This window comes from Mchenga conophoros, linkage group LG11, assembly GCF_057382185.1.
Source record: "Mchenga conophoros isolate Kocher_MC1m ecotype Shallow Benthic linkage group LG11, M_conophoros_male_GT1.1, whole genome shotgun sequence".
In the NCBI taxonomy this organism is placed as follows: domain Eukaryota; kingdom Metazoa; phylum Chordata; class Actinopteri; order Cichliformes; family Cichlidae; genus Mchenga; species Mchenga conophoros.
In genome coordinates this window covers 30,568,300-30,629,247 of record NC_140536.1, presented here as the reverse complement: position 1 = coordinate 30,629,247, position 60,948 = coordinate 30,568,300, and the positions used below count along the sequence as shown (strand labels likewise).

Sequence of the window (60,948 nt, the reverse complement as noted above, 5' to 3'; positions counted from 1 at the left end):
AGAAGGTCCTGAGTTCAGTTCCACCATCAGTCTTTCTGTGTGGAGTTTGCATGTTCTCTGCATGATGGCATGGATTCGCTCCGGGTACTCCAGCTTTCTCCAGTAGTCCAAAGACATGCAGTTAGTGGGGATAGGATAATTGGAAACTCTAAATTGCCCATAGGTGTGAATATGAGTGCAAATGGTTGTCTATGTGTTACCCTACAACAGACTGGCGACCTGTCCAAGGATAAGCGGCAGAGAATGAATGAATGGATGGTTTTAATCAAGTTAAGAACAACATTCAGATGTGGAAGGAGGAGAGCCGGCACTACACTGTCAAGATCTGCTATTGAGCAACAGCAAAGAACAGGAAGTTCAGCTTATTTTGTTCAGTACTGTTTGTTTGTTTCTTTTGTTCGGTTGGTTGATTTTTTTTACAACAACAATTGTCACTTAAATATAGAAATGCCAGAATACAGATACTTTAGACAACCACTGTCTTTGATGGGAAGTAATGCAGTGCCCTCTGCTGGGCAAACAAAATCAGTACAGTTTTGTTAAACTTTTTTTGTGTAAACTCAATTTAAAAAAAAAATCTATTTAAAGATTTCATTAATAGTAATATCATTGTTTTTTTGTATTTAGAATCTCCACCAGTCATGATATTTTTACTGCAGTATTCAAACAACTACAGCTTTCTTTTTGCAGATCCATCTGTTCTTCTCATTACAGTTCACTGATTTAAATCCTTCGTTTTGGACAGAGACTGCACAGTGACCATCAGAAGGAGGCTGGTCGATCCAGGAGCTGAGGAAAACAAGAATTCTGCTCAAGGCTGATGGACACTGGTACACTGTAATTGATTTATCACAGATTTTGGAAATACTTGAAATTTCTATTGATTCAAAGTGTCTCTTACCTATTAGTCAGATTCCTTCCATCCAGCCATTTCCATTTCCCATCTTTAACTCTCAGACCAATCCAGTATCCTTTGTTTTCATATTCCCAACTCTTTTCACTGACAGTTTTCTGAGGACAAAGAGAAAGTTGTCAGAGTTATTTAAACAATTTGCTCTAAGAAAGCTTTCAAGCTAAAGAAATTACATTTTTATTTTCATGAAGTCTGTCATAAAGTGTCCCACAGTTTTCTCAGTACCTTTTCTTCTTCATTAATAACAACAGGTAAATCTGAACTCTTTTCTCTGCAGTTTTCTTGAGCTTCTTCCCAGGTTTTCCATTCATCACGTTCAGGATTATTAACTGCATAGCAGCTGGACTCAACATGATCCCATCCATTCTGACAAGGCTTACATGCTCTGTCTGCAAGGATAGAGCTCAGTTAATAAACATCACTGCATATTTCTGTTAAATTTGGTATTTTTGTACATGATATATTTGGAACATACTGTTATTTTCTTTGGGACAGTAGGCATCAATGCTCCACTGAGATCGACTAATATTGAGATTGTTCCATGATATGTCACGTATTTGTTCTGTTAGATTTTCCTTCTCTGTCTCCAGCCCCTTATTCTGAGCCTCCAACTGCTCATTTTTCTCTCTAAGGCTGTGGTTTTCTGCAGTCAGGTTCATCACCTGTTTTTCTAACAGAATAGAGTCTCATGTTAGGTCGCATCATACATGTTTTTTTCTTATGGATTGTCTTAAAAAACGCTGCATTCACTGTTATTATAGAATATTGCTTATTATTGTATCTCAAATCACATATACACAGATTTTGTGTGAAATCATTTCAGTGTTGCATCTTTTTTTTGTGGAAGGTTGACTCTAAAGATAAAAACTAATCACAAAAATATTACATGTAGTCAAAATTGTATTCATTAAAATGTATCTTTTGCTTTTTTCTCTTCAGTAATTAGTTTTTTTCCAGAAATGACATTTTTTTCCTTTTACAAATACTAACAGAAATTAGTTTAAGTATGACTGTTAAGTTGTTTTAAAAAAGGCTTTAAAATCTGTCTGAGCTCTAAAGTGAGTGTATGTATTGACTGATCTTTTTCATACTTACGGTATACTGTGACTGCTATGATGCCCAACACCAAAATGACACAAAATGTGCCCAAACAACAGGCCAACTGCTGATAGTGATGACGTCTACTGTCTGATCTCTCGTCAATCGAGACGTCTACAGGACAGAAATATATTGCTTTACTTACTTTACATTCATTGCTTAATGAATGTCATTATTGTTTATTGGTTATTAAAAGTTGCATACATTTCCAGAGAAAAAAATCTGAGAAAATAAATATTATATTTAATCTTGCACTGCTCAAGTCTCATATCGGCTCTAAAATGCACATGTACACACTGTTTTTTAAAGTAAATAATTTTCTGCCAATAAATAATCCAGTTTTAAACAGATATTTCTATAAATGGGAAATGGTAAAATTCAATGTGTGGTTAAAAAATAAGAGAACAATTCTTGAAAAATTAATACAGACAACTCCTTTACAGTGGTCGGTCCCTCGTTTGTCGCGGGATTTACGTTCTAAAAATAACCCGCGATAAGTGAAATCATGGTAGGTCAAACCAAGTAGTCAACTTTATTTTTTACAATTACTATAGGTGTTTTACAGCTGTAAAACGCCTCACTACACACTACATACTCAGACAGGCATGAACATTTTTACACTTTTCTCTCTTGTTTAACCTCCTAAGACCTGAACTCTTCCACAGCATGCATTTTTAATTTCTCTTTGATATTTGGCCATATTGGGGTATGAATGTAAAAACAAAGAATTACCAGATTTTTTTTTTTTTTTACCTCATTTTACCTCCACATATAAGGATATTCATTTAAAATTTTGATAGAACAGTAGCAGTATAATGTCCTCATAAGTGGATATCAGGCCCTTGTAGAGCAAAATTGAGTATTTTGGTATAAATAACCCAAAATGTGATGTCCACATATGTGGACGCCAGGTCGTAGGAGGTTAAACATTCTCAAATTTCAAACTGGTAGAAAAATAAGTCCAGTAGCCTATTATAGAGTGAAACCAAAGGCAGCTGCCTTTGACGGTGCAAACCATTTTGTTAACATTGTTGTGTTTGTTGGAGAGAAAACTTACAAACATATAGTACAGCACTTCAGAGTCACATTGCTAGCGATCGAAGATTTATGTAAATTTGCCAAGCTGAACGCATTCTGTACTGTATGAGGCCTGCTCTCCCCTGTCTTTTACAATGAAAGCCTTTATAGAGTGTACTCTCCTACCAACCCTTATGAACATGAAGGATAATAGCATGAAAACACACTGTAAATGAATTTAGAAGCTGATTAGTACTCATCACCACATCTTGTAGTAAAAGTTTTAAAAAATCTTTGCAGTGTTAGACATGATTACAGGTGGATTTGTGATTTCTTTTTATTACTCACTGTTTGTGTCAGGAGTTTGTTCCGTTGCTTTATGTTTCACTTTCACATCATCATAAATGGTTTCCTCCTCTTTTTTAACTGAAAGGTTTAAAGATTTATTAGTATTCACAAATATAGGACTTTATAGTGACTATTTAGTAGTTCGTTTAACTTTCTTTTATTCATTAATACAACAAAAAAGATAAATGCAGCAGATGTCCATATAGATATGTGTATAAATATACATTACCAGCCATTTAATGATCTTTCTTTATTTTCATGATTATTTACATTGTAGATTCTAACTGAAGGAATGCACCTATGAATGAACACAGATGGAATTATCTAGTAAACAAAAAAGTGTGAAATAACTCAAAACATGTTTAATATCCTTGATTCTTTAAAATATCCACCCTTTGCTTTGATCACTGCTTTGCACAGTCGTGCCATTCTCTCAATGAGCTTCATGAGGTCGTCACCTGAAGTGGATTTCCAACAGTCTTGAAGGAGTTCCCAGAGATGCTGAGCAATTATTGGCCCTCTTGCTTCACTCTGCGGTCCATCTCATCCAGAACCATCTCGGCTGGGTTTAGGTCAGATGACTCTGGAGGCCAGGCCAACTGGTGCAGCACTCCATCACTCTCCTTCTTGGTGAAATATTCCTTACACAGCCTGGAGGTGTGTTTGGGGTCATTGTTCTGTTGAAAAATAAATGATGCTCCAACTAAACGCGAACCAGATGTGATGTCATGTAGCTACAGGATGCTGTGATAGCCATGCTGGTCCAGTGTGCCTTCAGTTTTGATTAAATCTCCAACAGTGTCACCAACAAAGCACAACCTCAATTTGGACTCACCAGACCAAAGCACAGGTTTCCACTGGTCTAATGTCCATTCCTTGTGTTTCTATTTGACTATAAAGGCCTGATTTGCGCAGTTTCCTTCAACAGTTAATGTACAGATGTGTCTGCTACTGGAACTCTGGGTGGCATTTATCTCGGCTCTAATCTGAGGTGCTGTTAACTTGCTGGCTATAAACCAGCCTTAATAGTCAAGAGAGGTGATTCTTGGTCTTCGTGTGAGCCAGTTTCAACCGATGGTTGATGGTTTTTGCAACTGCAATTGGGGACACACTCAAAGTTCGAGCAGTTTTCAGGACTGATTGACCTTCAATTCTTAAAATACAAATAAACCCTGATAAAGCACACCAGTGAAGGGGAAACTATCTCAGGGGATCATGAAGCTCATTGAGAGAAGGCCAAGGGTTTGCAGCACAGTCAACAAAGCAAAGAGCAGCTACTTTGAGAATCTAAATATATAATATGTTTAGAGTCATTTATCAATTTTTTCTTTGCTTCATAATTCCATATATCTTACTTTACATACTTGATTTCTTCAGCATGAATAACAATGTAGAAAGTAGTAAAAATAATGAAAAACCATTAAATGAAAAGGTGCGTTCAAACCTTTGACTGATAGTAATTAATAGATCATTCTTCAATTCTGGCTCCAACATTTATTTCTGTTTAATTTCTTTTTTTTTCAACCAACCTTGGACAAGTTCCCAACTAGTCCACAGCCCGTCCAGCATAGCTCACATCAGTTATTGTATCTTGAAGTGGTAGGTGGTGAAATATTGAACCTTTATTTTGCAGTCAAATTCCTTCTAATGCTTTTTTATTATTTGGATGTAATAGTTCTTTGCTCAGTGTAGCTGTAGTAAAAGTATCTGTAGTAAAACATCATGCAAATGCAACTAGTCTGCATGGGATAAGTAGTTAAAGAAATGGATGGATAGATGAAATAATACTGTAAATTCCAGTGGATTAGAACTGGTTCACAGAGGACACACTCATTCTTAATGGTTCATCGTCTTTCAACAAAGTGTGACTTTTACACTTTTTATTTATTTATTTAATTAAATACATTTTTCTTTACATTTTCTCCCATCCATTTAGGAAGTGGGGAGGGGTTGTGGTTGTGGACACGGTCCAAGCAGATACCCCGACCTCCCCCTCATCAGCCACCACCACAACCAGGATGCATCAAAGTCAGATGTCCAAGCTATCAGTTTAGGTCGTTTGGGCATCTGAATGAATCCCCTCAATATTCTGGTGGGATAGTTAGCTTAACATCTAACTTGGACCTGATTTCTACAAGTTTTTTTTCTAACCTCTATTACTGCAGAAAACACCAGTAAAAAAACATCCGTATTGTGTAAATTTGCAGTGTTGGCTTTATCTTTTCTTCTTGCAGTATATTTGAAAAACTTAACTTACCTTGTGATCGGGATAGTTTCTTGGTGTTGAATGTGACTGAGGCATAGTTAACTTCTTCGTCTGCCATCCTTACAGTCTTGTTGAGATTTAAGCGATTATAGACAGAGAGATACTACCGCGTTACAGCCACAGAGCAAGTTGTTTCTTAACTCTGTCACACCCATCTCATTTAGCAACTTCTGCTTTTGGCTGACAAAGTAAGCTGTCCATGTCTTTCACTTTATTACACTTTATTAGGTACACCTTGCTAGTACCAGGTTCTTCATGGCGTAGATTCAACAAGGAGCTGGAAACATGACTCACAGATATTGGTTCATACCAGCATGATAGCATCGGCAGCACAATTGCTGCAGATTTGATGGTATTTAATGAATGCATAAGATCGGTTTGATATCAGGTGCTTTGGTTCCTTTGTGAGTGGAAAGTTCCAAAATATTCTGAAAATGAGAAAATGGGCCGTATTTAAAGATTGGAAAACAAGCAACTAGAAAAAACATGTAAACTGAAAAAAATGAGAAAAATGTCCTTTGGAGGTATTTTTCACAGAGTAATGTTTCAGTTGATTATATTCAGCTTCTGATTTTGTCCACATGACATGAGGCACCATTGGCCTATCTAGATCTTTATAAATATAAAGCTCTAGGTGTGTACATGAGAAAGTCTGTGAATCAATAACAACTGATAGCTTTTTACATCTAAAAAATACCAAACATATTATAGTTGATACTAACAAAATAAACAAAAAGATATATACAAAACTAAAATGGATATAAATATATAAAACTAACCAAAACAAATAATTCACTCTGAAAATTAACTGAAAAACACTGAACACAAACTGGAAAAACAACATATGTAAAACAGACAACATGAGACTCATTTCATAAGCTGGACTTCCCGTTCCTCACTGCAGCTCTGTGACTGACGTTGACAGGGTGCTTTGTTAATGACATCCAAATGTAGTGGCCAACTCTTCCTCTACCTCATCTTGATCAAACATGTTACAACAGCTATGAATTTATGAATAGAAGAGCCTCATTTTTAACTTTTAATCTTCATTGTCAGTAGATTCAAATTGCGTATGTCTATGTGAAATCATCGATTTAGATTTTAGATTCATACATCCAACCGTTTTTCTTCTTAAAGGTACAATGTGGAAAATATCCCTGCTAGCTGTTAGTAGGTTGCAGATCATAGTCAGCTGAATTCAGTTTTCCTGCACTTCTCAGTTGAAGTGCATAATCCTAGCTACGGTGGCTGCTGTAGGACAAATAAACTTGACTGCTGTAAAAATAGTGTAGGTTGTTACTCCTCCGTTTACCTCAGTTATGAATGTGCTGAGTCTATTTACTCTGGAGGAGGCTGTGAAACTTGGTTATATGAGTCTGCTGAGTGTATCTTTCCTCTGTAAAAACAATCAGACTTTCTAAACCTTTACTTCACAATTACTCAAGTATGAACTCTTCTACTTACCAACTCTCTTTCACATACAAAAAGCAGCTTGGTGAGTTAAATTTGCCATAAAAGTAAATTAAATTATACACTTTAAATAGAAAAGCTGTAAAATAGAAATCTTCATGGTTTAAGGTTTCCTTACATGAGACTGGAATAAACATGACACAAAGATGAAATTTCAAATACATGTATGACTGTTATATGTACTGTATTTCTTTGTAAGTCTCATCATACTTTTTCATGTTGTGGTTCAAAAAACATTAATCATTATGAAAAATGTGATGCTTACAAAATAAAGGAACATTTGCGTATTTTTAAATTGTGAAACAGCATTTTTAACTAATTTTAAACATGATAGAGAAGTTTGTTGATCGCTGTGTTAGAAGAAACAATGCTGAGTTGGTGTGACAGGACAGATTATTAGCAGTTTTAACCCACAAAGTTAATCTGCAGCTTGTTCTTCGGCTGCTAGTTCACCTTTCCTCAGCTGTTGTTTTTTTGGTATTGACATTTTTTTTCTTGCCATGACTGAAGACCCTTAAAACAAACACACAATTTTCCTTTTTAATGTAACGATTTGTCAATATCTTTTTCAGTCTCTTTGCACGTATGTGGGTGCTCAAGCTTGTTTCAGCATGCACTGCATGAAAGACAGTAAAGGAAGTCGAACAGATGGTTAATACGGAGGAACAAACATTGATCAGACACACAATAGAAACTATTATAAACATAGGAGGATGTGTAAACTACTTTTTTTTTTTATCCAGGATTATTTTAGCAAACCTAAACCTAATTACTATTCCAGCTTAAACTACAATGTACTATACTATGCACCAATCCTCTGCATGTTCTTCCTTATTTACTGTTGCCTGGCAGCTCCATAATTAAAATTATCTGTCCAATAGAGCCACTATCCCTCCACTGCACATGTTGTTTTATCGTCACACTGGTCAACATGGTTGTGGTTCCGATACACTACAGCAGTGATGAAGGAAGAACAAGAAGAATCGTTCTTCCTAAAAATACTGAAAGCACTTCCTACGCCAACAGGCACTGCTGACCTACTGCCTCTGAGGGCATTTAAACACAGTGTACTGTACTTGTGTTTGGTATCGCCGCTGCAAAGCAGCTGATCATAAAACTCTACAGCTGTTCTCTACAACAAATCGTAAATCTTCATTCTAGTAAAAAGAAAGAAAGAAAGAAAGTGATGTATTTTCATAAAATGTTTATTCAAAAACATAAACAACACCACCTGTTGGTTATCAGTTGTTAATGTTATCCGGCCATATCACTCAAACTTCAATGAAAGAGCATTAAATTTAGGTCAGAATAATGAGTAATATCATAAACTAAATATGTGATATTAGCAGTTTTAATTTACGTTTACATAAATAAACAAATGTATACAAATATGTAACTGTACATGCTTGTGAATTATTTCAAACTGAATTTCTGCTTTTACTGTGGCCCATCTGCAGTACTTTGGCAGCCCACCAGGGGGCCCCAGCCTACACTTTGGGAATCACTCATCTACATCTTAACTGGTTTGGACCCTCTTATGCTTTCAAAAGTGCTTTAATTCCTCTTAGCATTAATGAACTCATATGTTAACATCGCACAGTTGCTGCTGGTTTGTCAGCTGTAAAAACAAACATCGCAATGGAAGAAAAGAATTCATGAAGCTTTGATGCAAGGAATTAGATTAAATTAGACACTTGAGGTGACTGCTTTTTTTAAAAAAAAAAGTAAAACACGTTTATAATAACATACACATGCACCTCAATAAGCAATATGTTTAATGTTTCAAAAGAATTTCCATTTTAGATCATGTTTTGGATGAAAAAAAAGCTTTTGATAAATTATTCCCATCGCCTCTCACTTTTATGTGCTTAGTCTACACATACAGGTATGTGTATAATAGTGAGAGCTATGATATAGTGTTTAGTGATTATAGTGATATAGATGTCAGGGCATTTACTGAATCAACACTTGTGTCTGTTATTACTGTAGGTGACCTTGGTTCTTTGGTTCGGGCTTGTTACCTGCTCAAATGTATACGAGTCACATGTTAAACCATTTATTTATATCCTCCATTCTTTCAATAGATCCGATGTACTTCAGTAAAATTTCAAATCATTTTTCAAAGTGAATTTTAGGAATTAAGCGCATCTTAACAAGGTTACAGACGACAACTCAAAACAAGGACCTACAAGATTGTCTTGGGATTAATGAGTAAGCAAACTACCATGCATCTAAACTAAAAACTTTGTTTAACAACTTATTTTCAGACCTTGTAAGAAAAATTATGGATGTACTCATTTATGCAGAGCAAACATTTCCAATAACCATTCTGAGCTTCTTAGATATTGCCCTGTGCTACACTATTACCGTGTTATAGTTTAACTAAAATTAGTATTGAGCCTGATAGAAACTAAACTCAAGTTAATAACTTTTCTCTGAAAGTACCTGAATCTGTATGTTACTTTCAGCTGCTCCCTTCTCACAAGGGTTGTGTGTTTGATTTGCTAGTATTATTTTTGCATCTCCTGCAGGAAACCAGTGAACCTCCAATTGAATGTGTTAGCAATTAAAATATAGAGCCACTGAAAAGTAATTGAATCTAATTTGGAAAATGTAAAACTGAAAGAAAACAAAAATTATTAAAACCCCCACCAAATACAATATAATAACAATGTTGAGAAACTGGACTTGATTTGACAAAGAATATGTATAAAATACAAAACATAAAACTTATATGAGCTGAACTTCCTGTTCTTCTCTGCTGCTCTGTGGCTGATGCTGACAGTCCAAATATAGAGGCCAGCTCTCTTTCTTCCTCATCATGTTACAGCAGTTTGGAAAGTGTTGTTTTAGCTACAACTTTTGTTTAAAACTTTTGTTAAAAAGAGAAAGTCAGTAACAATATGGCAATTATTTGATTTCAAAAACAGGTTGTTAATTTACTTCCTTTTTTCTTTCTAAGTAAAATTAAAATACTTTTAACGGCATGTTTTTTTAAATATACAAAAATCATAAAGCAGTCTTCATATTTCAATATATTTATATATTTACTTATATTTTTACTGATATGAACATCATTATTAATATTATATTTTCAGAACATCCAGGAGTCATGTGACGTTGTACTGCAGTATTCAAAGAGTTAAGGCTTTTTTCTTGCAGATCCATCGGTTCCGCTCACTACAGCTCACTGACTTAAATCCTTGACTTCTGACAGAGATTGCACACTGACCATCAAGAGGAGACCCTGGGATCCAGGCACTAAGAAAAATCACAGGTTTGATGAAGGGGAATCAATATTGACATAAAATAAGACATAATTAATTTATCCCGAATTTTCAAAAATATTTAAAATGATTTTTGATTCAAGGTGTCTCTTACCTGTTAGTCAGATTCCTTCCATCCACCCACTTCCAGTTCCCATCTTTGACTCTCAGACCAATCCAGTATGCACGGTTTCCTAAATTCCACCAGGTGTTGCCACTGATATAACTCTGAGAATAGAAAGAAAGTTTTCAGAGATATTAAATAGATCACATATCATATCAATAAATATAATAAATATTTTTCCTAAAACGTTGTGGCACAAATTATTTTTAGATTAGATTTAGAGTCCCGCTGGTTTCTCATTACCTTTTCTGTTTCATTATTCAAAACAGCCAAATCTGAAATCTTTCCTATACAGTCATCTTGAGCACCTTTCCAGGTTTTCTGCTCAGAAGCTTGAGCATCATTAATTGCATAGCAGCCTGACTGGAAGGAATCCCAGCCATCCTGACAAACAACACACATTCGGTCTGCAAGGATAGAGATCAATTAATAAACATCACTGCATATTTATATTACATTTGGTATTTTTGTACTAATATATTTGGAACATACTGTTATTGGTCTTGGGACAGTAGGCATCAATGCTCCATTGAGCTCGACTAACATTGAGCTCATTCCACGATGTTGTCATGTTTTGTATTTGGTCTGTTAGATTTTTCTTTTCTGTCTCCAGCTCCTCATTTTTCCTGCTAAGGTTCTGGTTTTCTGCAGTCAGGTTTGTCACATTTTTCTCTAAGACAGTGATGACTTGAGTCAGGTTGTTCATCTGGAGTGTGAGCTTGGTTTGGTTCCTCTTCAAGTCTTCATTGTCTGAACTGAGTTTGTCGTTGAGTTTTGTCAGGTTACGATTGACAGCGTTTAAAGTTGTTTGGTTTTCTTTCAGTTGGTTCAGCTCAGTTTCATCAATCTCATGAATTGATGTGACATCTGCGAAATTAAAATTAGCTTTTAAGACATGGTAATGATGAAGTTTTCATTTTCACATTTTGTTTTTATAATTTTACCACTGCTTATTAAGTATTTTCTCTTCTGTTCTAATTAAACTTCTTTTACTAGCTACCCTTTTTTTCTTAGATTTTATGACAAAATCTTTTAATATGAATAAAACCCACAATTCTATAATTGGTCTAATATTTCCTTAATGGGTAAAGGAGATGAAAATTCCCACAATGCAATAGAGGTTCTAATTTTATGAAAATGTTATTAAAAGTATAAAAGTGCATTTTTGTTGGGGATTCTTTTGGTAATGTAGCTGCAGACTGGTTGTGTCAGCAGTCACAGCATAAGGACTGTCCTAATGACTACTGTTATGTTTCCTTGTGTATCACATTAAAACCACTGTATTCAATGTTATTATAGAATATTTACAGTGTAAAATTGCATCAACTGCTTTGTTTGGGATCATTTCTTGGTTTGCATATTTTTTGTGGGAATTTGCATCTAAAAAGAAAAAGTTAAAACTGAAAAATCACAAGTATTTTTTAAATGGTCAAAAATATATTAATCAAGAAATTAGTCTTATTTGTTTCCTGAACAAAATGTTGATAAACATTGTTTAACAACATTTTCTTGTGACTAATATAATTCATCTAAAGTGCTGTTATTTATGTCTAAGACTGAGTTAATGCATGGATGTTTTCATACTTACGATAGACACCGACTGCTATGATACCCAACACCAAAATTATACAAAGCGTGCCCAAACAACAAGCCAACTGCTGATAGTGGCGACATCTGCTGTTTGATTTCTTGTCAGACAAGAATTCTGCAGGGGCTAAACAGATAGAAATGCAGTTAAGTCCATAAATATTTTGACAGAGACAACTTTTTTTTCTCATTTTAGTTCTGTACATTATCACAGTGAATTTTAAATGAAACAACCCAGATGCAGTTGATGTCAGCGTCTCTACCACCTCAGACGCTTGAGAGACTTCCAACTGCCCTCCAAGGTGCTCAGGAACTTTTACTGGTGCACCATAGAGAGCATCCTGACGGGAAACATCTTAACCTGGTTCGGAAACAGCACCATGCAGGACAGACGAGCTCTACAGAGGGTTGTGCGATCAGCTGAGCGCACCATCCGCTCAGAGCTCCCTGACCTGCACTCAATCTACAGCAGGCGGTGCTGGACCAAGGCCAGGAAGATCGTGAAGGACCTCAGCCATCCCAACAACAGACTGTTCTCTCTGTTGAGGTCAGGAAAGCGATTCCGCTCCCTGAAGACCAACACAGAGAGACTGAGGAGGAGCTTCTTCCCGCAGGCGATACGGTCTCTCAATCACACCACCACACAGTACTGACCCACACATACAGTTCTTACACACACACTGGACATTCTGGACATTGTTTTCACTTCATCACTTAAATCACTTTAAGCATATTTGCACTGCACAAGACATAATGTGGATTGCACAACACTGGACATTATATTCTTCATTTCCAGTTAATACTTGTACAGCTGCTGTTATGTGTATATATTTATTTATATTTCTTCATACATTCTTATATAGTTCTATATTGTGTATTTTGTTGTACAGTTATTTTATTTTCAACTTTAATTTATATATTTTATCTTATTCTTCCCAGTTAAATTTACCCTTCATTCTAATTTGTGTTGTACAGTTATTTCCTTTTTAACCTTAATTTATATTTTATTCCTTCCTAGTTAAATTTACCCTTTTTAATTTTTCATATTTATTTCCTATCTCATTCATAGCCTTTTCCTTTTTTGCTTTCTTTAGGTCACGAGCAGTTGTCCAAGCATTTCACTACATATCGTACTGTGTATGACTGTGTACGTGACAAATAAAATTTGAATTTGAATGTGCAGACTTCCAGCTTTAATCAGTGGGTTGAACAAAAAGATTGCATAACAATTTGAGTAACTAAAGCATGTGGAGGCAAATTTCTTTTCTCATGTATTAATCACTTATTTTAACATATCACATTAGTTATAGTAATATCAGTTTCTCACTTTACCATAGTAAGAGCACTCCTGTCACCAGTTTGCATGCATGTGGAATGTTAACACAGTGAGGCCATTGTAATGGGAGATGTTAAACAGATAGTGGGACTCCTCCTTATCAGGGATGTATATCCTTAGGTGACAGCCAAGCAGAAAACAAGGTCATAATTCTCTCTGTGAGGGAGAAGGTATAGCCCCCCTGTGAGAGGGGCCAACATGGAAGAGTTTGTGGAATGTTCTTTGTCTGTGTCTCTGTATATAAGATGTAAGGGCGGTGGCCACAATTCAGAGATGGTCCTAGTGTTTCACTGGGATGCTCTCTCCACATTGCAATGGCACTGGGTGTGTTGCAGGTTATTGTTACATTTTCCATAACAAGCATTTTTGACCCAAGTTTAAAAGTAATTGGACAAATTAAATAACTGACACCACAACATCACATCACAGCTAACATCGCCACGTGCTGTTTCCTCATTTTAAATGGCCTTTCAGGCCTTTACTGCAGCAGATTTCAGTTGCTGTTTGTTTGTGGGCCTTTCTGTCTGAAGTTTAGTTTTCAATAAGTTAAATGCATGGGTTAAGGTTCAGATGTTTTACTTTTTTCTCAGGATGTAACAAACTGTATATTTTGTTGCTGCTTAAAGTATTTTCTCTTCTGTTCTAATTAAACTTTTTTTTGCATACTGCAGCATCTCAAGCCCTCCAAGGTATGGAGGCCTATATCCCCCCACCACTCCCCCTGCCAGTGGCTGATGCCCTCAGACATTGGTGTATTGGTGGTTCTCGGTGTTCGGGGCTGGGCGCTCAGGTATGCACCAGCTCACTCCCGGTGGCTGCTTGTCGGGGCCTGGCGCCTGTGGCTCGGTCGGGCCAGGTGCTCACGGATACAAACTACACCCTTTTTGGCTGCTACCTCATCTTGCTCTCTTTTTTGCTTGTTTTCTCTTTTTTTTTCTCAACAGGTGATCCAGGTGATTTATTTATTTATATCTATATATATATATATATATATATATATATATCTCTCTATCTATATATATATATATATATCTCTATCTATATATATATATATATCTCTCTATCTATATATATATATATATATATATATATATATATAGATATATATATATATATATTTTTTTTTTTTTTTTTTTGCCCCCCCCATGCCCAACTTTTTTTTGTGCCATTTTCACCGTTCCTCTTCCCCGCTGTTTTTCTTTCCCTCCCTCCCTCTCTTTCTTTCTCCCTTTCCTTTCCCCCAGTCATGTCTGTCCCATATGTAACAACTGAAAATAAAATAAATAAACAATAAAAACAAAGGTCAATCAAATGGACCAATATGGCAAGGCCGGGATGGTCCACTTGGTAGAGTGAATCCATTGGGCATCTTTCTTGGCCTTTAGACAACAATTCTGATGGCAAAAGAACCAGGCGGGGAAAAAAGAAGAAATGCTTTCATGTTTTTCATTTGACTACTCACCATTTGTGACAGGAGTTTGTTCTGTTGCCTTATTTTGCACCTTTACTTCATCATACACTGTTTCTTCCTTTTTAACTGAAAGGTTTAAAAATGAATTAGTAATCACAAGTTATCAAATAACAGGACATTCTAATGCTCATTTCATTATTTGGACTTAATATTACAGTATCTTTAATCCATGTTTTCCCCCCTGTCTTAAAACTATTGCCTAAGAGGAAGAAAGGATCAACTGCCTTAAAAACCTTTAAATATGCTTCATTACATTCTTCTGAAATCTTTTTTTAATTTTTTGTTCATATTGTATTCTTCGGTGCAGGTTGCTTAAATGGGAAGTGAAAATAATAGTGTGTGTCTTCACATCCATTATACTGAAAAGACTACACAAGTACTCTGAGTTTATGAATCTCTTTTTCTTTACGCTGTACATTTGAAAGGCTTAACTTACCTTCTGATTTTTGTTGTTGGTTAGGTTTAAATACAACTGATGCGTAGTTAACCTCGTCCTCTGCCATCCTTACAGTCTTTCTGTTTGGTTTTTTGTGACTCGTAGACAGAGAAGAGTATTGTATTTGAACCACAGGGCATAAATGAGAGAAGCTGTTTCTAACACCAACTTCTGCCTTTGGCTTTGAATGTAATTTGCATACATGTCTGGCTGGAAGAACCTCAAACACTTTACAGTGTGATGAAAAGATAATACTATTACTGTGAGCGGTGAATATGTTGTGAACAGATGGCTAGTGTGTACATTAGACTTTAAATGTTAATTTACTATAAACTGTGAAGCAAAATAATTCAATTTATTGTCCCTCAGTGCTGTTTTTTAGGAGTTTTTTTTCCAACTTGGCCCATAGACTATAGGTTTCTATCTGTAGTTTGGCCCAAGGGTTAGGGTCCTTGGCATCAGCCTAATTATGGTTTCTTGTAGATGGTGTAGAGGTGGGACCAAGTCATTGTTTTGCAAGTCTCAAGTAAGTCTCAAGTCTATATCATCAAGTCACGAGTCAAGTCTCAAGTAAAGTCAGGCAAGTCAGAGTCTTAAGTCAAGACAGACTACTTTCAAGTCAAGTCCCAAGTCCTAAACTTTGAATTTCAAGTCCTTTCAAGTCTTTTTTTAAACAATGTTGCAGTTATATGTTAAATGTAAATAATAGACCATGTGTTCTTTTTTAAATCTGTATTTATCTCAACACCTGATGAAACAAGTGAACTTACAAAATATGCACAAACTAATTCTGAAGTTCCACCTTTATAATGTACAGCTCAATTAAACGTTGCTGCAAGAATAGTCTTCCTCTAAATTACAAATTCACAGAATAAACATTCAGTGAAAAATGCAAAAGCAGAACTTCCTGTTGAAAAAAAAAGTGCTGCAATTTCCTTATTTACAAAACAATGAACCATCGCAGTAAATTTAGTGCAGTGTGCTTAGCTTAGCCTCTCTCTCTCATCTAGTCTGTCACAGGTGTGAACATGTGTGTTTGTATGTGTCCATGTGTGAGTGACAGAGGAAAAAAACCAAAAACATTATATATGTATATATATATATAAATATATATGTAAATGAACGATGAACAAGAATGTGCACTTTAAGTTATTTCAGTTAACTATTCTGCACTGCATTTGCAAAAGACCAAATTGGCCAAAAGTCTGTCAGTCATTTGTGCACGATGAGGCCATAGAATGATGCCACCATAGCTGAAAACTCGCTCCACAGGAGCACTACATGCAGGTACTGCCAAAACTCTGGTGGCCACATGAAACAGAGAAGGAAGAGTCTGCATGTTCATTGCCCAGAACAAGGGGACGTTCTGTCCATCAACAATATCCAGGTAGTGACTTAGCTGTAGAGCTGGACTCTTCCCCACATCTTTCTTCTGCCTCTTACAGTAAGCAGCAAAGAGTCCTCCATCTTCACAGTCCTCTTGATGTTTCTCACCAGGAGTCACAGGTTGCTCTGACTTTGCAGGATCTGCAGCATCTTGCAGAATCAGATCTGGCAAAACAAATTAACAACAGCAAAAGAGCCTTTCTTACAATTTTAGACAAAAAAAATACAGAAAAAAATATACACTGTATTCAATCTTTACCTTTAGCTTTTTGTGTCACCTCTGTCTTTATGTCACAACTGCCCAACACATGGTGTTCCACCCACAACAGAGAAAATGCTGGATCCAAAGCAGCTACTTTAAGGTACACTGGATCTGAAAAGGGGGCAGTGATCCCATCTTCTGTTCTAGCCATTCGCACACTGATAAAGAGTCCAAGAAATCTTTTGTTCGAAGATGCTTGGAGACTCCTGACCAGACCACTCAGGAAACAGACTTGAGGCTTCAGTTTCTCAAGGTGGTGATTGAGGGACAGCACGGATGGAACAACAACACTGATCGTGACTATTTTCCCACTTTGTGTCAAATCTGTTGCGTCTCCAAAAGGCTTCAAGATGTCCACCATCTCCTTCAACAGGTTCCACTCTCGTGTTGTGAATAATAACTCCTTGTGCCCAGCCATTTCAAGAACAGCGCAGAGTTTTAGATGTTCACATTGGAGAGCTGCATTTACTTGTCTCAGTGTTAAATTCCATCTTGTGATTACAGCAGCAGGGATCCCTTTCTGTTCACCTTCAAAAACATATTTGAATGTTGTGCTTGTGTGCAGTAGAGAGCTGAGCTTAGATAACTTTGAAAGTGAAGGAGATGCCACTTTGGTCTCTGACAAACCATCTCTCACCACCAGCTGAAGTGTGTGCGCGCAAAACACTGCAGGCACTGTGTCTTTGCCATAGCAGCACCTACTGTTTCCTGATCTTCCAAAGGTTAAATCGTGCCAGAGCTCTGGATCATCAAGATGATCACCGTCATCATCATGTTCCTCAGCTTGCTCAGTGGGGAAGCACACAGTGAATGCTCTCCACATATTGGCAGCATTGTCACTAATAATTTAGTCTTGTTTATCTTTGATGTTGTATTCATCACATATAGCTTCAAATTTCTCACAGATTCTTTCACCAGTGTGTAATCCTTTGCAGTGGTCAAAGGCCAGCAGTTTGGATTTCCACTGCATCCTCTCTGTCTCTTTCTGTATCCAGTGCACAGTGATACCAAGGAAACCCCTCATCCTTCGGTCTGACTAAATGTCCACAGTGACTGAAACATGATCGGTCTCACTCAACTGAGTTTTTAACATTGAACGTCTCTCAGCAGCGAGGTTCTCTGTTTTTGATGTAATTGTTCTGCAACATACCGGACTGTATTTTCTGTCAACTACTGTCAGAAAGTGCAGAAAATTCTTGTTTTACACAATAGAAAGGGGCAGGTTGCAACCAATAATCAAGTCACTTAAGATCTCAAGATGCCAGCAGCAAACCAAACCTAAACCTAGTGCAGCCCACTTAAAAACCATAAATACCAGCAGCCCACCCAAATCTTAAATCTTCATTCTAATCAAAAGAAAGAAAGTGATGTATTTTCCTGAAAAGTTATCAGTTGTTAATGTTATCTAGCCATATCACACAAACTTCAATGAAAGAACATTAAATTTAGGTCAGAATAATGAGTAACATCATAAACCAAACACCTGATATTAGCAGTTTTAATTTACTTTTACATAAATAAATAAATGTATATAAATCTATAACTGTACATGCTTGTGAGTTATTTCAAACTGAATTTCTTTTTTTACTGTGGCCCATCTGCAGTACTTTGGAAGCCCACCAGGGGGCCCCGGCCCACACTTTTTGGAATCACTCATCTACCTTAACTGGTTTGGACCCTCGTATGCTTTCAAAAGTGCTTTAATTCCTCTTAGCATTAATTGAATTCACATGTTAACATGTTCAGTTGCTGCTGTTTTGTCAGCTGCAAAAACAAACACTGCAATGGAAGAAAAAAATTTATAAAGCTATAATTCAAGGAATTAGATTAGATTAGATTAAATTTGTCGAGATGAACAGAATAAATCCAGATGAACAGAATCAACTTTTGGAGAGATTAAATTAGACACTGGAGGTGACTGCTCTTTTTTTCTATAAAAAACATAGTAAATTCACATGCACCTCAATAAACAATATTTTTTCTATGATTTTATGTTTGAAAAGAATTTCCATTATTCCCATCCTATCTCACTTTCTTGAGCCTAGTCTACACATACAGGCATGTGTATGATACAGTGAGAGGTATGATATTGTGTTTGGTTAGATGTGAGGACATTTATTGAATCAATGCTTGTGTCTGTTATTACTGTGGGTGACCTTGGTTCTTTGGTTCTGGGTTGTTACCTGCTCAATTGCAGATGGGTCACATGTTAAACCATTTATTTATAACCTCCAGGCTTTTAATAGATCAGATGTGCTTCGGTAAAACGTCAACTCGTTTTTCAGAATTAATTTTAGGAATTAAGCACATTTTAACAAGGTTACAGACGGTAACTGAAAACAAGGACCCGCAAGATTGTCTTGGCATTAAAACTATACAAAAATCATAAATCAGTCTTCACATTTTAATATTCTATTTATAAATTACATTAATATTTTTTTATTGATATTAACATCAATATTAATATAGTAGTTTCTGAATATCCAGTAGTCTTCTGAAGTATTTACTTTTCAGCATTCAAACAGACAAAGCTTTCTTCTTGCAGATCCATTGGTTCTTCTCATCACAGCTGACTGATTTAAATCCTTGGTTTTGGAGAGAGATTGCACAGTGACCATCAGAAGGAGATGACTGGTCGATCCAGGAGCTGAGGAAAGTAACAAATTTGCTCAAGGTTGATGGACACTTGTACATTGTAACTAATTTATTCCAAATTTGGCAAATATTTTAATTGTCTCTTACTTATTAGTCAGATTCCTTCCATCCAGCCACTTCCATTTCCCATCTTCAACTCTCAGGCCAATCCAGTATCCTTTGTTTTCATTATTTTGCCAACTCTTTTCACGAATAATTTTCTGAAAAAAAAGGGGAAAATGATCAGAGATATTTAAATACTTTGCTTAAACCGCTGACTGAGTTCAGATCTATTTAACTAAGTCTGTAATAAAGAGTCTCTCTGTGCTGTCATTACCATTTCTTCTTCATTAATTGCAACAGCCAAATCTGAAATCTTTCCTCTGCAGTCTTTTCGAGCTTCTTCCCAGGTTTTCCATTCACCTTGGTCAGCATTATTAGTTGCATAGCAGCTGGAATTTAATTCCCAGCCCTTCTGACAAGCGTTACACTTTCTGTCTGCAAAGATGGAGATCAATTAATAAACATCACTGCATATTGCTGTTAAATTTGGTATTATTGTAGGTAATGTAATTGGAACATACTGTTATTTTCTCGGGGACAGTAGGCATCAATGCTCCACTGAGCTCGACTAACATTGAGCTCATCCCATGGTGTCGTCATCTGTTGCGTTTGTTCTGTTAGGTTTTTCTTCTCTGCCTCCAGGTCCTTATTCTGAGTCTTCAGCTCCTCATTTTTCCCTTTAAGTTTCTGGTTTTCTTTTGTCAGGTTTGTCACCTCTTTATCTAAGACATTAAAGACTTGAGTCAGGTTGTTCATCTGGAGTGTGAGCTTGGTTTGGTTCCTCTTCAAGTCTTCATTGTCTGAGCTGAGTTGGTTGTTGAGTTTTGTCAGGTTATGATTGACAGCATTTAAAGTTGTTTGGTTTTCTTTCAGTTGGTTCAGCTCAGTTTCATCAATCTCATAAATTAATGTGACATCTGCAAAATTAAAATTTGTTTTTTAGAATATGGTGGATCTCAATTTATTTATTTATTCATTTATTATCATTTTACTACTGTTTAAAGTATTTCCTCTTCTGTTCTAATTAAACGTTTTTAGTTTAGTCTTTTTTAGATTTATTTAAATCTTTTAGTATGAATTAAATCCACTCAGATAATAAAAAGTATAAAATGCATTTTTATTGGGACTACGAAGGTAAGAAAACGTAAATTAACCGACAAAGAAACGCTAGCTAACGTCAAATGCAAACACTACGTTACTCCGCTATGTCCTTCATTTGATGTCAGTTCTCTACATTACATGTTTTCTTAAACGGTGTTTTATGTCGTCCTAAACTATAGTTGAGGTTTTCTTAACTAATGTCACTTTTGTAGTTAGACACTGTTATAATGGCGTTAGGTAGTTGGCTAACTATGGAGGTAGTTAACTACCTAATGCTACTCTTGCTAAGTGTAAAATATATATGTTTAAGACATGCTGAAATGAGTAATACAGAAATAATGCTAATGGTACTTGTATCTTTATTCAGTGTCCAATAAAGACAGGTTGTCAGGGGAGGTCGGTGTGAGAGCCCTGTGCTACAGGTCAATGAGGAAGAGTGAGGCACCACACAGACTAAGTGTAGGCAGGAAGCTGTGTAAAGTTGTTAATCCCCGTTCAGTGGGGTTCAGTTTATTTAAGCATTAGTTAAGTTCATTCCTAAAGGCCCATCAACTTGAATGTTTTCCTTGTCTCCCTGCTTTATCACTCCTAATTTGACTAGTCAGATAGTTAAATCAACGTGTGTTTGGGTGATCAGAAACATTTGACAACAAGTTAATACTGCAAATATACACAATCTAAGTTATTACAGTTATCAAGCATGGTTAAGTTGTTTTAATAGGGAGAGAAGGAAACACTAAGCATTCAGGAGGGTACGTAACCATAACACTGAACTATGTTCCTGTTCGGCTCTTCCATGAAGATGTTACATTTTTAATTTTCGTTCTTTCTTCTTAGATTAAGCTTCTGGATTCATCGCCGGTGATACTGACACATAGCCAGTGCTCCTGTGTGGCAGGCGCTGTTATGTGCAATCACACAGTGGCACTGCTCTTCCAAACAGCACACTACTCACAACTCAGAGTGCCGGTTGTCCCCCCTGTGCATAGCTGCACGGAATCTGAACAGCAATGGCACAAGCCACGGACAGTGGTAATTTAAATGAGGTTAAAGTTTTTGAATTAGTCCATGTTTACATATGAACAGCAACACCATCCATAGTAAATGTGTCTTCTGTTAGGGTGTGAAGCCAGGACCCATCAACTCCATGATCTTCACTAAGCCGGTACCAAATAGGATGGCCCAGACTGGAGTACGGTAATTAGATTTGTAAAATTTGGTTTCACGTGTTAAAAATGTATGTTGCTATTTTTTTTCATACATACATGTGTCAGAATAGGTATTAATTTACATACAACATTACACTTTCTGAAGACGGCTAACTCAGTCATGTACATATACATCCCAGTCTCTAACTTATGCACCACTGTTTTACACCTTTTAGTTTTTAGTTTAGTTGTTGTTCAGTATAACAACCTTCTTCCTTACATTATTGTCATTGATGTTTTCTTTAGGAGTGGCTTCTACAGAGGCATGGTGGGTCCGTTACCAGATCCCTGCTTGTTCAGAATAACGGAGGCATATGCAAAATTTAATATTGAGGACAGGCCACTTGTGACCACAATGAACATGAGACCTGACAAGCCCCTTGTGGAAAGTGCCTTTGGGCTGGTGCAGGAGGGCAGTGTTCTGTCATATCAGCAGCCGGTTTTGACAACCCGGTACATCACACTACACCGCGATGCACCACCAACACCGCACTTGCCTCTGGAGGGGTATGACATCTTGCCATCAGATTGTGTGTTTGTGTGCTCAGAAGAAGAGCTTCTGCATCTGAAAAGCTTGTCTGTAACTCTGGAAATTTGTCCATGTTGCAATAATGCGGCTCACTGTGGACTGGTGTATGTTAAATCGGTGTGCCGGGTCCCTCTCCTTCAAACCAACTGACAGGAAAACCAGGAAAAGAAAAAACTCATCAATTGGCTGTAGCAGCTGCCTCTGGAAGGTGAAAACAAAAGGGAAAATGTTACTCCTTAAGCTATGAACTAGTAAAATTATTCTTATTCTTAACAAAATTGCAATATTTCTTAACAAAAAGGAAACAAATTGAAAATATAATACATGGAATTGCCTCTAATAACCAAAAGTGTATTTATTATATATTATAAAAGAAGACCAGAAGACTTGTGAATATAGGAAATATTACAATATTCTTGTTATAATATTGCAATTCACCTTTTTCAGATTCTCTCTTAACTCAGGGTCACCTATATCATCCGGTGTTAGGTGTACTTGAAGAATGTCTCCTGACACAATGTAGTCTACTACATGTGGAGAGAGAAAGGCAGGTGCTTCTCCACCTTGCACTATTATCGTGGACAACATCCTGCCAATGGTTCGATATACTCCATTTTGCAAGTGTAGGATGTTAAATTTCAGTGTGCATCCATTTGGTGTAGCTGAAAAATAACACACAAAAAAGTATATTCTGTACAGACCCCAAACTGATATCTTGAGATTGACAGACAAAAATGTATTACTTTTTTTTTTTTTACTGTTTCAGACACACAGAACATAACAGATTTATTATCTGTAGTCATTTATTAACTTGTTAATGTTCTGTCAAACAATGTTCAGATCAGGTGGTTGTTGCATTTGTAACATTATAAAAACGAGTGTCGTCAACAAGCCTTTAGGCCTTGAGTAAGTAAGTAAGTTAGTTAGTTAGTTTGACTGTGAAATCCTATTACCTTCAAAAGCACCACTGTCCTGAAAGATGGCCTTCACCAGTAAACGGAAAAACTCCCGCCTTGGCCCCCCAAGGTCAGCAGCATCTTCCTCTGTATCATGTTCATCGCTTGCAAATGTGACATAAAGCATCTCACAGCTTTCTGCAAACTTGGGTCTCTTGAACTGACGCAAAGCAGTCGACCACACATTGGCTCGACTGATATGGAGTTGTCTTGTTCCTGGTGTAATGACTTTCTCACTATGAGCTCTAAGAAGACCTTCAATTTCTTCTTTGCTGAGCTTCTTAAAAGACCTATATAAAAAAGGGACAATGACAAACAGATCTTGGGGAAAAATGGAAATTTGCTGTACATTTGACTCAAGTGCACAGAGTTACAACATATAATTATGTTGTGATAGTCCATATTAAATTAGTCAGAAATGAGCAATTACCTTTGTAATTGTGTAACTGCAAAAAAATGATGCAAGTAAAGATGCAAATAAAATATTCAATTATCAAAGGTTACTTTCAAATCTTACCTTGAAATATGAACTTCACTCTGTCTATCAGACTCTTCTAGGAGGCTACGCTGAATTGCCTCTTCAAGAGCTTCATCTTCCTCCAGAAAAATAGGGCTAAGTAGATAAGAGATATTAGAAATCATAAAACATGTCAGCCTTGAAGAATTTCTCACACTACATCATTAAAAAAATAAATAAAATTAAATGTAAATCCTAAAGTTGCAGTCATTCAGCAAAAAAAAACCCAAACATGCAAATTGGAAACTTGCATCAAAACAATATCCTAAACAACATCTAAAATGAAGGATTTCTTTAACCCCTAGACAACAGCTTACACAAATTCTGCCACATTATATGGAAACATCTGCTGTCCCTCTGCCTGTCCCTCATTTTCACTCTCTTGAATGCAGCTCTCTGTTTCCTGATGCTTGGCCTCACTTTCACCTGGTGTTGTAGACAACGCATGATGCACTGAACAAAGGAAAGAAGGTCAGCATGACTTGCTTCATAATGTTAACAGCCTTTATATATCCTTATATTAGTTTAAGTGAAAGTTGGGCACATATTCCTCCTTGGCTGTAATCACCGGTGATAATTCGTAAACATTAAAATGGTAAATGGCCTGTATTTGTATAGCACTTTTACTAGTCCCCCCTAAGGACCCCAAAGCGCTTTACACACCCAGTCATCCACCCATTCACACACTGGTGAAGGCAAGCTACAGTTGTAGCCACAGCTGCCCTGGGGCAGACTGACAGAGGCGAGGCTGCCATATCGCGCCATCGGCCCTTCTGGCCAACACCAGTAGGCGGTAGGTGAAGTGTCTTGCCCAAGGACACAACGACCGAGACTGTCCGAGCCGGGGCTCGAACCGGCAACCTTCCGATTACAAGGCAAACTCCCAACTCTTGAGCCACGATCGCCCCAATCGGACAAATTAACGATGCTCTCATCAAACAAACCCCCCAGGAATTATTACGCACTGCAGTAACAAAATCTAACTGGTCATCGAGCTTAGAACCTCACTAGGTTTTCATTCACATCACATACCTCGTCTTCTCCGGCAGACTGGACTTTCAAAGTCACTATCAGACAGCTCTTCTGGTTCCTCCTGAGGGAAAAGAAAGCATGTTCTACATAAAATCAAATACAGTTGCACCAAATCACTGGTAACACAGAGGCACATGGCTGCACTAAAAACTGTTTACACCTGCTGAAACTGCAATATTAATTAATACAATTAATAAAATTATGTTAAGGGAACAGACTCACTTTTTAGACAATAAATATTTCTGCACTGCAATATAAAATGTTTACCTGTGCAGGTTTTTGTATCCCTGCCATTATATAGAGGCAGGTGGTGGAACAAATCGAGCCAACTTCTTGGCCACCCCAAAGAAAACTGCTAGAAACATTTGGTTTCATTAGTCATTTACATCCTCTAATTGTACTCAAATACTCAAAAGGGAATGTCTGGCCAGTTGACAGTGCAAATGTTCTTCTGAAGATTGCTGCTATTTCTTCTCTAAGTTGTGCTTCAGACCAGTCAGATGTAAAGGAGATCTTCCCAATAAGGCCATCTTGTGCTAGTTTTGCTCGTGAATCTCCTCTCGGTATGAGAAACGTTGATGCTGAAGACAAGGGCAAGCACACAACATCTTTTGTATAGTGTTTGCAGGTCTTGTTTTTTCTCACAAAATGTGAGCGCGTAGCATGAGCTTGAGGAACTGATGGAAGAGGAACCTGAAATGAATTCAAACACAGATACAGATAGACACCTATGCATTACAATACATCCGTAAGGTTTCTGTTATCTGTTCATTAAAAACAAACAAACAAACTGTAGACTCAGACCATCTTACTATTGTCTACCCATTACACAGAAAACTGAACCTTTTGTATCTTGTAGATTAGCATTTGGTGATTGTTGGTCAAGTTGGTGATTCAGTTCCCAGGTGCTCTAATCTAGAGCTCCCAATGAGTTTATCCGACTATGACTGTGTGCGAATGTTGGACAGAAAAAGTGCTTGTATTAATCTGTGCATGTGAATGGGTAAATGAGATCTGTTGTATAAAGTGCTTTGAGCACTCAATTAGAGTAGCAAAGGCCTGCAATTAGGTCAGTGTGTATTTGGACCCTAACAAGTTTTATTTTGTTGCCCGTTTACTGAAACATATTCCAATCAAAATTATATCATGGACATGATGTGCAGACTAAGCTTTAATTTAGGGTATCCATATTAAAATGATGATGTCATTACCAATTAAGCAGATAAAAGGCCTGGAATTGATTTGAGACGTAGTGTTTGCATTTTGAAAATTTTACTGTGAACAGACAACATGCGGTCAAAGAGAACATAACAGAAAAAAGAAAATTAAGAAATTAATACAGCCACTACAGTGACCATCAAAACGATGAAAAATATTGACGTAAAATTTATTTTGCGACACCACAGAACAAATGATAGCGTATAATATGAAATGATAGATGTTTTCATATCGTCATATCGAACAGCCCTAATACAGAGGGTTCACTGCAAGGTGCAAGCCACTCATAAGCCTCAAGAATAGAAAGGCTAGAATGGACTTAACAAAAAAAAAAAAAAAAACATCTAGTAAAAGCCAGCTAAATTTTGGAAAAACATTCTTTGGACAGATAAAACCAAGATCAACCTCTACCAGAATGATGGCAAGAAAAAAGTATGGAGAAGGGTGGAACGACTCATGATCCAAAGCATACCACATCATCTGTAAAACATGGCAGAGGCAGTGTGATGGTTTGGGCGTGCATGGCTGCCAGTGGCACTGGTAGTGTTTACTGAATATGTGACACAGGACTGAAGCAGCTGAATGTGTTCAGAGACATACTTGTCTGCTTAAGTCCAGCTAAAAGTAGTCACATTGATTGGGCAGCATTTAATAATAAAGATGGAAGATGACCCAAAACATACAGTCCAAGCACCCCATGACTTTAATAAAGTAAAGAAATAGAATATTCTTGAATGGCCAAGTCAGTCACTGGATTTTAACCCAATTGAGCATACATTTCAGTTGTTGAAGACTAAATTTAGGACAGAAAGGCCCACAAACAAACAGCAACTGAAAGCCAATGCAGTAAAGGCCTGGCAGAGCCTTAGTAAGGAGGAATGCCAGCATCTGGTGGTGTCCATGACTTTAAGACTTCAGGCTGTCATTGCCAACAAAGGGTTTTGAATAAAGTAATAGAAATTATCATTTTATTTTCAGTTATTTAATTTGTCTAATTACTTTAGAGCCTCTGAAATGATAGGATTGTGTTTACAAATTAATTTTTCCCTCTCACATTTTTATGCATTCATTTAGTCCAACCCACTGAATTAAAACTTAAAGTCTGCACTTCAACTGCATTGGAGTAGTTTCATTTTTAATTCATTCTGGTAATGTACAGAAGCAACATTAGAAAATGTGTCTGTATCCAACTACTTATGAACCTGACTGTATATCAAAACCAGTCAGCTAAGATAAGATAACATACCTTAGGGGAAATTTCATGATAAATGAATTAAATGATATGTGTAAGAAGGCCTACCGAGCAGTATGGTATCCCAGTGGAGACGGCAGGTCTACTTGGTCCAGGTGCATTGCTGGATTCCTAAGGAAACATTTACATCAAGAACGACTGTTACCTACCTACCAAATAAATAAATAGAGTTGTATGATGTTCGATCTCTGTCTGCTGCCTACCAAATGAAATAATTGAGTACTAGCTAAGTAATTTAGCTTTGCTAGTTTTGCTAACACTGCTATCAACCCGTCCAAAATGCTATACAATAAACTTACCAAGTGCTGCGGCGTTTGTGAGGTCGAGGGTGCATTACCGCTGAATCGTTGGATGGCCGACAAAACGGCTCTTCCAATGTTTTCAGCTAAATCGCTGGACATGCTGGTAGGGAATAGTCGAAGCAGCTCATGGCAGTCAAAAGTGACCGTAAGAGGAGCGCAAACACAGAACCTGACCGCGACCGGCACACTTTAGCGCGGGAGGTTTTCTTGAAGCTTTTATTTTGGTATTTCCGTTGACCCGTACAATAAATTTGCATATTAGCTAAATATTTAGTTTCCCGTAACATTTAGATTTAACATTTAACATTTAGATTTATATATAACATTTAGATTTAACATTTAACATTTAGATTTATATATAACATTTAGATTTAACATTTAACATTTAGATTTATATATAACATTTAGATTTAACATTTAACATTTAGATTTATATATAATATTTAGATTTAACATTTAACATTTAGATTTATATATAACATTTAGATTTATATATAATATTTAGATTTAACATTTAACATTTAGATTTATATATAACATTTAGATTTAACATTTAACATTTAGATTTATATATAATATTTACATTTAACATTTAACATTTACATTTAAATATAATATTTACATTTAACATTTAACATTTACATTTAAATATAATATTTACATTTAACATTTAGCATTTAGATTTAACATTTAACATTTAGATTTAACATTTAGCATTTAGATTTAACATTTAAAATCCTGTTTTAAATATGAAAAGTTACAAATATTTTACTAAATGTTGTAAAAAATGACACGAAAAAACATGTTTTTGTAAGATTTAGAGCTAAATGTGGAAAAATGTTGCTGTTAATTTCGGCATGTTTCAGTTTACAAACGGCGCCCCATAGTTACCTCCTTTGACAGTATCACAGTATCAGCTTAAAGCACTTGTTGCAGGCTGCTGAGTTTGCATATTTTGCTATGAAGTACAGCCAGACTTTTGACCGCTTCGCCTTGGGCATTTTTAATCTGTAGCTCTGCTCTAACAGAACGTACGTACCTGGCCCCGCCTACTATCCTCGGAAACGTAAAATGATTGGCTAGAATCTAAAGTGTATCACAGCTCAGGAAAAAAAAGCACCGAAATAAAGCACCGAAATGTGCGCTGCTTTTCGGTCTGGTTACTACCGTTTATGTCAGAACCGGTGCCATCATGGCACCGGACACCGGTACCCATCCCTACTCTACAGTATATGTGAAAAAGGTGAGATTGTGTGTTTGATAAAATTGAAGCAATGAGCAGTAAAAGCAGAGAAACCATACAAGTCAAGTTTCTCCAAAATGAACTAAAAGCAGCTTTACGAATATTCATTGCTGTATTTGCTGATGTGGCAGTGAGAAGAAGAGGAGATGAGTACTCTACAGTGGGTTTCGTTCTTCGTGTGCATTTACACTAAAGGTATATGAGTTCTGTATATTGTATGATTTCTTGTATTATATAGAGTTAAGCAGTCTGTTTTTTTTTGTTGGGTTTTTTGTTGTTGTTGGTGGTGGGTGGTTGTATCTTTATCTCGAAGGCAAATAATTCTTTTTTCCTTTCCCATTGTCACAGGGATTTATTTTGTATTTTGAAGGTTATCTTGTTAGGCTGGTGATTATAAGTTAGTGTGTTATTTTTATTTAGGTTTTAGTGGAGGTTAAGGTTAGCCATTACTTATCATCTGTGTCCTTGTTTTCTGTGTTTGGTTGCTTGTCTCGTCTGTCATGTGTTTCAGGTCTCTTAGGCTCATGGTGTCATGTCTAAGTCTCCATGTTTCCTGTTTTATTTTGAAAGAGGTCTTGTGTTCTGTGTTCATTGTTGTAGTTTCACTTTCCCTGGTGGCGTTGCCATGCTAATTTGTATCAGCTGTATCCCCAATTGTTTCCCGTCCCCTGGTCATGTATTTAGTCTGCGTGCCTTCCTTTGTTCATTGTCATGTCGTCTGTGCTAACTACCCCACATCACGTCACAGTTATCCTAGCCGTGATCCTAGTTATTCTCAGAGCTAAAGTCGTACTTCTGAGTTATGGTTATTGTTTTGCTATAGAGTCGTAGTTGCAGTTTTTTTTCAGTTCTCTCACAGTTTAGTCTTCTAAGTATATGTTTTGGTTTTCCCTCATTCTGCCTTATTTCATGCTTGTGAGTATCAGCTCCAAAATAAAGGCTCGCCTTGTGTTCAAGTTTAGTTTTGTCTTCTTGCCTTTGTCCGCACCTGGGTCCTCCACACACTCCGCAGACCGTGACAGTCAACGTGAGGTGATATATTTAAGCTCTCTTCTTCTCACTGGTGTTTCTGTTTTTCTACTTCAATTAATCTCATTTTACTGTCAAATTAATTACAGTTACTCAAAGTGAAGCTTCATCTTGGACTGTAAAGTTGCCATCCTCAGTGAAAGGTCTCCTTGGCTCATGTGTGGTGATCCCTTGCTCTTATAACTACCTGCAATGTTTGTGTCGTCTGATATGTATCACGAAAAGCATCCTTGTGCAAGTTTATCACATATCTCTTTGATTTTTTCTTTCTCATTTAATAAACATGTCCTCAGTTTCCAGGTTTATCCAATATTTCTGTCATTGGTAATATTCTGTAAAAATTAAGATGACCCGGTTATAAATATGTTTGATATCTATTTTGTTCATTATTTGTGTTCAGTAATATTGTTTTATTGTATTTTTTTGTTTGTTTGTTTGTTTGTTTGTTTTTATGAGTTGCTGTGGGTAATCAAATACCACAGTAGTTAAACTGCATAATGATGGTCTTTGAGCACACATCCCACTAAAGGACACTGGGAACTTTTGACCATGCTTTTGTCACAAATGTGCACATCAATAGCCCACGGAAGGAAATTTTGTAGAGCTTTTTCTGGAGCTCAATATGGGATAAGTGTAGGTACAGTGAACAACAATACATGATGACACTCTTCTTTTTTGCACCAATGAACAGATACCGGTCCCACTGTGAGGCTGATGCCCTTCTATAACCCTGCCCTTCTCTGCTTGTGTAACAACCTCTGTGCTGCTATCTCCTCCTCCACTTTTGAAACTGTGTTTGAGGACGTGTCAAAAATGTTTTGTGTGTCAAAAATGGGAAAACTTTGGACACTCCCTGACTCCTTCAGTACTTAGTGAGAATATTAATATTTGTCACAAGATGGTGCTGTAAGGCAAAAAAGAAATAAATCTTTTTTTAAATTTACAGTTTAATGAGATCTTCATTGATTAACATTTCAGTTACAATGTGATGCTGCTGCTTATATTAGAGTGGAGGTGATTCAAAAAATAATAATACAATCAACAATATTAAAACATACTCACAATATAATTTGCAACCAAAGGTCAGAATGGAAATAAGTTCCAGCAAAGGGCAGTCAGGGTATGGCTAAATGGAGGTTGTGGCTAATGCAGGATTATATGACTAAGGCTAAGAACAGTGAACAATCTTGCAAGAACAATAGAAGTTAAGCCTGAACACTAGTTTCTCACTTTAATTCGCAAACTAGCCAAGGAGTGCATCAACATGAGGCACATATGTGAAATGGTTTGTGTAGGAAGATAGATGGGAGGCATGTGTGAATAACACAGAGTTCATATGCAAAGAGATTCTCTCGGCATAAACACTGAGGAGGAACTGAAACCAGATAAGCTGGATCACCTTTTTTTCTTCCTTTTTCTTAAATGAGCTCAAAGATAAAATGTCTTTCTTTTGGCATTGTGCATGTCCAGTGAAATAATTCTATAAAATACAATATTTTAATTGCTTCAGGCCTATCTTGGTAATAAAAAGTTCAGACAAAAGCAGAAATAGAACATCTTTGACTTTCTTAGCTGTAGACTTTGTTCAAGTATAGTTAATCCAGTCATGGCAGTATCACACCAATGTGTGTCTCTTACACATCACCACTACAGCTACTTCTGCTGAGCAGAAACAAACAAACAAATGAGCAGAACATGAGAGATAAATGTATTACCACAATATTTTTGGGGGCAAAAATAAAGAACAAAATCGAAACATTTTTTCACCAAAATTGAAAGTAGCCTCAATAGTGATCTCACAGAAAAATATTTAAGTACTAATTTGCTAATTCAAAAATACTGAAAATAATGTAATTCATCTTCACTCTGTGGCATATGAGACAAAAGATAGATTTTGTTTGTGATAAAGTGGATGCAGTGACTATTAAAAGCAGAATGTAAACCATACAAGTCACTGTAAAATGCCGGCAAAGCCACTTTACTTTGCGCTTTTATTTTGAAGAGTACCTTAGCACTTCCTCTTTTATTGTGTCAGACTCCCTGTTCTGTTCTCAGTGAAATGACACAAACACGTTGCTTCAGAGTGAGTAAGGCATTTATTTTTTGAAAATACTCATGCAAAACCATGTATTTTATTTACCTGTCACATGCCATAACTTTGGAAAGTTTACACAATGTGGTTGAATTCGTTTTTTGTGTATATGCATCTCATTTGTTTGTGGTGTGGAAAGACTGGCTTCAGAGATGCGCATGGAGGAGGTTGCTAGCTGGTTCAGCATGATTAGCACCCTTGGAAGCAGAAAGAGGTTGGTTTAATAATTGCAAATGATTGTTTATGTATTTAAGAGACAGAAAGGTTATCGTTAATTCATTTTATTAAATGCTGTAACATAAATTGTTTAAAAGCGATTGATTTATGTCAATGTCACGATTTGAGTTCATCAAAATAATTTTCTATATAGTAAAATGTGAACATTTCTGCACTTTGTACTTAAATGTTTAATGGTATTTGTTTGTGCATCTTTATAGTTTTCACGGTGCCATATTGTCGGTGGTTTAAAGAGGAGAGAATAAAGTTGCATCAGTCATAGCTCTCTGCGTCACGAGTGGTAATTCCAAGTGGACAGCTACAGTCACCTCTTATCTAAAGGAAATAAAAGCAGCCACACCATGTTTGTTAAGATGGTATTGCAATGATCTTTGCTCTTCAGGTTTTTGTCCTGTTCATAGTTCTTGTCCAGAATATTTTCAGTATTAATTAAGCTTTTCTGTATTTTGCCATTAATTTAGGCTCTTCTTGTCTTATTGGCTGTTTTATTTCTGTGCTTCACTTTATCATATTTCATTGTGCACTTTTATCACAGATCCCCAAACAGAAAGCTCATCTTAGACAGTTGATGTGCCATTCTCAGTGAAAGGTCTCCTGGGTTGATTAGTTGTGATCCTCTGCTCATATAACTACTAGGGGTGCAACGATACACAAAATTCACGGTTCAGTTCGGTTCGATACTTTGGTGTCACGGTTCAATATTTTTTCGATGCAACAAAAACTGTTCATGCCTTTTTAATTTGTCATTTATTAAAATTATAAATATATATTTTAAATCAAAAGTACAGTTTTTAAATTTAATGTTGCTGAAATAACAAAGTAATAAAAATAAAAAAATCAGATCACGAAATCACTCATCTTTGGAAAAGAGAGTTTATTACAGAGAAATGGCTCTTTCCAAAATAAAAGCTATACTATACGCTTCTTCTGGGGCATACTCTCAGCAGCATATTAAACATATCAGGTCCCCATAAGGAGAATCATGTGCTAACGGCTGTCTAAATGACTCGGGTCAAGTTTGTAGCATGCGTGCTTGTTGTTTTTGTCTGCTTCCACTGTCATGGTCCTGGGCCATGTGGGCCTAGTATTCTTAGTTTTCATGTATTTTTGTATTTTGTTCTTTATTTAGGCCATGCTTCCTGGGTTGATCTGTTACGTTGTTCCTTATGTGTTTTCCCTTCGTGACTCTCACCCCCTGTGTGCCCCTCTGTGTATTTATGAGCCCTCGTCCCTCTTTGTGTTTTATTCTATGTTTTCCCCAGCCCGTTATGTCTGCGTTCTCCCCGTGCTCTCTCCCCTCCTGTTTGAACCTCTGTGTACTTCCTGTTTTACTTTGCCCATCTCCCATCAGTGTTACGTTCACTCCTGCCGTGTCTTGTTATGATTATCAGTGTCACCTGTGTTCCCCGTGTGCATCCACTTCCCCTGATCATCCCTCATGTGTTTTTAGTCTCTGTGTTTCATGCAGTCTGTGTCGCGTCGTCTGTGTTTCCACCCTCTATGTTTCCATGCCCGGTCTATTGTATTCTTAGTCATAGCTTTACCTTAGTTATTCCCAGTTTAGGTTTCCGTTTAGCCACGCTATCCCTGCTGTATTTGTATACCTTGTCATCAGCCACAATAAAGGCTCGCTTTTGTTTAAAGTTCACTCCCGCCTGCTCACCTGTGTTTGCACCTGGGTCCACCATACACACCACCGCACGGTCTGTCACAGCGGACCGTGACAGTACGACGCGACCATGTCGGACCCAGCGACACAGAGGAGGGGGATCGTCCGGACAGTGGAGTCTCTATGCGACAAGTGGCTGCACTGTTCCAGTGAGGAGGAACGAGAGGAGTTCGCCCGCCAAGTAGGGGTGTGCGTATCTGTGTTCCCCTGGTTATGGGAGACGCTGCACCCCCTCATCAGCGACTTTCTCGTCTCCACCCTCCAACTCCGTCCGCAGGAGCAGCGGCCCGGTGCGTGCACCTTCACCAGAGCCGTGCCGTTGCGCCGTTTCCCCGCTGTCTCATGAGCCAGTAGCGGTCAGAGTTGGAACGGTGAGGCTCGCCACAGACACACCTTCCGCCCGCACCCCGCCGGCTTCCGCGTCTTCACCGCGGTCTGGCCGCACGGCGTGGCGCACGGAGACAACGGAAGCCATAGACTTTGGCGAGGAAGAGCGGCAGCAGGTGTTACGGGCTTATCGGGAGGACGAGCTCCGGTGGAAACCCTGGCTCATCCCGGAGGAGGACCTCTCACCTGCTGCACAGCCTACCAGCCGCTCGCCGTCTCCGATCCGCTTAGGCTATTTTTCGCCTGTCTCATTTCTGGCAAGGATGGGGGCGGACGACGGGGAACTCACCACTACGTCACCCTCTGTGTTGGCGCCATCAGCGCCCATCGCGCCAGCTTCCTCTGCTCGAAGGAGGCGGCGCGCCCGCCGCCATAAACCGGACAATGCTAAAACTACACAACATGAAGTGGACGGCGGGTTCGTTTTTGATAGAGCTATTTTTGTCGACCCTGAGCCTGCCATTTCTCGGACTGTTTTTTCTGAGCCTGCTCCTTTTCCTGCTCGTGTTTCTCCTCCCAGGCCAGCTCAGTCAGCTCCCTCGCAGCCCCTCACAACTCAGTTAGCTCCCTCGCAGCCCTTCACAGCTCAGTTAGCTCCCTCGCAGCCCTTCACAGCTCAGTTAGCTCCCTCGCAGCCCTTCACAGCTCAGTTAGCTCCCTCGCAGCCACCCTCAGTTCAGTTTCCTGTGTCCCCAGTGCCACTTTCAGTTCAGGCCCCAGTAGCTCCAGTGCCGCCTGTAGCGCAGGCCCCAGTAGCTCCAGTGCCGCCAGTAGCGCAGGCCCCAGTAGCTCCAGTGCCGCCAGTAGCGCAGGCCCCAGTAGCTCCAGTGCCGCCAGTAGCGCAGGCCCCAGTAGCTCCAGTAGCCCAGTCCCCGATAGCAGTACGGTCCGCTGGTCAGCTTAACATTCAGCCAGGGGTCCCAAATCTCTCTGGCTCTGCATCAGCTCCTGCTGGGAGCTCGGATGAGCTCATCCAGGACTCCGCGGCTCCCACGCCGCCATCTACCTCGTCAGCTGGGGGGTCCGAGGGGCCCGTTCAGCCTCCCGTCTCCGCTGGAGGGTCCGAGGGGCCCGTTCAGCCTCACGCCTCGTCAGCTGGAGGGCCCGAGGCGCACGTCCAGCACCATGCCACATCAGCTGGAGGGCCCGAGGAGCCCATCCAGCCACCTTCTGCTACGCCTGGTCCAGCCTCTGCTTCTGCTACGCCTGGTCCAGCTTTGGCTTCTGCTCCTCCCGGTCCAGCTCCGGCCTGTGCCTCGTCTGCTGCAGCTCCGGCCTGTGCCTCGTCTGCTGCAGCTCCGGCCTGTGCCTCGTCTGCTGCAGCTCCGGCCTGTGCCTCGTCTGGCCCAGCCCCGGCCTGTGCCTCGTCTGGCCCAGCCCCGGCCTGTGCCTCGTCTGGCCCAGCCTCAGAGTCTTCGTCCTCGTCTGGCCCAGCCTCAGAGTCTTCGTCCTCGTCTGGCCCAGCCTCAGAGTCTTCGTCCTCGTCTGGCCCAGCCTCAGCCTGTGCTTCGTCTGGTCCTGTGCCCACCGGGCCATGGCCAGCACGCCTGACACTGGAGAGCCGCCGCTGCCTTCCGCGCGGCCGGCCTCCTGAACTGCTCCGCCGTCTCCTTCGTCGCCGCCGCCATTGCCTTCCGCGCGGCCGGCCTCCGGACCTGCTCTGCCACCTGTGCCACCCGCCTGGTCGGCCCCCCCAACCGTGTGACCCGTGAACTCTTGTGCCTGTGGGCTCTGGGTCGGCCCCCGGAACCTTATTTGGACTACGGTCATGTGCTCCTGTGTTTTCTGTTGTTTGTTTTGTTTCCCGTTCTGGTCCCTCCGTCCTGGTCCCCCGCCTCCCGCCCTGGGTGGGTTTTTTTCTGTTTTAGTTTTGTTTCTCGGGTTTGGGCTGTCGGGAGCCAGCCCTTTAGGGGGGGGGGGTGATGTCATGGTCCTGGGCCATGTGGGCCCAGTATTCTTAGTTTTCATGTATTTTTGTATTTTGTTCTTTAGGCCATGCTTCCTGGGTTGATCTGTTACGTTGTTCCTTATGTGTTTTCCCTTCGTGACTCTCACCCCCTGTGTGCCCCTCTGTGTATTTATGAGCCCTCGTCCCTCTTTGTGTTTTATTCTATGTTTTCCCCAGCCCGTTATGTCTGCGTTCTCCCCGTGCTCTCTCCCCTCCTGTTTGAACCTCTGTGTACTTCCTGTTTTACTTTGCCCATCTCCCATCAGTGTTACGTTCACTCCTGCCGTGTCTTGTTATGATTATCAGTGTCACCTGTGTTCCCCGTGTGCATCCACTTCCCCTGATCATCCCTCATGTGTTTTTAGTCTCTGTGTTTCATGCAGTCTGTGTCGCGTCGTCTGTGTTTCCACCCTCTATGTTTCCATGCCCGGTCTATTGTATTCTTAGTCATAGCTTTACCTTAGTTATTCCCAGTTTAGGTTTCCGTTTAGCCACGCTATCCCTGCTGTATTTGTATACCTTGTCATCAGCCACAATAAAGGCTCACTTTTGTTTAAAGTTCACTCCCGCCTGCTCACCTGTGTTCGCACCTGGGTCCACCATACACACCACCGCACGGTCTGTCACAGCGGACCGTGACATCCACTTGTCTTTGCACTAGGATGATGTCGGTGTAAATGTGCAGTCATATTCGTTGTGTTCCCACTAGTGCTGTCAGCGTTAATCTCGTTGAAATGACCTTAACCCCACAACACGGCAAATCTCTGTTAACGAGCTACCGCGGATCGCCCCGTGCGTGGGGCTGGACGGCCAACACGTTAACGAGCTAACTGCGCTAACGCACTAGTTCACACCATGTAATTGAGCATTGCATGGCACATCCAACATACTATTTTGCTTTAGTCCATGACGCGCTTACCTTCAGGGTCATACGTCACATGAAAACCAAAATAGTTCCAAACACCAGATCTGAATTAGGGTGGGGGAGGTTCAATTTGCCATGTTGCAACGAGAGCTTAACTTCTGTCTGGCTAGCTTGCCCTGCGCTCAGTGAATCTGCGTTCGACTACACCGCCTAGGCTGCACTGTCGAGCGCAGATCCACTGAGCGCTCAACACAGACAGCATCGTCAGAAGAAAAGTTGATAAAATAAATTAAAGATTTTGTATTGTTTGATACATATGCGTACCGAACCGAAAGCACAGTATCGAACGGTTCAATATCGATACGAGTATCATTGCACCCCTAATAACTACCCAGAACCAGAGGGGAAGGTCAGAAAACTCAGATGGATTTGTAATAAATGTCCATAATCAAGTCATCTAAAACTCTGGGACAGATTCGAAATCTGAGAAAGGTGCTGGGAGACCTCAACAACTGTGTTTGGCATTTCTGACTATTTTAGGTTTAGTGAAAGCGAATGGATGGATGGATGGATGGATGGATGGATGGATGGATGGATGGATGGATGGATGGATGGATGGATGAAACAGGTCTGTGTCATGGCTGTGTGCGGGCAGGCAGGAAAAAGGACCCAAAATGCAGACTCGTGGAGGTGGAATTTAAGCTAAAAAACCGACTGCTTTATTGCAGGCTTAAATTAGGAAATGGAACAGAACGATGAGGGCATGAAACTGAACTAAACTGGTCAGAATGAGGATACGATGTGACGACAAGCAGGAGCAGACACAGACATTGAATACAAGAGGAAAGCAGGGCAAAGGGAAAACACCTGGAAGACGCAGCTGACATCAACAGGACAGGGAGACACCAAACTAGAAACGCTAACGTAGGGCACAGACTGTCAAAGTAAAGCAGGAAACAAACTGGCACAGAACAAAAACAACACTAAACACTAAATCATAAAATAACAATACATAAAACACTTGGTCACCGACCCAGGACCGTGACTGTCTGATCCAAGGCATTCATACTGATGCCATTTTGCTTTCATTTGATTTACTTTAAATCATACATGAAAAAAATTAATTAATTTTGTATTTCTATACAGATCTGTACAGATTATGGCAAAATATGCTCTCTTTCAAGTCCCTGACAGTACTCTTGTGGACGCAAAGTTTCTGAATTGCAAAATATGTTTCATAACTACCTTATTTTCACATTGTCACATAACAACATCTCTTTCTAAGAATATTATTTAAGAATATATATGTATCAATTTTTTAAACTGTATTTTAACGTAAACATTTGGAGAAATACAACTTTAAGAAGGAGAAGCTGTTGATCACTTATCATTCACCGTAGATAACACTAAAACATGTGTTTTTAGTGGAGACACACTCTTTGACATCCACTTAAACCAAACAATCACAAAACCCCTTCGGGCTTCACAAATAGCAAAGCTATCTGTTTTAAGATTCACTTTAAGTAGTTTAAAGACGCTATATACCTCAAATGCTAAATTAAAACCTTGAATTAATTTATTGTGTAGAGTAAGAAGTTATACTTCGATCATGCACTGGGCTCATATTAGAAGAATAATGGAGCTTTGTGCCTCCTTCGCCCCTCATATATATATATATATATATATATATTCTGTAACTGTAACTTCTGTCGGTGCTGTGCTTTTTGGAAATCGAATTTCCCAGAGGAACCCACCAGAGGGATTAATAAAGTTCTATCTTATCTTGTCTTATCTTATCTTAATCCCATCTATGATGATAAGCCAGTGCCAGTAATCAGGGCACTGATACAGCCAAGGTCGAGAACATTGAGTCGTCAGCACAATCTTGTCAGGCTCCTTGTATTTACTTTCAATGTCGGTTTACATGAAAATATCAGTGAATGGACTTGAATGGGTTTGTTTCAATGATGAGATCTTACTTCTGCTTGTGGCAAGATTACCTTGAATTATTTGAACATCAATCAGTGCTTCATTTTTAATGCCCCTTGAACTGGCTGAAAGTGGATACAAGGATACGTGTTGTTTGTCTTGAACTTGGTTTTGAGTCCAAGAACATCCAAACATTACATTTCGCTGCTAAATGCAATTAAATGTATGCAGCCAATAGTTTCAGTGATACTAAAATAATGTACACTCCGTCATGACTGTATATTCTTCAATTTATCTGAATAGTCAGTGCATGTAGATAACAGAGTTTTCACTACACTTCTTAAGTAATGCAACGTTCCAGGACTTCTGCCTCTCAGTAAGCATTGCCCATCAAAGTTAAAACAGAAAGCAAAAGGTATTAGCAGCAGTTACAGTTTCACTCAGTTTAAATTACAAATAGCCTCTACACATTTTCGCTAATTCTCTTTAAAACTGCAGTGCATCCATCTTTTTTAACCCTTTAAATAAGTTTCAGCAGACATGACACAGGATGTACCCAAAGTGAATGTAATTTTCACCCCTCACTTCTGTATTTTATTAACTAGTTTAGTTAAAATGGGTTCCAAAGTTCCAACGAAAAGAGAACTCCACTCAAGCGATATTGCCGCAAAGTTGCAAAACTGATGCTTGATTTCATTTCCTTAGTTACTTGGTGGTGTAACACTGGCAGGTTTATTTACCAAGGTCAAAGACACTGATGTAAAGCAAAAAAAAAAAAAAAAAAGAACTGCATAAGATCAAGTATATTAATAAAGTTGCTGTTTTTATTTATTGCTACAGACTATTTGGCAAAGTTACTGTCATCAGTATTGGTTACAGTATTGTTATGCTCACCAGCATATATTGCCTGTATTAGGCAAACTGGGCAAGAACATTGCAATGGCAGATTTCTTAAAAAGAAAAAAACCCAAAGCATTTGACAAAAAAATGAAATCCTTCCTAATTTTCAATCCTAACAGGTTTTCATTCTCCAATTACACAATATGCCACAAGTAAGGCTAGGAGAAGACTTTTTCTGACAAAGGTAATGTTGTTAGGGTTGGAGAAAGATTATTGTTACTGTGTGTCTACTGTTCCCCATCTCTAACACTGACATCTCACTTATGATTTTATGCTATATCATTTTTACAAAAATTCATGTTTTGAAACAACATTCTTGTCTGACCATCTGAAGGTCTGCAATCACAAGTACGCAAAAAAGGAATTATCATTGTTTTGCAATGCTGTGCAGGCTTTTTTTTTTTTTTTTTTTGGTCATTTAGAGTGTTTTCACACTTTCATCCTTCAGTTGAACCCACAGCGACTAGTCAGGGGTTTTTTGGGCATATGTGAACACTCTCAAAAAAGACAAAAAATATTAAGACCTGCATGAAATGTATAGAGGCACATAGTAATGCATACACATGAACATGTGTAGAAAGCATCGTACACTAATGACATGCAGCTGTCCTTCTAAGTTCTGTAATCCACATTTGCATATATATTGTCTGCACAGCTGCTGTTTGGAGCCAAGTGATTTGTTGGAGCCTGCAGAGACAAGAGGTTACATAAAAGTTGGCTTTAGTCATTTTTATCTTTGCTGTTAACTTCTGGGACAGTAAAACTTGTGTCAGTGTGGGCATTGTACCTTGACATTGATGTAAACAGGATCATCAATAGCTTTCCCTTCAGGCAGCTTCTTAGTTTGTCTGTCACAACTGACTTCTCTAAAAAGAACAAAAAAAGAAAGAGAGCAAGAAATTAAAAATGCCAGGTTGGGGAAAAGGTCATCAGAATTTTGTCACTGTGCAACAAATAAATGCATAATTATATCCTGATGACACAAATGTATCAAATGGTACAACACCAAATTACAATAATTACTTTTGGATTCGTCACAATGACACATTCAATTAAAAATAAAAGAAATGTCAAGCTTCTTAGATGGGTACGCATGTATGGTATACTTTTTCCATTAATGCAAACCTTTTGGGTGGGTTTGATAGTGCTCTGCTAAAGTTTGCATAGTATCCAGAGTCCTCCCTGGTGAGACTGCGTGACCTGGGACAATTATGATTACTGTTATTGCGGTTGTTTGTACATGATAACTAAAATTTAAACAAGGTTAACATTCGAAGCACTCTGGTATGTTTATGATAAATGAATATAATCTGCTTTGGATTATTTCTCTCTCGTACTGTACATATGCTTCACAGAAAGTTAAATTTCCACATTTAAATGTCTTTTGATTACATAAATGCTTTACATACCACACATTTGCCTGAAAAGTATCCAGATGATAAACTATGTACATCAAGTATATCAATCTGGGAAATAAAGCTCATTCAAGTTTGCTGCTTGTAGGCCACACATTCGGTTTACAAATGATGGAAAAGTTACCTCTTGTATTTTATAAAAATAAATATCCCAGCAACAAGAAGAATGATCACCACAAGAACTGCTGCAGGGATGGCTACAGACAGTATTGTTGCATGGCTCGTGTCGTTTTCATTTGCTTTTGCTGCAAAAAATAATACGTTCAGTAAAGAAAGCTGAAGTACAGAGGGTGACATACTCAACAAACTGTGTGAATATTAAACTTACTTATTGTTGTTTCAGTGGTTAAAAGGTCTTGAGTCGTATAGGAATCGGTACCTGTTGAAAAAATATTACACAGCATGATGGCAAATTTTTTTAAAAGGCTCTGTTCAATTTAAATATAAATAATGCAGAAATGAAGTTAATACCTGGCTTAGAAGCCCCCGTCTCTGTGGAGGAAACATGCAAGCTATTAATTTCATTTTTTTTGATAAATGCATAGTTTAAATTAAAAATTTTAAATAATTGATTTAAATTCTGACCATTTATGGAAAATGAGACACGGACAAGGTCCTTGATGAAACTGTATTTATCTTTCTGCACATCAATTCTTACATAGATCGCTTGCTCAATATCTGTGATGTCGGTGATCTGGAGAGAACAGTTGCCCTTGTTCGGGTCTCCGATGAGCTTAGTCTTTCCTCGGTACTTCTCAAGCACACAGTGATTATTTGGGTTAAAAACAAATGCATTCCTGTCTTTGTCCCCGTTACTGCAGTTACTTTGGTCTGATGTTACAGTTTTCCAAAAAACTGTAACATTATTAGTGGAGATTTCCTTTGGATAGCTAAAGTTGCATTGTATGGTAACGGTTGATCCAGGTTGTGCTGTGATCTTTCTTTCGACATTTATTTTCCATTTTGTATCTGCAAATAAAAACAAAGCAAGTCAGGAATTGCATTTATTTTTCAAAGGCTAATTTTAAAGCTATAATTTACATTGTAGAACAAATTGTTTATTACAAAAGCAAGGCCAGCATTAGAAAAGCACATTATATGACAGCTTCACCATCATTAGTGTATGAATCTGTGTAAATGGGTGAATGAGAAGCATATAAAGTGCTCCAAGTACCATATTTACTACATACTGAAAGTGCATTTCCAATTTAAATCATACACATGAGCTTATTATCTCACTCACCTTTTGAATTACAAGCCAGAATCAATACTGAAATGAAACCAATAAGGCCTGGCAGCTGCATCTAGCCAAAGCAAGACAGTCACAGGTTAGTAGACAAAATCCCGATTTAGTTTTACAGAATTCCCATCACATGTAGCCAACATACTGTACAGCAAATTGCCTATAGTCTACTATTTAGCACATAGTAAATACTCACTATGAGAGGAGGGAGGTGTAAGAAAATGATGTTCCTTTGTGCTTTCTCAGTATGTATTAGATCTCTGCACTGATGTGAAATGACATGGGTCTGTTTCCCGTTGCACTCTAATGATCACTTGAAAAAAAAAAAAAAAAAAAAGGAAGTTGGGAAAGAAAAGTGAACGCCGTCCCCACAATAACTATGTTCAACTTTCAAATTTTAAGCACATATACTGTATATCAGAAACACTCTCTTCCTTCTCTTATATCATTAAATTTTTACATATTAACCAAAGTGTAAAAGTTGCACTTTGCTGAACTCCTCCCTTTTTTTTTCTCTCTGATTAACATTTGTGAAAAACATAGCAGGTCAGTGTCACAACAGCAGAGAGGTGTTTGCAAAACTGTCACTTCTAACCCAACAGTGTAGTCTAGTGCATTTACAGTTGACCTTCCACTCTGTCAAAAATATTAAACCAGACTATAATTTCTATTAATTGAGGAGGATTGAGCTTTACACCTGACTATATGGCACGTGAACAAAGGATAGATGATATTATGTTATTGGAAAAAAAAAAAAGACTGAGTTGCAAGTTGGATTAGACCTGGTTTGTGTTTTTCCTTATCACACAGAAGAGATTCCGTGAATTTGTAATGTGATATTTTTGGTAACAAGAAGTAATTATAGCTAGACAAATATTTGTATTGATGTCAAAAATTGCACAGCGTAGAGGTCAAATCAAATATATGGACCCACCTACTCTGGTGACCCCTTGTGAATGAGTGGTAGTAGACTGCAGAGGCCTCGTCAGGCCAGGACTCTACAGTCTATTTACACCTACAGGCCAGTGGACACTGTTTCAGTGATGAGGATGTAACATCCTGGACAGGGTGGAACGCTGGTTTGAGCGAGGTACTCATAGCCATTAATCAGTGGTTGTTTATCAATGGTCATTAGAATTTCCATAATTATGTTGAAGGAACTGATCCCCCAGCCCATTGTTCCTTCAGTGGGCTGGTTTCAGTCATTATGCAAATATACTGTTTATAAGATTGGGGAAACCTGCAGTCAGCTAAGACTGAAGAAGTCACTTGCATGGGTGACGAAACATTTCTCCCACTGAAGACGCTACGTCCAGAGGAAAAGAATCAACTTTTGGAGAGAGTGGCAGCTTTCTTACCATAAGCTGGGTACTATTTGGTGTGTGGAGTGGCTGATTATGCACAAAATATATGTGGTAGCAACATTCACTGGCCACTTTATTAGGTTCACTTTGCTGATACTGAGTTGGACCTCCTTTTGCCTCCAGAGCTGCTTTAATTCTTTATGGTATAGATTCAGCAAGATGCTGGAAACATTCCTCAGAGATTTTGGTCCATGTTGACATGACAGCATCACGCAGTTGCTGCAGATTTGTCAGCTAGACATCCATGATGAGAATCTCCCAGCCGACCACCTCCCAAAAGTGCTCTATTAGATTGAGATCTGGTGACTGCAGGGGTCATTAAACATAACAATGACTTCATATGAATTAACTCGTTATGTTTAAGAAACCAGTTATGATTAGAGCTCTTTGACATGGTATGCTAACCTGCTGGTAGCAGTCAAGATGGATACACTGTGGTCACAGGGGGGTAAAATGGTCTGCATCAATATTCAAGTTAGCTTTCAAATCTAAATAATCATAAATTGTTTTTTTTAATGTTATAAAATATTTCCCCCGCCATTTTGCTACTAGCAGCAGCCTGAACTACTTATACAAGACACGATGGATTCATGCTTTTATGTTGTTTTCTCCAAATTCTGACCAGACATTTTTAGAGTTTTCTATTGTAATGAAAAATTTGGTCTTCTGCTGCTGCAGTTCATGTGCTTGGGTGTCCAGAGATGCTCGTCTGTATCCCTTGGCTGTAAAGTGATTATTGGAGTTCCTTCTTATCACTTCAAAGAAATAGCTGATATGAACTGCTACTCACTGGATATTTTCTTCTTTTTTTTTTACCCAGGCCATTCTCTGCAAACCTTAGAGATGGTTATGCGTGAAAGCACCAGTGGTCAACGGTTTGGGAAATACTCAGATCAGCCAGTTAGCGAAATCCCTCTTCTGGGGGACATTTGCTAAATACAACCACTAGATGGAGCAAGATATACGCACAAGTCCACTGTGAACTTTAGCACATGGGTTTTGACTCCACCTGGAATGTGGGGCAAATTGGGATCTTAAAGGTGCAGTCATATGACTCCCAGATGGCTGAATGAGAGTTGTGCTCGCTGGATATGCTTTCCTGAAAGTCATTCCGACGGGTTTAGCAAAGTTAAAACGACTCGACCACGCTGCTGGAAATGAGTCTTGAATGCTTTCAGTTGTAGCTCACGGAGGGAGACGAGCTGTGTTGTTTAGGAAGCGGTGGGCCATAGGAGGATGATTATGTTGCCTGTTATGTGGATGCAGCGCGAATGACAAACTTCACCCCTGCGTCATTTAAAACCGCAGCCACACATGGAAGATCTAAACACAGGAAATCCAAGGCAGACCGCAGGGGAACGGTTGACAGCCAGCAGCCCCCAGCTGGATGGAGGCTCTCAGAGGACAGTAGCAGCGATCTGCTCTCCTGCTCTGGCTGTAGCGCGCCTCACTTTACCCAGAGTCATGGACGCCGAGGGGAGGGTCGACGAGTCAAGACTGAGGATGCATATCTTCAAAAACGGTTTCTAAAACGCACAACTTACTTGCAAGTAGTTTTTAATGTAAACTTGATTCGTGCAGTTTTGCAGGAGACATGAAGTAAGACTGCTTGTCCGCACTTCCGTTTTAATACTTTAGTGAGTACGGAAGGCCAAGCAGAAATCTTAAAATATCTAATTATCCACGTTTAGAAAAGCAAACTCTTTTCTCATCTAGTTCATTATAAGTTTGAGAGATAATTGCGTTTTTCTGTATTGATACACTATAACAGGACAGGGGCTGGCAATCAGCGCAGTCCATGAAGCAGCTGGATTTAAAGCTGTAGTTTCTCACACCGACTGTTGCTGAGGCCTCAGGTTGTTGTGAACAAACCTGAATGCACCGCACCTGCTGATAAAAGGCGTGACTGCATTCGCTCAATGTGTGTTTTTAGAGAAATTTAATTTGACTCTTTGGAAAAATAAAAATGGGCTATAGTGTTTTGACAAAATATACATGTGTCCATTTTAGCACCGTTTTGGTGTACGGTAAAAATTAACATGATTTTTTTTTTTTTTTTTTTTAAATGGGTTTTCATTCTTAAGATTAAATCAGGTGACGCTTTGCCTCTGGGGAAAAGCACAACCAGACGCTTCTGTAAAGTCCAACATTTCACTGTTCACCAGACCGCCTGGAGCAAAGAAGTCCAGCGTGACTACTGTGATAAAGCGGCTCCATTTATAGGGTTGGTAGGATTTCTAGGAGTGAGATCACATGAGTGTCAATGGCTCCATAAACATATGCTGTGAACTAGAAGAAGCAAAAACGGACAGAATACGTCTGTGTTCTAGCTGTATTTTTAGTGTCTTAAATGCAAGAAGACTGTCATCTCATGCCAGAACTTATCAGCACTTCAGCAATCCTGCTGAATCTGTCCTCTTTGTGGAGGATGTTGAACTCCACCAGAGACTAAGACGTTACAAATGGCCTCTTAAATATTTGTCTCAGCAGGCTCAAGCTCACTAAAATATGTATTTGCAGTCTTGTTGCTTTGATTTACATCTAAAATTTGTTCCTTTCAGGTTTGATCTTCCCATGCTCTCTTTCAGACCAGTGGTGACTGGTTTAACTAAATGTTAGGAGGTCACGTAATGTTTTATCTTCAAGCACAATTGTCCACTGACAATGATTGAAAGGTCTGCACTCTCTGTCCAGGTGGGGTGTGTCCATCTGAGCGTGGTCTCGCGTGGCGGTTTTTGTTCGGGATGTACCCGTGTGGTTCAACAGCTTTAGAGCGCTCGTTGCTGCAGGACCAGTTGGCCGTACGTTATCAGGTGATGAAGAGAAAATGGCAGCACTTCCTCCCCTCAGCCATGCGAATGCGCCTCAATGGTACTGATGGTAAGTTGTACGGCTGTCCGTTAAAAGCCACGTACAGTAGATTCCTTCTTTTTCCAATTTTTTTTTCTATTGTTGTTTGTTTTTAACTGCCGTGATTTCTCACTCTTTTCCCTAAATATCTTATATGTGATCAAGCTGAGTTGCTGGCAGCCGTCAGGTACTTTGACCAGAGACAGGCACAGACCCAGCAACAGTCTCAGGACAGGTCAGAGGCGGTCAGAGTTAGAATGGCTTTTTTGGAGCTTCAGGCACAGGTCAGTTCAACTAAACATCTGTGAGTATTATTGTGACCTGTCTGATGTCTGGCTTTTTGCTTCTTTTACGCATACTTGTCTCTACTCACTATTGTTCTGCATTGTTTTTTGTTAAGTTATATTTAAAATGTTCCCTTTGGTTTTTCTTTGTAGAACATAAGAACAGTTTAAAGTGAGGGAAATAAAATAAATGCAGTATATTTATTCAAATGAATTTGTTAAAGGGTTTGCCATTTACCTACTACCTCTTTGTACTAACTTTTCCTATAAACAGATATTGTTTGAGCGGGTCACATTTGACCGTGAGGAGCTGCAGGAAGCCATTCGAATCATTGATAAAGATGTGCCCCGAACCAACAGAGACCTGAGCTATTACCAGTAAGTGATTATCAGTTATGGTATTTTTTTTTAACTAACTTTGATAATTTTTTAAAGAGGTCTGCATACACTTATTTTGTTTGTCTGTCACTACTGATCAAGCACCACATATCTTTCACAGCAGCCAGCAGCAAAAAATAAACTTGGCAATATCCAATTGTTTAAATTGAAGACGTATCGGTTCATTAGTAACAATGACGGTAAAACCATCGTGTATCTCTGCCGTCCGCTTGTTTATTTACCACATAAACCTTCCACAATAAAGCTCAAGATCCTGTTGAAATTTTTCAAAATAAGCTGAAATGATGGGAAAATACATTATTCGCAAATATTAAATTTCAGAATATGCATCAAAAAAATTACCTCAAATAAAAACGTGAAGTAACTATAAATGGCGCTTACAGTCAACACGTGGATGCAGGCACAGAAAATACCAGCATGGCCAGTGAAGATGAGGCAGAACCAAGTAGCTCCAAACAGAAGGACCGGTCAAAACAAATTGAGGACCTTATTCCTAAACTAGGGGCTACCTCTGTAGCATGGAAATGGTTTGGGTATAAAAAGTCTGACACAGACCAGAAAACTGTACTATGCAAATTATGCCGCAAATGGGTCCTAACCACAGACTCAAACACGACAAACTTCTACCACCTACGCAAGAATCACGTGAAAGAGTATGGAGAGAGTTTACAGATGAATAGCCAAAAAGAGCCATCATGTGCTAAAAAATAAACTTTACAGAGGGGGTCTGTCACACTGTTGGGGAGGCTGCAAAGCATAAAGAATGCGGTTAAATGTCCCCTGGAGCACCTTGGAAATAGTTTTGAGCAGTGGTAAGGCATCATGGCAGTTGTTGTTCACACTTCTGATCATCTGATTATCTCAGCAGTTTGAAGCAGCTAAACATTCCCTTAAGAATGTTCTTCTGATACAATACCATGTCACAATTAACACAGAATAACTTCAACCCCCCCCCAAACATTACAGTCCTGTTTAACTTACAGGGAGTGCAGAATTATTAGGCAAGTTGTATTTTTGAGGAATAATTTTATTATTGAACAACAACCATGTTCTCAATGAACCCAAAAAACTCATTAATATCAAAGCTGAATGTTCTTGGAAGTAGTTTTTAGCTTGTTTTTCGTTTTAACTATTTTAGGGGGATATCTGTGTGTGCAGGTGACTATTACTGTGCATAATTATTAGGCAACTTAACAAAAAACAAATATATACCCATTTCAATTATTTATTTTTACCAGTGAAACCAATATAACATCTCCACATTCACAAATATACATTTCTGACATTCAAAAACAAAACAAAAACAAATCAGCGACCAATATAGCCACCTTTCTTTGCAAGGACACTCAAAAGCCTGCCATCCATGGATTCTGTCAGTGTTTTGATCTGTTCACCATCAACATTGCGTGCAGCAGCAACCACAGCCTCCCAGACACTGTTCAGAGAGGTGTACTGTTTTCCCTCCTTGTAAATCTCACATTTGATGATGGACCACAGGTTCTCAATGGGGTTCAGATCAGGTGAACAAGGAGGCCATGTCATTAGTTTTTCTTCTTTTATACCCTTTCTTGCCAGCCACACTGTGGAGTACTTGGACGCGTGTGATGGAGCATTGTCCTGCATGAAAATCATGTTTTTCTTGAAGGATGCAGACTTCTTCCTGTACCACTGCTTGAAGAAGGTGTCTTCCAGAAACTGGCAGTAGGACTGGGAGTTGAGCTTGACTCCATCCTCAACCCGAAAAGGCCCCACAAGCTCATCTTTGATGATACCAGCCCAAACCAGTACTCCACCTCCACCTTGCTGGCGTCTGAGTCGGACTGGAGCTCTCTGCCCTTTACCAATCCAGCCACGGGCCCATCCATCTGGCCCATCAAGACTCACTCTCATTTCATCAGTCCATAAAACCTTAGAAAATCAGTCTTGAGATATTTCTTGGCCCAGTCTTGACGTTTCAGCTTGTGTGTCTTGTTCAGTGGTGGTCGTCTTTCAGCCTTTCTTACCTTGGCCATGTCTCTGAGTATTGCACACCTTGTGCTTTTGGGCACTCCAGTGATGTTGCAGCTCTGAAATATGGCCAAACCGGTGGCAAGTGGCATCTTGGCAGCTGCACGCTTGACTTTTCTCAGTTCATGGGCAGTTATTTTGCGCCTTGGTTTTTCCACACGCTTCTTGCGACCCTGTTGACTATTTTGAATGAAACGCTTGATTGTTCGATGATCACGCTTCAGAAGCTTTGCAATTTTGAGACTGCTGCATCCCTCTGCAAGATATCTCACTATTTTTGACTTTTCTGAGCCCGTCAAGTCCTTCTTTTGACCCATTTTGCCAAAGGAAAGGAAGTTGCCTAATAATTATGCACACCTGATATAGGGTGTTGATGTCATTAGACCACACCCCTTCTCATTACAGAGATGCACATCACCTAATATGCTTAATTGGTAGTAGGCTTTTGAGCCTATACAGCTTGGAGTAAGACAACATGCATGAAGAGGATGATGTGGACAAAATACTCATTTGCCTAATAATTCTGCACTCCCTGTATTTCTCTGTGCGTGTGTGTGTTTCAAACAAGGGTTTTACTAACACTGAGTCATCAGTGTAATGTCAGAGACACCCACTGCTGGGCGTCACATATTTATTTTGAGTTCAGAATCTGTAAGTCTGTGGTCTCCATCTTTTTAACACTGATACTTTGTCGGCATTGAGACAGCTATCAGGTAGTCCACACCTGCACTGAAATTTATTGAGATTTCAATATTACATAGATTTGTTGCTTATTACTGTACCAATTGCTGTTTAAATGAAATAAAACTGTATAAAGCTTTTGAATTAGAGGCCTTTCATTGTCATTATACAGCAAGCTGCTGTCAAAATGGAACACAAAACTGTCACAGTTACCCAAAAGTGACCCATTATTAGGTTGAAAAATAACAGCTGTGCATCAACAGGTGTTCAAGCATAAGTAGTATAACATATGATGTAAATATAGATAAAATCTGCGCATGTAGGCCAACACAAATGGGGTATATAGGTCAACACGCATACTAATTCCCCTTTATAAAAGTCATAAAAAACAAACTTTTAAAGTAAAACACTTTTTAATTTCAGCATGATATGTAGACAGATTGAAAATGTAAAAGTGAGGTCGGCGGTAAAATGTGACATGATATTTGTATGCAAGCTATAACTTGATATTTAGAATTCCCATATCATTAGTTATATGCCTATTTATGTTGGCAATACAAACAATGGCATTAAGAAAAACTGTTTTAAATAACTCTATACAGCATTATTATCATCACGCTGACCTTCAAATCAGTCTGACTTTGGAGGAGAGGTAAGAGTTTAAATCTAACATATTTTAAATCTTTATATGGTAAATTATTTATTTTGACAATACAAAACATGCTTGTAAGAAGTCCTTTTGAGTAATTATGCTTACCATCAGAATGACAATAACTGAGGTCATGATCATGAGGTAATGTGGTTATGGTACAGAGTTATATACTGTAGTTGTACATTTGAGAGTTGTAGAGATAAGTATTTTGTAATTTCACAGTGACTTAACAAATATCAATACAATATTACACAGAGTATAGATAAATATAATATACAGAGTATTCTAAAAATTTAAGATACCACTCATTGTGGTACTGTACAGGAGAGAACTTAATGCACCAAGAAGAATACTCTTAATAAAAGAGGATGTGGTAGAGAGGGGAGTCAGTGCAAAGTTTACCGTTGTACTGGTGTTTGAGAAGAAACAGTTTCTTTTTGGTCCCCCTTGATCTACAAGTCGCTGTAGCTGATGCCAGAGGTGAGCAAGTTGAATCAGTCAGAACAAGGATGTGATGGATCCTCTAAAATATAACCCAATTTCCAACCTTTCTTTTATCTAAAAATAAAAAAATCTTACAAAGTAGTGGAACAGATCATCTGCAGAGAATGGTTTATTTGAGGAGTTTCAGTCAGGTTTCGGAGCTCATTACAGTACAAAAACAGCTTTAGTGAGGGTTACAAATTATATTCTTATGGCCTCTGACAGTGGACTCATACATCTGCTTGTCCTGCTAGAGTGGGGAACTCCAGTGTACTGAAGGTTTTAGATGTGTCCTTGAGCCAACACAGCTGATTTAAATGGCCAAAACACCTCCTCAACATGTCTTGAAGTCTCCAGAGGCCTTGTAATGAATTAATCTTTATTCATCTAAAACCTGCAGGACAGGCCCTTGAGGCCTGGAGTTCCCTACCCCTGTGCTAGACCTTTAACATTAAATGCAACATTAAATACTGTTCACCATAATGTTTTACTACAGTAATTACAAAATCCTGTAGGTATTAAAGGTAATGTGCTGTGCAGTAGTATGAGTCATATCTATCTAACAGATTCAAATTTGTTCATGTTAATGGAGTCTTCTTCAAACACTAAGGTTAATTATGGAGTTCCACAGGGTTCCACACTAGAACCAGTTCTGTACAGTCTGTTTACACAGAAGGCATAGCATACATTTTCGCTGCTCTGCAGATGATACCCAGGTCTCCATGAAACCAGATAATACACGTAACGATTTGCCTCTAATGACCTCTATTGACCTCTAATTTCTTGCTTCTGAATTCAGATAAAACTCAGGTTTTTGTGTTCAGCCCTAAAAATCTTAGAAATGTGATGTCTAACCAGATCCTTACTCTGGATGGCATGTACCGTGATCTCCAGTAACACTGTGAGGAATCTTTGAGTCTTTATTAATTAGGCCATGTCCTTCAATGGACATAATGAACAAATATGTAGGAATGATTTCTTCCATTTTGGCAATATCTCCAAAATTAAAAATGTCCTGTCTCAAGTTGACGCTGTAATTCGTTATCAGGTTTTCCTAAAACTCCCTGAAAAGCCTTCAGTTGTTCCAAAATGCTACAGCAAGACTACTGCCAGGACTAGAAAAAGCATATTTCTCCTATTTTGGCTTCCCTGTTCCATCCAGAATTGAATTTAAAATCCTTCTCCTCACATACAAGGTCTTGAATAATCAAGCCACATGTTATCTTAAAGACATCATAGTACCATGTCACCCCATTAGAGCACTGCACCCTCAGACTTTTGGTTTACTTGTGGTTTCTAGAATATTTAAAAGTAGAATTCAGCTTTAAGGTCCTTCCTCTGTGGAACCACCGCAGTTTGGATTCGGGAGACAGACGCTGTCTGTGCTTTTAAGATTAGGCTTAAAACTTTCCACTTAGGTTTAGATTTCTTCCTATTAAAAGTTTTTCCTTCCCACAGTCACCAAAGTGCTTGCTCATAGGGGTGTTTTTCGGTCTATGATGGTAGGGTCTTTACATTACAATATAAAGCACCTTGGCAGCTATTGTTGTGATTTGGTGCTATATAAATAGAATTGAATTGAAAATATTTTACACACTGTTGAGGCAGCAGGAAGTGAACAAGTCAAATGGGGCAGAGAGGACCTGGTGATCTTCTGAGCTGTATTAATTGATGTGCTGTAGCCTCCTCTCTGCTTCAGTGCAGCTCCTGTATCTCACCATGAGACAACATTTAGACACATGACACAATGGTCAGTGAATAATCATTTGTTCACTGATTGGAAAAATGTGTCATGTATCGGCATCATGTTAGAGATGATGATGTGTAGATTCTTCAGTCTAAACTACATTTCAGATTCTAAATTTGGACTAACTGCGGCTTAAAATGAGTTTTTGAATCGAGGCTACAGATATCTGAGTGAGCGGTGGTAAGCTCCAAGACCAGTGTGACACTGAACTGGCAAAGTGGGTGGGAAGTAGGAGAAAAGGAAATATTCTGAAGGCCTTTCATTAATAAGATATTTATGTTCACACTTTTAAATACAGCCAATAAATGCTGTTAACCAACAGATGATTTTAAAAAATTTAGTTGTACATTTTTAATGCATTTTGACAAAATTTTTCCTCTTTTCTATGCAAATGACCCAAATCAGTGTTACTGGGTATGAATAGCATTTAATGTTCATAATTAAACTGCCTTTTTTGCAGTTTCTGTCACCTGCATTTTGTTCTTGAGGAGCTTAATCATTTTAAACATTTAAATTTTGGGTAGGAATCCAGCTTGCTCTATTAAGGAAAAGTGAAGTTGGGTAAATGATGACTAAGTGGACAACACTGAATAAAAACCCCTCGCTTCGTTTTCTTTCTTAGAAACTTAAAATTATTTAACTGACTTTCAATTGAAGACTTAGTAGTTAAATGTCACATCTGACAATCTCTCCATGAGTGAAGGTTTAATTTGGGGCATAAAGCATCACCAGTGTTACGCATCAAAACAAGTTTTGGCAGCTGTGTTGAACTAATTCTGCTTATTTATAACATACTAATATTGTTTGTGTCTGTGGATGTTTGCAGGAATGAAGGCTTAGGCAATCTGTTGGTTCTGCGAGAAATTCTTATCACTTATGCTGCTTTTCATCCAGGTAAACGACCCTGTGTCAGGTTTGCTGACTCGGTCTGGATCAGATGGATTTAAAGGTTGTTTGTTGAGCTATAAAAAAGAGGCTAACTGTTTATGCATTGCTCCCTTTGCTGTAAATCCAGAGGTCAGTTATGCCCAGGGGATGAATGACCTGTGCAGCCGATTCCTGGAGGTCCTCGACTGTGAGGTTGACACTTTCTGGAGTTTTTCGTGCTACATGGAGAAATTCTCCAAGGACTTCAGGGCCGATGGTCTACACAGGAAAATGGGTAGCGATAACAAAACAGATATTTAAAAAAAATACTTTGACACCAAATAGTGTTTTGTTTATGTCTGCCACACCCACTGTTGTCATGGTGTAAGATCTGTAAATTAAACTTTCCTTTTCTGTTTCAGATAATAAATTTCATTCAGCTTCTGCACCGTTGTGCTCATATGCACCCTTATTTTAATAGTTCAGTCAAGCACTGCCTGCTTTTTTCTTTTTATCCAAAGAGTAATATGTTACTTTATGACCCCTAGTGGTCAAACAAAGACACTAACTTTATTTCCAGGGTAGAAATTTGATGGTAGGTCGGATATGCAGAACAAAATCATATTAGCCCAAAATCCAATTAAAATAGAATTAAGTCTCTATAAAAACAAAAAAATGTTTTGTATAAATTAGTTTAGTTAAAGTATAAAAGTTTTGTTTAACATCTAGAGTTGGAGGCAGCTCTGCTGAAGGAACTGGACCCTCCGCTTTATGCTCATCTGGTGAAAGGCAACATGGAGAGGTTTACGTTTTGTCACAGGTAGATCTGCAAGGCTTTGTTTTTCTGTGCTCTATTTTATTTATTTATTTTGAGTTTTCAAATGCAGTTTTGCAAGGTTTTTTTGTTTTGTTTTGTTTCCCCCCCCACACAAACGTCTTATTTACATGTAAGCACATGTTGCCCCTCCTTTAAGGTGGCTGCTGCTTGGTTTCCAGAGGGAGTTTGAACACAGCGAAGCACTACGCTTGTTCGAGATCCTGAGCTGTGACCACCTGGAGCTCATCTCACAGCAAGTCGACCGAGCTCGTTACCAGGAAAGAGTTGCTCAGAAATTCAGCACAGGTAAAGCCCGGAAACACAAAAGAAAAAGTAGAAAAACCCCCACAAAAAACACAAACCTCTTTGCTACTTCTTATTATGCCCTTGCCTTGTGATATTGCCAGAAGACGGTTCAGAGTCAGAGCTGCAGGCGATCAACACTGACTTCACCTTTGAGCTCTTCATCTGTGCAGCCATCCTTTTAGAGCACAGAGAGTCTCTGTTGCAGTGCCCAGATGACTTTCAGCTCCTCCACTATACTAACGGGTTTGTTTTTGTGCTGCATCACACGGCTCATCACAAATAAGATGTGCATGTGTTAGTTAATGTGTGTGTGTGTGCTTTGTGCAGCCTTCAGGGGACACTGGACCTGAACAGTATACTGAAGAAAGCCGAGCATCATTTCTACAACTACTGCAAGCGCTGTGCTTGGGATTTTACGAATGGTCGCTGCAGGCCTGATCGGAGCAAACACGAGGACTTTTTTTATCATCTCCGTAGTTTATTTGTTTTAAAATGATTTTATTTTTTTTTTAATGATCTCACAGGTTGTAATCTGTAGCTGACAGTTAATCCCTACATGCACTTTTTGATGCCACTTACTTTTTTGTCTGAGGGAAACACTAATGTACTGCTGGTTGCTGCTCACTTTAAATTTGCTCACTCATCACTATGAGTACGTGCACACTATTTATTGTCTTATAGTTGACCAACACTGGGTGCAAGTTGTTGTGCGGTGATTTTTTATTTTATTTTATTTTTTTATGCAAGGTCTAATCTTTTATTACTTCACAGTAGGAGCTTTGTTTTATTTTTTTTTCCAGGTTGTTAGCAGTTTATAAATAGGCCCGGTCTCTTCGCTGGCAGTTATATTTAATGGTAGATGACACGTGTCAGAGGGGCCTACAGTATGTGTACCACAAAGTGTCCAAGAAACCACATTGCATAACTGTCCTAAATAGAGAATGACAAACATGCACACTACACTATGAATGTTTAAAAAAATGTACCTCAGTAAAAGTGTTGAAGATTTTTATTCTGCTGGTGAATAAACCTGTTTCATTTACATTTTTGAATTTTTTTAAATAAAAGATGACCTTGTGTTTTGAAAGACCCTGTTTTACTATGTGAATTGATTGAGCTGAATTAAAGTCATTTGATATGTAGGAATGCAAAAGAAGATCCTCTAAGAAGCCTTAACATCAAATCTGAATAACTGTGCAACTTCAGACACATAAAAAAGATGGACTTTACAGGCAATTATCACAAATGAGGTCAGTGCTATAAAAAATAGTTCTGCTAAAGTGAGTTAATGTGCACCATGCAATATTTACAAGCTGTTTTTAATAAAAACAGTGTCCTCACTCATCACCATTTATGGAGTATGTGAACCTAATTATCAATGTTCAGGAACTACCTTTCTTCATTACAGAGCATGTTCTGTAATGCCTATGTTCTGTAAAACTGGGAGAGAACCACAGAGTTAAAAATAGAGGCTTTTACATAGAAATCTATTTGGAGATTCGGAGAGAGAAGACGTGGATCGAGAACTTTCCTCAATGGGATCACCTGACACCCTCTCTCCTTGCACAGTGCTCTTTATACACTGGGGAACTGACACTCGTCCTCTTAGTCTGCCTGCCAGAAGAGGGGAAAGGAGTGCTGGAGAGAAGCTCAGACGGCTGTGTTGGGTGTTGAGCGAAAAAAAAGCATTTTAATTCTGTAAACTGTCAAGCGCTGAAAATTCAACAGCAAAGGTAACAAGAATAAAAAGCATAAATTGCTTTCTGGCCTTGCTTCATAGTCTGTCTTGCTTACTGCTTTCAACGTCTAACTGGCAGAAGTCAAATTCACAAGCAAGTGAGGCTTGCATGGTTCTTTTCAAACAATCGCATGACAAAATAAATCTAATTCTCTATGAAGAAAAGTGCTCACGTTTCTCAAATTTCCACAAAGGTCATGGGTGGTTTCTGTGTGGGTGGTTAATTTCCATGTAAAAACAGTCTTGCAACAAGTTTCAGATGTTGGTACAGTGCTGCCACAACAGTTTGTTAGCATTTTCTGCTCTGTGTTACCCAACTGGATAACAAGTGATAATTCAATAATAAGTTCTGTTTGCAACATATCTGGAGCCTTGGAGGAACAATGATTGACACATTTGCAGAAAGAAAACAGGAGATAAGCCAAGAAACGTTATGCTCTGTGATTTAGTGTAATAATCAACTGGGTGTTTGTGATTTTCACAGCTCCTAAAAGGGTCTTGCTCCCTTAGTTTGGCAATTAATTCAAAACACGACTCCAAGAACTGTGATAATAAGAGGACTACTTTGCTAATCCTTCTGAATGTCAATGCTGTCCATTTCTTTTTTCACATCATTAGTTTTAAAAGGAACCAGGCCAGGTTTGAGTCTCTGATTAACTGATCCCTGAAGATTTTTTGTCACAGTCCATTCATTACTATGCAGACATGAGGATACTCTATGTAATAAGTGAAAGCTATTTAGAGCCAGCTGTCGGAAAATAGATACACCGGTCACTACTGCAGGATTAGTGTAGCACATTTAAAAGCTTGAGTAAGACACTCTAGTATTATGTTGCCAAGGCAGAAGAGCAGTAGTATATGTTTCAAGTGTCAGCTGGTCATTTAAGTCACTGTGGTACTGTGACAGCACACCACCGCAAACCGGACCTCACGTGGTAGTGGTGTCTGGGCTTATGTAACAGCACCAGGTTCACCTTTCTAGATGCTTACAGTAACATTTTAAATAACATTTTCACACACAAAATGTTAGAACTATAAAAATACAAACAGATAATAATCCTTGGCTCAATAATGATGAGTATGTGCAAAAATGTGGGATTGCAGTACTACGTTTCTCTTCTGTGTCACAGATGTCTAAAGGACCAGCAGTGGGTATTGATCTAGGCACCACATATTCCTGTGTGGGAATCTTCCAGCATGGCAAAGTGGAGATCATTGCTAATGACCAAGGAAACAGGACGACACCCAGTTATGTGGCTTTCACAGACACAGAGAGACTTATTGGAGATGCCGCCAAGAACCAGGTGGCTATGAACCCAACCAACACTGTATTTGGTAAGAACTCCAATACCCAACCGACAAATCGGTTGAAGCAGTGATCAAATAAAAGTATTCTTTGTGTCCTCACTTTATAACCACGTAAATATTGTCGATACACTCCAAACTGAACATTACATTAACCAATTCGAATTTTTTCCATTAAATCTATTTCCAGATGCAAAGCGTCTGATTGGTCGTAAGTTTGACGATCTCGTGGTACAATCTGATATGAAGCACTGGCCCTTCAAAGTCATTAATGAGTCATCCAAACCTAAAGTGGAGGTTGAATATAAGGGTGAGATCAAAACCTTCTACGCAGAGGAGATATCCTCGATGGTCCTCACCAAAATGAAGGAGATTTCTGAAGCATATCTTGGCAAGGTAGATAAAAGTGAATGGATAACAGGATCGTTGAAATTCGGTGGAAAAGTTGGGTTTTATGCAGGAAAAAAACCCTGCAACTATCAGCAAACTAAACTGGCTAATCTTTCTAAATATGAATACTTCTCGAAAATATAATAGCACTGAAGATTAATGACTTTGACATGAAGCAGGTTCCCCAGGTTATCTAGTGTCTGTGGAGTCTGTATAGTAAATTATAGTTAGAGAAAGTGGTTCCTTACAGTTTTCATGTTTGCAGTTTCAGATCTAAAAAAAAATAAGCAATATTAACTTAGTGTCTTATTCTCTTTACAGCCTGTGACCAATGCAGTCATCACAGTTCCAGCTTACTTCAACGATTCCCAGCGTCAAGCCACCAAAGATGCTGGGGCCATCTCTGGCCTTAATGTACTGCGCATCATCAATGAGCCTACTGCTGCAGCTATTGCTTATGGACTGGACAAGAAGGTAAGCTAATTTTAAAATGTTCAGCTTTTGCTATTTTGGCTTCCTCTTTGTAATTCTCTCCTCTCAATTTAGGTCGGTGGGGAGCGCAATGTGCTTATCTTTGACCTCGGAGGTGGTACTTTTGATGTGTCAATCTTGACTATTGAGGACGGTATCTTTGAGGTGAAGGCCACTGCTGGTGACACACACTTGGGCGGTGAGGACTTTGACAACCGCATGGTGAACCATTTCACAGCTGAGTTTAAACGCAAGTTCAAAAAGGACATCATCAACAACAAGCGAGCCGTGCGTCGCCTCCGCACAGCCTGTGAACGCGCCAAGCGTACCCTTTCCAGCAGCACCCAGGCCAGCATCGAGATCGACTCGCTCTATGAAGGTACAGATTTCTACACTTCCATCACCAGGGCCCGTTTCGAAGAACTCAATGCAGACCTGTTCCGTGGAACCCTCGAGCCTGTGGAGAAGTCCCTGAGGGATGCCAAGATGGACAAGACACAGATCCATGATATTGTCCTGGTGGGCGGCTCCACACGTATCCCTAAGATTCAAAAGCTGCTCCAAGACTTTTTTAATGGTCGTGACCTCAATAAGAGCATTAACCCTGATGAGGCTGTCGCCTATGGTGCAGGTGGGTCTCTGCAGCATTTATCACTATATATTTGGCTATATTATTGGCACTATGGCTCAATAAAACAGAGCTGCTGACTGAAACCATAATCAGTTTAACTTTGTGGAAAATCTCCACAGCTGTGCAGGCCGCCATCTTGGCTGGGGATAAGTCTGAGAATGTACAGGACCTACTCCTGCTGGATGTCACACCCCTTTCCCTGGGAATCGAGACAGCTGGAGGAGTAATGACTGTCCTTATCAAGAGAAACACCACCATCCCCACTAAGCAAACCCAGACCTTTACCACCTATTCAGACAACCAGCCCGGTGTGCTCATTCAGGTACATCAGGGTTAAAGTTGTGTAACTGTTTAACCCTTATGCCCAGCTGCATTCTAGGTACTTGTGTACACTAAAACCTGACTCTGATACATTAAGCTACAATATGAATAATTGTTTTCAGGTGTATGAAGGTGAGAGAGCCATGACTAAGGACAATAACATCCTTGGGAAGTTTGAACTGACTGGTATTCCACCTGCTCCAAGAGGGGTTCCTCAGATCGAGGTGACCTTTGACATTGATGCAAATGGCATTCTCAATGTGTCTGCAGTGGACAAAAGCACTGGAAAGGAGAACAAAATAACTATCACCAATGACAAAGGTACAATTATGAAAAAATACATACTAATTCATATATCCAGCAGCAAATTTATTATGAAAAAATCAAATCCTATACATGAATGCAGGGGAAAAAAATTTAATTCTGTCACAGGCCGGTTGAGCAAAGAAGACATTGAGCGCATGGTGCAGGAAGCAGAGCAGTTCAGGGCTGAGGATGAAGTCCAGAGGGAGAAAGTGACAGCCAAGAATTCCCTTGAATCTCTCGCCTTTAACATGAAGAGCACCGTAGAGGATGAGAAACTCCAAGACAAGATCAGCCCAGAGGACAAGAAGACTATTGTGGACAAGTGCAACGAAGTCATTGCATGGCTGGACAGAAACCAGGTAAAAAGCCATGCCTTAAAAGTAGACCGAGGTTCCTCTTTATCTAAAATTGTGAAAGGAGTGAGCATTACATTGTATCAAAGTTATGAATCAATATCCTTTTTCCTTTTCCTGTCATATGCTTCCTGTCAACTCCTGACCCACAAAGCCTTCTGTCATAGTAGAGTATATTTGCTCTTTTCTTTCCCCAGATGGCAGAGAAGGAGGAGTATGATCACCAG

The 60,948-nt window shown here is 38.9% G+C and overlaps 9 protein-coding genes across 11 annotated transcripts in view; 3 read left to right on the top strand and 6 right to left on the bottom strand.

Moving 5' to 3' along the window:
- Positions 1-297: 297 nt before the first annotated feature.
- On the bottom strand, positions 298-5,726 carry LOC146564571 (uncharacterized). Its single transcript, XM_085292459.1, has 7 exons — positions 5,634-5,726; positions 3,377-3,454; positions 2,009-2,125; positions 1,389-1,583; positions 1,139-1,302; positions 902-1,011; positions 298-789 (listed from the first exon to the last, which is right to left on the bottom strand). Exons 1-7 carry the CDS (start codon positions 5,698-5,700, stop codon positions 663-665), a joined length of 858 nt encoding a protein of 285 aa, XP_085148585.1. The 5' UTR covers positions 5,701-5,726; the 3' UTR covers positions 298-662.
- Positions 5,727-10,222: 4,496 nt separating this feature from the next.
- LOC146564570 (uncharacterized) lies at positions 10,223-15,447 on the bottom strand. Its single transcript, XM_085292453.1, has 7 exons — positions 15,333-15,447; positions 14,888-14,962; positions 12,091-12,216; positions 10,995-11,369; positions 10,746-10,909; positions 10,494-10,606; positions 10,223-10,373 (listed from the first exon to the last, which is right to left on the bottom strand). Exons 1-7 carry the CDS (start codon positions 15,397-15,399, stop codon positions 10,247-10,249), a joined length of 1,047 nt encoding a protein of 348 aa, XP_085148579.1. The 5' UTR covers positions 15,400-15,447; the 3' UTR covers positions 10,223-10,246.
- Positions 15,448-16,494: 1,047 nt separating this feature from the next.
- On the bottom strand, positions 16,495-17,341 carry LOC146564569 (zinc finger BED domain-containing protein 4-like). The gene is made up of 2 exons (XM_085291785.1): positions 16,978-17,341; positions 16,495-16,883 (listed from the first exon to the last, which is right to left on the bottom strand). The coding sequence occupies exons 1-2, from the start codon at positions 17,339-17,341 to the stop codon at positions 16,495-16,497; spliced, it is 753 nt and encodes a 250-aa protein (XP_085147911.1).
- A 2,156-nt stretch (positions 17,342-19,497) lies between these two features.
- On the bottom strand, positions 19,498-20,675 carry LOC146564568 (C-type lectin lectoxin-Phi1-like). Its single transcript, XM_085290390.1, has 4 exons — positions 20,199-20,675; positions 19,952-20,112; positions 19,723-19,835; positions 19,498-19,627 (listed from the first exon to the last, which is right to left on the bottom strand). The coding sequence occupies exons 1-4, from the start codon at positions 20,431-20,433 to the stop codon at positions 19,498-19,500; spliced, it is 639 nt and encodes a 212-aa protein (XP_085146516.1). The 5' UTR covers positions 20,434-20,675.
- A 137-nt stretch (positions 20,676-20,812) lies between these two features.
- Positions 20,813-22,665, top strand: LOC146564567 (uncharacterized). Its single transcript, XM_085290212.1, has 4 exons — positions 20,813-21,237; positions 21,616-21,810; positions 21,899-21,975; positions 22,233-22,665. Exons 1-4 carry the CDS (start codon positions 21,205-21,207, stop codon positions 22,663-22,665), a joined length of 738 nt encoding a protein of 245 aa, XP_085146338.1. The 5' UTR covers positions 20,813-21,204.
- Positions 22,666-22,878: 213 nt separating this feature from the next.
- LOC146564566 (G2/M phase-specific E3 ubiquitin-protein ligase-like) lies at positions 22,879-28,144 on the bottom strand. 2 transcript variants are annotated; one of them, XM_085292451.1, is made up of 8 exons: positions 27,790-28,144; positions 27,539-27,601; positions 25,288-25,713; positions 25,021-25,081; positions 24,306-24,441; positions 23,989-24,084; positions 23,469-23,761; positions 22,879-23,177 (listed from the first exon to the last, which is right to left on the bottom strand). In XM_085292451.1, exons 3-8 carry the CDS (start codon positions 25,393-25,395, stop codon positions 22,921-22,923), a joined length of 951 nt encoding a protein of 316 aa, XP_085148577.1. In that variant the 5' UTR covers positions 25,396-25,713; positions 27,539-27,601; positions 27,790-28,144; the 3' UTR covers positions 22,879-22,920. The 2 variants fall into 2 exon arrangements, with proteins under 2 accessions (XP_085148577.1, XP_085148578.1); XM_085292452.1 differs by lacking the exons at positions 27,539-27,601; positions 27,790-28,144 and having other exon boundaries at positions 25,288-27,092.
- An 11,849-nt stretch (positions 28,145-39,993) lies between these two features.
- LOC146564565 (uncharacterized) lies at positions 39,994-48,160 on the bottom strand. The gene is made up of 10 exons (XM_085292450.1): positions 48,028-48,160; positions 42,946-43,062; positions 42,750-42,810; positions 42,092-42,475; positions 41,978-41,998; positions 41,835-41,885; positions 41,631-41,751; positions 41,217-41,291; positions 40,879-40,957; positions 39,994-40,778 (listed from the first exon to the last, which is right to left on the bottom strand). Exons 3-10 carry the CDS (start codon positions 42,808-42,810, stop codon positions 40,704-40,706), a joined length of 867 nt encoding a protein of 288 aa, XP_085148576.1. The 5' UTR covers positions 42,946-43,062; positions 48,028-48,160; the 3' UTR covers positions 39,994-40,703.
- LOC146564564 (TBC1 domain family member 15) lies at positions 45,115-56,293 on the top strand. 2 transcript variants are annotated; one of them, XM_085292449.1, is made up of 10 exons: positions 45,115-45,635; positions 46,808-46,993; positions 47,129-47,247; positions 47,522-47,625; positions 54,043-54,110; positions 54,232-54,378; positions 54,813-54,903; positions 55,058-55,206; positions 55,311-55,449; positions 55,534-56,293. In XM_085292449.1, exons 1-10 carry the CDS (start codon positions 45,428-45,430, stop codon positions 55,700-55,702), a joined length of 1,380 nt encoding a protein of 459 aa, XP_085148575.1. In that variant the 5' UTR covers positions 45,115-45,427; the 3' UTR covers positions 55,703-56,293. The 2 variants fall into 2 exon arrangements, with proteins under 2 accessions (XP_085148575.1, XP_085148574.1); XM_085292448.1 differs by having other exon boundaries at positions 45,117-45,635; positions 55,308-55,449.
- A 509-nt stretch (positions 56,294-56,802) lies between these two features.
- The window catches only part of LOC146564563 (heat shock cognate 71 kDa protein-like), a 4,525-nt gene continuing 379 nt past the window's right edge, over positions 56,803-60,948 (top strand). The window contains exons 1-9 of the mRNA XM_085292447.1: positions 56,803-56,939; positions 58,075-58,279; positions 58,440-58,645; positions 58,961-59,113; positions 59,186-59,741; positions 59,861-60,063; positions 60,185-60,383; positions 60,495-60,727; positions 60,919-60,948. The exon at positions 60,919-60,948 is cut by the window's right edge and continues 379 nt beyond it. Of these exons, the coding sequence (XP_085148573.1) occupies positions 58,075-58,279; positions 58,440-58,645; positions 58,961-59,113; positions 59,186-59,741; positions 59,861-60,063; positions 60,185-60,383; positions 60,495-60,727; positions 60,919-60,948 (1,785 nt within the window). The 5' untranslated portion in view covers positions 56,803-56,939. The remainder of the gene's footprint in view (positions 56,940-58,074; positions 58,280-58,439; positions 58,646-58,960; positions 59,114-59,185; positions 59,742-59,860; positions 60,064-60,184; positions 60,384-60,494; positions 60,728-60,918) is intronic.

What these genes read in the sequence shown, in the direction of transcription:
- LOC146564569 (XM_085291785.1), bottom strand. Translation starts at nt 17,341, where the DNA reads ATGGTGGACATCTTGAAGCCTTTTGGAGACGCAACAGATTTGACACAA. An exon ending in GGTGACACAAAAAGCTAAAG is followed by an intron (nt 16,884 to 16,977) that starts GTAAAGATTGAA and finishes TTGTTTTGCCAG; the next exon opens with ATCTGATTCTGCAAGATGCT.
- LOC146564571 (XM_085292459.1), bottom strand. Translation starts at nt 5,700, where the DNA reads ATGGCAGACGAAGAAGTTAACTATGCCTCAGTCACATTCAACACCAAG. An exon ending in CATAGCAGTCACAGTATACC is followed by an intron (nt 1,584 to 2,008) that starts GTAAGTATGAAA and finishes CTATTCTGTTAG; the next exon opens with AAAAACAGGTGATGAACCTG. An exon ending in GGAAGGAATCTGACTAATAG is followed by an intron (nt 790 to 901) that starts GTAAGAGACACT and finishes TGTTTTCCTCAG; the next exon opens with CTCCTGGATCGACCAGCCTC.
- LOC146564566 (XM_085292451.1), bottom strand. Translation starts at nt 25,395, where the DNA reads ATGAAACCAAATGTTTCTAGCAGTTTTCTTTGGGGTGGCCAAGAAGTT. An exon ending in AGTGAAGTTCATATTTCAAG is followed by an intron (nt 23,762 to 23,988) that starts GTAAGATTTGAA and finishes TTTTTTATATAG; the next exon opens with GTCTTTTAAGAAGCTCAGCA. An exon ending in GGACAGTGGTGCTTTTGAAG is followed by an intron (nt 23,178 to 23,468) that starts GTAATAGGATTT and finishes GTTATTTTTCAG; the next exon opens with CTACACCAAATGGATGCACA.
- LOC146564570 (XM_085292453.1), bottom strand. Translation starts at nt 15,399, where the DNA reads ATGGCAGAGGACGAGGTTAACTACGCATCAGTTGTATTTAAACCTAAC. An exon ending in CATAGCAGTCGGTGTCTATC is followed by an intron (nt 11,370 to 12,090) that starts GTAAGTATGAAA and finishes TTAATTTCGCAG; the next exon opens with ATGTCACATCAATTCATGAG. An exon ending in TGAATAATGAAACAGAAAAG is followed by an intron (nt 10,607 to 10,745) that starts GTAATGAGAAAC and finishes TTCTATTCTCAG; the next exon opens with AGTTATATCAGTGGCAACAC.
- LOC146564568 (XM_085290390.1), bottom strand. Translation starts at nt 20,433, where the DNA reads ATGAACAACCTGACTCAAGTCTTTAATGTCTTAGATAAAGAGGTGACA. An exon ending in CTGTCCCCGAGAAAATAACA is followed by an intron (nt 20,113 to 20,198) that starts GTATGTTCCAAT and finishes CCATCTTTGCAG; the next exon opens with ACAGAAAGTGTAACGCTTGT. An exon ending in GGAAGGAATCTGACTAATAA is followed by an intron (nt 19,628 to 19,722) that starts GTAAGAGACAAT and finishes TACTTTCCTCAG; the next exon opens with CTCCTGGATCGACCAGTCAT.
- LOC146564564 (XM_085292448.1), top strand. Translation starts at nt 45,428, where the DNA reads ATGGAAGATCTAAACACAGGAAATCCAAGGCAGACCGCAGGGGAACGG. An exon ending in AGGTTTACGTTTTGTCACAG is followed by an intron (nt 54,904 to 55,057) that starts GTAGATCTGCAA and finishes CCCTCCTTTAAG; the next exon opens with GTGGCTGCTGCTTGGTTTCC. An exon ending in CTCCTCCACTATACTAACGG is followed by an intron (nt 55,450 to 55,533) that starts GTTTGTTTTTGT and finishes TGCTTTGTGCAG; the next exon opens with CCTTCAGGGGACACTGGACC.
- LOC146564567 (XM_085290212.1), top strand. Translation starts at nt 21,205, where the DNA reads ATGAGGAAGAGTGAGGCACCACACAGACTAAGT. An exon ending in AGGCACCACACAGACTAAGT is followed by an intron (nt 21,238 to 21,615) that starts GTAGGCAGGAAG and finishes CTTTCTTCTTAG; the next exon opens with ATTAAGCTTCTGGATTCATC. An exon ending in ATGGCCCAGACTGGAGTACG is followed by an intron (nt 21,976 to 22,232) that starts GTAATTAGATTT and finishes TGTTTTCTTTAG; the next exon opens with GAGTGGCTTCTACAGAGGCA.
- LOC146564565 (XM_085292450.1), bottom strand. Translation starts at nt 42,810, where the DNA reads ATGCAGCTGCCAGGCCTTATTGGTTTCATTTCAGTATTGATTCTGGCT. An exon ending in TCTGGCTTGTAATTCAAAAG is followed by an intron (nt 42,476 to 42,749) that starts GTGAGTGAGATA and finishes TTTTATTTGCAG; the next exon opens with ATACAAAATGGAAAATAAAT. An exon ending in GACGGGGGCTTCTAAGCCAG is followed by an intron (nt 41,886 to 41,977) that starts GTATTAACTTCA and finishes TTTTTTCAACAG; the next exon opens with GTACCGATTCCTATACGACT.